Below are 63,522 nucleotides of genomic sequence, written 5' to 3' on the forward strand. Positions count from 1 at the left end.
AAAATAAAAATTTAAAAAAAAAAAGGGCTGGGGAAATATGTAGGTCAGTGGTGAGCCCTTGCCTAGCAGGTATGAGGTCAGTCAATCCCCAGCACTGTTAAAAAAGAAAAAGAAAAGGAATACGCTTCTAATTTCAGATATGCTTAGACTTGCTAAAATGTTAATGGCTCATTATATTGCCATCCACTTCATATTCTTTCTCTTTTCTCTTTGTTTACACATATTTTTACATTCCTGAGAATATTCAAACATAAAAACATACTCTTTCTCCTGAAGGCAAATTGTCAGGTCTGTCAAATAAGAGTATGTTATGCAGCCATTAATTAAAAGTAATCATTGATTTACTAAGTGGAAAGACAAGTTTAATATAATTAAGTCAAATATTTAATTTAAATAAATAGAATATTGACTTATTCACTGTAGCTGCCATTTATGGAGCATTTATCATGAGTCAAATAAACGTTTGTTATCGCTCTCAATCCTTGAACAGTTTTAATGAAGTTAGGATGATTTCTCTCTTTTTTTTAATAGATGAAGTTTAGAAAAGTTAAAACCTTCTTGAACTTTAAAACTTTCTTAAAATATGAATCACAAATAGAATTCCAACACATGCTTTTAACTATGATTATGCTTTGGTAACTCCACATGGGCCTTAGAATGTTAGTAAATATCAGTGAGAGATATATTTGGGTTTTGCCATCCCCAGTGTTTAAGAAGAGCAATGTTTTAGGAACTTCCAGCAAACTAATGGGTAAAAAGGATAGATCTTGTTCGGATTTAGTGAAAAGTGGCCACTACCCATTTTTCACCACTAGATGGTGGCAGAAAATTAAACACAAAAGTTTTAAAGGGAAAGTAAAGTATGTGTTTTGTTTTGTTTTTATATTTTTAGTTGTAGATACAATACCAAAGTATTTGGGGTTTTTTTTTTGGGGGGGGGGGCAGGGGTGGTGCTGGGGATTGAACTCAACCACTGAGCCACGTCCCCAGCCCTATTTTGTATTTTATATAGAGACAAGGTCTCAATGAGTTACTTATAGCATCTCACCCTTGCTGAAGCTGGCTTTGAACTTGCGATCCTCCTGCTGCTGGAATTATAGGCGTGCACTACTGCACCGGGCCCAAAGTATGTGTTTTTTAAGAGCAAAGTGAATGAGAGATTAGGGAAACCAGGAGTAAGGAGAGAGCGAAAATTACATATGATCTTATGACAAGCAGCTCAGAAATTAGAAGCAGAGAGAACAGATTTATACTATTCTTGTGAATATACCTTATAAAAAAGGAATATTCTTGACTTGCCTTTTATTAAAAATTGACATTGTTCTGCTTAGTTTTCAGGTTCTTCAAATGTTGTGAACAGAGAGTCGTTTGGATTATGTGTTTCTCAGACAGACTGAATAAATGCTAACAATGGATAAGTGCAAACACATTGGGCAGTTGCAGCTTGCTCCAGACCATTCCATCCTCAACCCTCAGAAATGGTATTGTGTGGACTGCAATACAACTGAATCTATTTGGGCTTGCCTCAGCTGTTCTCATGTTGCCTGTGGACGATATATTGAAGAGCATGCACTCAAGCACTTTCAAGAAAGCAGTCATCCTGTTGCACTGGAAGTGAATGAGATGTATGTTTTTTGTTATCTTTGTGATGATTATGTTCTTAATGATAATGCAACTGGAGACCTGAAGTTACTACGAAGTACTTTAAGTGCAATCAAAAGCCAAAATTATCACAGTACAACTCGTAGTGGAAGAGTTTTACGGTCTGTGGATACAAGTGACAATTCTTTCTTCTTACATGATGGCACCCAATCTCTGCTTCAAAATGAAGATCAAATGTGTACTGCCCTTTGGCACAGAAGGAGAATGCTCCTGGGTAAAATCTTTCGAACTTGGTTTGAACAATCACCCATTGGGAAAAAAAGGCAAGAACAATTTCAGGAAAAGATAGCAAAAAGAGAAGTGAAAAAAAGACACCAGGAATTAGAGTATCAAGTGAAAGCAGAATTAGATAGTATGCCTCCAAGAAAGAGTTTACGTTTGCAAGGTCTAGTTCAGTCCACCACCATTGAAATAGTTCCTGTTGAAGTACCACCACAAACTCCACTATCACCAGCAAAAGATAAAGTGATATCTACCTCAGAAGATGTGAGATTTAAAAAAGGCAGTGACTCTCCAGTCAAACGAAGACCAATAGGAACTCCTGGTGTAACAGGATTGAGAAATTTGGGAAATACTTGCTATATGAATTCTGTTCTTCAGGTATTGAGTCATTTACTTATTTTTCGACAGTGTTTTTTAAAACTTGATCTGAACCAATGGCTGACTGTGACGGCTAGTGATAAGACAAGATCTTATAAGCATCCACCCATAACAGATACAGTAGTATATCAAATGAATGAATGCCAAGAAAAAGATACAGGCTTGGTTTGCTCCAGACATCCAAGTTTATCATCAGGACTAAGTGGTGGGGCATCAAAAAGTAGAAATATGGAACTTATTCAGCCAAGGGAGCCAAGTTCACAGTACATTTCTCTTTGTCATGAATTGCATACTTTGTTTCAAGTCATGTGGTCTGGAAAGTGGGCACTGGTCTCACCATTTGCTATGCTTCACTCAGTGTGGAGGGTAATTCCTGCTTTTCGTGGTTATGCCCAACAAGATGCTCAGGAATTTCTTTGTGAACTTTTGGATAAAATACAACATGAACTAGAGACAACTGGTACTAGGTTACCAGCTCTCATTCCCACTTCCCAAAGGAAACTTATCAAACAGGTTCTAAATGTCGTAAATAATATTTTTCATGGACAACTTCTTAGTCAGGTATGGATTTTTTAAAATCTTATTTTCATCTTGAATTCGTAAAGTACCAGAAATGCACATTCTGTATGCATCAAGGTTGAGCTTGTTCCACTTCAGGTCAAAATGGATTGATTTTATAAGTGTGTATAAAGAAGTCATTTTACAGTTTTTTCCTTCATGTATCGTTGGAAAATAGTTATGTGTTCATGGAATGAGAAGCTTTTTGAGGGGAGGGGGAAATTAGGAAACAGAACTTTCTAGGTAAATAATAGTACATTCATTCCAGGGGATTAAAGATGCTAATGTTCTGTAATACGAGTGGTGTACACTTAAGCAATTTCTTTTTCTTTCTTTCTTTTTGGGGGGTGGGGGTGGGGGAGTGTATGTGGCATTGGAGACTTAACCCAGGTGTGCTCTATCACTGAGCTACGCCCCAGCCCTGTTTTATTTTTGAGACAGGGTCTCACTAAGTTACTGAGGATGGCCTCAAATTTGTGATCTTCCTGCCTCAGCCTCCCAAGTCATGAGATTACAGGTGTGTGCTACCCTGCCCAGCTAATACTTGAGCAAGTTCAGGGATCCTTGGAGTACTTTCTGTAAAGCCAGAGGGTCAGAGACTTTTACAAGTAGGTAGGAAAATTTTAAGATAGACAAATGTAATTTTATCTAGAGTAATAATCCTAAATGGTTTTCCTCTATTTTAGTTACTGCTATAACAGTTTCCTCTTTTGTAAAATGTTTCAGTTACAAACTCAGATTCTAATTGAAGGCTCTCTATAATGAATGAACTGTTACTAGAAGTGGACTCTCTTCTTCTCTATAGCACACAGCTTTGCTTTTATTTTAACTGAAATAATTAGGCCTTTAAGTCATCTTCTTCCCCCTGTACACCTAGCTGTATTTTTCAGCTCAACTTTCCATTATGATACCACCTTTTGGGGGTTTTTTGTTTGTTTTGTTTTGTTTATCTTTTATGGTGCTGGGAATTGAACCCAGGGCCTTGTGCATGTGAGGCAAGCACTCTACCAACTGAGCTATATCCCCAGCCCCCTTCCTTTTGTTTTTATAGAACACTTTTCTAGAATGTTTCTTTAAATAGTTCAGATGCAGTTCTTATAAGGAATAACTGAAGTTTCAGTTTAATGTTTCAGAAATATAAAGATTCAACATTATACCAATTAGCAAATAAGGGTTAACTTTTTTTATCAGTCTTTTTTTTTTTTTTTTTTTTTGTACCAGGGATTGAACCCAGGATTGCTTAACCACTGAGTCATGTCCCCAGCCCCTTTTTATATTTTATTTTGAGAGAGGTTCTATTAAGTCACTGAGGCTGGTTTTGAACTTGTGATCCTCTTGCCTCAGCCTCACAAGCTGCTGACGTTAAGGCATGTACCACTGCGCCTGGCTAGTCATTTTTATCTTTTCTATGCAAAAGCTTTAAAATATACTGTAAGTGCAAAATATAGTTGTAGAAAATCTGTATAATACAGGAATTATATAGCAGAAAAAACATTCCCTTCCTTGTCCTATAACGGCATAATTGGTAAAACTTAATATTTTGACATAATTCCTTCTAATCTTTTTTCCTGCACATATTTTGTACCATAATTGACTTTAATTTAGTATTAATATTAAATTAATATTGTAAGGCTTTTCCATAGTCATTAAAAATATTTGATCATTGTTTTTAGCTGCTTGGGAGGCTGCGGCTAAAGGATAGCCAAGTTTAAGGCCAGCTAAGGCAACTTAGCAAGACCCTGTCTTAAAATTTTAAAAATTTTAAAAAGGACTAGAGATGTAGTAGCTCAGTGTAAAGCAGCACCCCTGGGTTAAATTCCAAGTATTCCCTCCCTCACACACATGAATTGATCATTCTTTTCAAAACATTTTAGTGTCTATTATATGTTTGTTTGTACCCTAACTTTAATCCCTACTTGACTTTCAGATTTTGTCATTATTATAGTATCATGATAAATTAATGTAGTTTTTCTGATGATCTCTTTATGACAGAGTCCTAGAAATAGAAGTACTTTATCAAAAGTTAGGACTTTTGATACTTAATGAAAACTTTTTTTTTCAGAAAGATTTTTACCATTTTATATTTCCAGGAGTGTGAGAATGTCTGTTTTCCCCCTCTTTTTCCTTTATAAATGAACTTTGAAATTAATGAAAATTGTTACACAAACTTTGCTTCTCTTAACCCATATTGGGAGCAAGGACAATTGCTGGGGATTGAACCCAGGGCCTTACACATGCTAAGCCCATGCTATACCACTAATCTACACCTCAAGCCCCTTTTCCTTTTAAACGTGTAGTAAACTCAGAAAACTGGTTCACAGGAGATTCCAACAGTTGCTGGGATGGCTTTTATTTCTTTTCTTTTTATTCAAGAAACTTCTCAAAAGGTTAGGCCTGGTGCTAATGAGTCCCCAGACTAAACACCAAGAGTGTTCTTTGTGTCAGTTTGTTATATCTAAAACCTGTAGTAGAACTGGCTTCTTCTTTTTGTTGCCCATGCCAGGAATGTAGCTTATATGAAAGAGTTCCTTTGTGATATTTGTTAATTGTTAGCCCTTAGTCTGTCTTCAATTATGTGCAGGATTGGTGGCATTAAATCCTGTTGTATGTTTCAGTGAAGTTACTTTTTTTTTCCTTCCCTTCCATTTACTGTGTTGCTATATAAGTTGTTAGAATACTTTTTTTGTGGTTTTGTTTTTTTTGTTTTGTTTTGTTTTTGTTTTTTTCATGCTGGGGATTGAACCCAGGGCCTTCTTGGTGCATGCTAGGCAAAAGCTTTATCACTGGCCTACATCATCCCCAACCCTTTCTAGGTTTTTTATATTTGGATAGGGATTATATGTAACTTACGTGAAAATATGATATTATTATTTATATGTATTCTTTTGAAATTACTAGTTGGTAGGGCTTCAAAATCTGCATAATGAAATTTACCAATAGTGTTTTACTTGTACTGTGTTTAAGATGGTGAATTGACGTGCTAGGAGTATAACTCAGTTCTGGAGTATATGCCATGTGAGATGACCTGAGTTCGATCCCCAGCAAGCACCCTGCCCCCCATAAAAGATGGGTTGGGTTTAGAGGTTATAGGATTTGGGGTGATAAAGACAATCAGTAGAAGATGAAGGAAAAAGGGCAAAGGACCTGGTGCCTAATAACATAAAATATGTTAAATTAAGTGCATATAAATATATTTGTGATGTGTATATATATACACACGATATGTGTACACAGACACAATGTATGCCTATCAAATGAGCTTATAGTTAGAACTTTTGCGTAAGTTCTAGATTTGACTTGCATTGGGGCTTTTTGAAGGCCTCATAGTTGAAGCACACTAGTTCATAATGGGTTTAATGATAATCTTTTGGAAAGAAAAATTAGAATTTTTTCTAACAAGACTATAAAGCCAGTAATTCAGCATTTTAATGGTGCATTTTAGAAGAAATACTTATGAATTGTCAATGACCTCTAAGTGAAAGGAATTGGTGTTTCAACAGAATTGTAATCTGAATAACTAATATTTGTATTTACAGGTTACATGTCTTGCATGTGACAACAAATCAAATACTATAGAACCTTTCTGGGATTTGTCACTAGAATTTCCAGAAAGATACCAATTCAGTGGAAAAGATATTGCTTCCCAGCCATGTCTGGTTACTGAAATGTTGGCCAAATTTACAGAAACTGAAGTTTTAGAAGGAAAAATCTACGTATGTGAACAGTGTAACTGTGAGTACAGAATATTTTCTGCTTTTCTAAGATTAACACAAGTGAGAAGAAGCTAGAAGAAATTCCTTAAGTGAAAATTCATGTTTTTAGTTCATCAGAAGAAATTAGACTAGACATCTCTACAGTATAGTTGGCATTTATGAACTATTTTGCCTTATTGATGACATTAAACAATTTTTTATCCTATAGTCAGTTGAGAGAAGAAATTCATAAAATAAGAAATTTAAATTTGACATGTAGAGTAGAATAAAGTGGCAAAGGAAAGCATACCACGTGAATGAAATTTGCTTTATGACAGTTTTGCTACATATCAAAACATTGTTATGTAGATTATGTATTTACGTATTTATTAGAAAATAATATGTAGCTGAATTATTACTATGTCAGTTGGCTTCATAAAAACAGATTCAGAACCATCTACTGACTCTTTTGTATTCATTGTTGTAACTGTTGTGGATATAGAGTTAACCAGTGCTCAATATTCCTAGTGGAGGAAACGGACAATTAACATCCATTAAGAACCAGGTGCAGTGACATACCCCAGTAATCCCAGCAGCTTGGGAGTATCATGGGTTCAAAGACCAGCCTGGGCTACTTAGCAAGACCCTATATAAAAATTTTTAAACAGGGTAGACATGTAGCTTAGTGGTAGAATGGTTACCTACCATGTGTGGGTTCAATCAATAGCACTGCAAAAATAATAATAATTCCAATATGATAACTCTCAGGAGCACACAAGAACCCCACATTAGAAGATGAACTAGCTAGGGCTGGGGATGTGGTTATTGAATGCTCACTTAGCACCGGAGAGGTTGCTGGGTTCAATCCTCAGCTCCACATAAAAATAAATAAATAAAATAAAGGTATTGTGTCCAACTACAAATAAAAAAATATATATTAAAAAAAAAAAGATGATGATGATGATGAACTAGCTGTCTCAAACAGAAGCATCTATTCCAAGAAAATACTATCTAAAACCACATCAATACATACATGTCAACATATACGTGGTATTTTAGTGTTTATTATACACTTTCAGATATTATTCCTAATTTCCATGTCTCAGAAAAAGATTCTAGAATCTAATCTTTTCTTCTTTGCAGTGCTGGGGATAGAATCCAGGTCCTATGCACATGATAGACAAGCACTCTACCCATAAGTATGTCCCAAGCCCCGATGATAAACTTTTAATGGAAAAGATTTTAAGTTTCAGCGTTGATCTTATCAATTAATGTGATAAGATCACATTAATTGATAGTTTTCTAAAATGACTTTAATTCATGTTTTTCTGCGTACTGTCTAATATGAGTTCTATTCTGAAGGTAGTCTAAGATGTATAAGGTTTTAGAAAAAAAATGTATAAGGTTTTAGAAAAAATTGACTACACCTTTGTCAGTTTTGTTATGATGAAGTGTGTATTTTCTTGCACATAAGTGTTAACAGTCCCAGATGCTTTCATTACCAAATTTGGGGTAGACTGATATTTATAGTTTTATACTGAGTTCGCATATATCTACTGGGGCTACCGCATAGTGGCCTAGAAGAGCTGCTTGAATACACAAAGGCAGAGGTTGAAAGTATTGAGTCAGCTAGGTGAGATAGTGCATACCTGTAATCCCAGAGACTCAGGAGGCTGAGGCAGAAAGATAGTAAATTCAAGGCCAGTGTCAGCAACTTAATGAGGCCCTAAGTAATTTAACAAGAACCTGTCTCAATAATAATAATTTTTTAAAAGGGGGGAGGGGCCTGGGGATATGACTCAGTGGTTAAGCACCCCTGGGTTCAATCACCAGTAAAAAAAAATAGATTTCAGAAAGACACAANCATATATATATATATATATATATATATATATATATATATATATGAGTCAAGGAGTTGGCATCCTTTGTATAGCTACTTGTGGACCATAAGGTTGTAGGAGAAAATCAAGATGTAGGAATAGGATATTCATCAGTAGCCAGGTACCTGGATCTTTGGGTGCTTATCAACATGGCAGAAAGATTTCTGGTGGTCAGAAGAGACAGCTAGAACACAGCTTTATGGTGGACTTATTCTGCCTCCTACATGAGAAGCAGCTGCTGCCATGTCTGGAGTCAGAGTTAATGTTCAAGTTGGAAAAGTCCTGGACATCAAGAGCAAACTTTGCTAGGCAATGGCCCACCAGAAAGCCAGGACACAACCAATCCCTAAAAAGAACACTAGAGAAGTGGAAGGGACAACAAAAATAATCTCAAATTCTATTTGTCTAAGATCTGATGCTAAAAGAGCAAAAATAAGATACCTTGAGTGAGGGAACCCTTGAATGCTCTGCTGGAAGAGGTCCACTTTCTGAGGCCAACAGCCAGGACTGGGGTAGACCCCCAGGAAGGGTGGAGGGGTGTTCTGGACAGTAAGGACCCTGTCCCCCCGGGGTCCTGATTAGCCTCAGTAAACAAGTGACCGCACATTTTTTAACAGTTTGGGAAATGTGTATTAAAATTTTTAGAAGGAAAATTTTAGATTTTTCCTACTAATTGGCCACTTTTAAATATGTGGCAGTATACTTCATTCTTTCATTTGCATAATTTTTATGAAATCATGTGCTTATTTCTAACTTGTCTAGCTTGTTTCATTTTTTAAACTGTGGATCATAAGTTCCATGTTTTTATCACTAGCACAGTACAACAGCTGTAGCACAGTAAGTGTTCAATTAGTTCATGTCTGAGTTAAGTAAAAAGGATTTATGCAAATTTTCCTTGTATCTTTAATTTGATTTTCATTCTTTCTTTGATATAGCAAAGCGTAGAAGATTTTCCCCAAAACCAGTTGTACTCACAGAAGCCCAAAAACAGCTTATGATATGCCACCTACCTCAGGTTCTCAGACTACACCTCAAAAGATTCAGGTTAGTAGAAGTAGTACCAGTTGCCTACTAATTACACACTTCTAACTTGGTTATTGCCTCTCACAATGTTTTAAAACTCGAAAGAACACATATGATGGATTAAATTTTAATACTGTATACTTGGCTAGCAGATGACTAAGGAAAAAAACTAATACATTGTGGCTAACCTTGTTGCTAAAACTAACCTTCTATTAGCATTTCTTTGTAGAATGCATTACTGAGGAATATCCTTACATTTTTGTCAGCTATATGCTTGTAAATTTAATGATGTTTAATGTTCAGCATTTTCAAGTATAATTTTTAAAAATTTAACCTATAATTTTTTTGGAGTGTTTGACATGCTTTGTGCTTGAAAAATATGTGATCAAAAGCATAGCAATTTGGGCTAGAGATGTAGCTCAATGGTAAAGCACTTGCCTAGTAGGCATGAGGCTCCTGGTTCAGTCCCCAGCACCAACCCTGCCCCCCAAAGGATAGCAATTCAATTCAAAGTGGTTTTTAGAAAGCCAAAATCCTTGCCTTCTGAAATAATAAGGTAAATTAATTGGCAAATCTGTTGGTTAATGAGTAAATGACTTTATACTTTGTGTGAACTGCATTAACCTGAGGAGCTATTTTCTCTTAAGGAATGAGACCCTCTGAAGTTACTTAACATGCAATGGTTTGAAAGCTGTCTAGCCCATGACAAATTACTTGTTGCTATTTGCCTTTGTAATTAAAAAATACCTGTTTTTTTTTTTTTTTTTTTTGTTGTTGTTGTTGTTGTTGTTGTTTTTGGTGTGTGTGTGTGGTGCTGGGGATTGAACCCAGGGCCTTGTGCATGCAAGGAAAGCACTCTATCAACTGAACTATATCCCCAGCCCCCCAAAATACCTGCTTTTTAAAAATTCAAATACTTTAGTATAGTAAAATTACCTCTCTCTCCTCAGTACTACTTCCCAGAATTGATTACTTTAACATTAATCATTCAGTTATTTATTTTGCTGTTAAAGGTCTAATCAGCAGCATGCCTACAGGTGTTCAGGAGGAAAAGGTCAGCTTCAACAACTTTTAGTGAGTCCCTATCTCAAAATTTTTTTTAAAAGCCAGGATGTAGCTCAGTGGCATAGCATACAAGTTCAATCGCCAGTACCACACATACCACAAATATAATCAGCAAATACCATGTGAAAGTTTAGAGAATTTTTTGTGGGTTGTTGTTTTGTTTTGTTTTGTTACCAGGGATTGAACCCAGGGCCATTTAATCACTGAGCCACATCCCCAGCCTTTTTTTTTTTTTTTTTAATGTTTGGAGATAGGGTCTTGATGAGTTGCTTAGAGCCTCACTAAGTTGCTAAGACTGGCTTTGAACACTCAATCCCATCTCAGCCTCCAGAGCTGCTCGGATTAGAGGCATGTACCATCATGCCCAGCTTGTGAGTGCTTTCTGATTCAAGATATTCCATATATTCAGGCATGCACAGAAATAATGATGCAGTAGAAATATATACACTGCATATAAATATACTATCAGAGATTTGGAGGGAGGGATTTAGCAGATGTCTAAAACTTTCCCAAAGCCTTTCTGAGGGTTCCTCTGGGGCTTTATATCATTCAAGTCCCAGTTCATCTGTGGCATCTTTAGGGAAGTCCTCTCTAAAGTAGCACCCAACCAGCCATCTGTCACAGTATCCTATTTTTGTTTAACAACAAAACCTATTCTCTGCAATTAAGTTGCTTGTTATTTCTCTCCTCCTACCAGGAGGACAAACTCAGTAGACTTAGTGTTTTCATCCCTATATCTCAAGGCCCAGAACCATGGTCCACACATAGTGAGCCCAAAAATATTTATTAAGCAAATGAATGGGGTATATACAGAAGGAGGAGCACTTTAGTCAAAGGGAGCCACATGAACAAAGATATGAATGAAGGAATAGGGTAGAATTTACAACAAAAGGTTTAGTGAAAAATGAGATGAGCCCTATTATTGTGTATAAAATAATGTGGACTGAAAATAAGTTTACCTAGGGCAGTGGAGATTGGAGGGACAATGTATGTACATAATATAACATTCTGCAAAGATAGACTTGAAAAGATTTAAATTTTTGTGATTTAAATTGGTACTTAGTTGGTAACTATAAACTGTTGAAGGATTTCCTGTTCTAATTACTGCTTTAATTCCATCATGGGTACTTCTTTAATCTGACACTTGAAGATCTTAATTCAGATTTGTTTGACATTCCATGTCCCTTCATCTTCTATCCAAAACATTTTTAACTCTTAATACCATTTTTGATTCTAGAAACTTTATCTTGTCTCTACTGCATTTATCTTTCTCTATTCTCTTCATCTATTCAAAGTACTATTGTATTTTCCAGAAGATAAAACATAAAACATGTATAAAAGATAAATCCCAGTTTTTTTTATTTTGGAGGGACACACAGTCTTTTTCTCCAAGAATTAGATATAATTTTAAAGTAGCTTTGTAGAGAGAAACATTTTACTCATATTGTAAATAAGCAAAAATATATAGATAAAAACTGTCACAATTAGTTTTAGTAATTGTACTCGGATGATATGTATAGAAAGTGACAGGACTCCACAAATGTATTAGAAACTGAGGGCCCCACACTTTATAGATTACACTGTAAAACACAAACACCAGTACCATACTTCCATATTAAGGACAATGGGAAAAAGTAAGCCAAGATATAAATTTGAGTAATTGTCTATACAGGCAGTACAAATAGACACCTAATTATAGTATGTTGGAATAAATTACCAAGTTGCCACATGCATAAAGAAAAAGATTTCACTAACAATAGAGAAAAAATATCCAAAAAAATAATAACTTTAAAAGTGGCATCCTGATATACATCACTATAGAGCCAGTCACAGGGGAAAAATTAATAAATTCTAATAGAAGTTCAAACCAATATAATATATACTTAGCTACATAAGCAGAAAAAAAAGTTTATCATAAGAAGTTCATCCTCAGCTGGGCACAGTGGCACATGCCTGTAATCCCAGTGACTCTGGAGGATTGCAAGTTCAAAGCCAGCCTCAGCAACTTAGCAAGGCCCTAAGCAACTCAGCAAGACCCTGTCTCTAATAAAATATAAAAAAGGGGGCTGGGGATGTAGCTCAGTTGCCTCACATGCATAAGGCCATGAAGATGAACACAAAAAAAGTTCATCTTCATTCTGTGAATGATCTTTGCAGCCAAGTAAAATCTTCATCCAAAGCATTTAATAAGTGTTAATTTCTGAATTTTCCAGATAATTTCCTCTATAGCAGTTTAAATGGTACAATGGTTCACACCTGTAATCCCAGCCACTGGGGAAGGCTGAGGCAGAAGGATCACAAGTTTGAGGCCAGCCTGGGCAACTTAGCAACACTGAACAACTTAGCAAGACCTTGCCTCAAAACAAAAAGTAAAAAAGAACTGGGAATGTAGCTCAGTGGTAAAGCATCCCGAGTTAAATCCCTAATGCAAAATATAAAAATGGGCCCACCGGTCTTTAAAATATTGAGCTCTGTAGAGTGCTTGACAAGCATGTGGGAGGCTCTGGATTCACTACTAGTACCCACCACCTCCCCCCACCCAAAAAAAAAAAAAAAATCTATTCTGCAAACTTGAACCTACTATTACATTCATACACCTTTTACTTTTGAGTTATGAGTTACAATAGGAATAAATACAATTCTAAAATATTTGAAAAGCAACCCAAGTTTTACTAATGATTGTCAAAAAACCTGGTAAGATGTAAACTTTTTACATTTTCAGTAGGTTCATGTTGTTTAGTCCCCTACCAAAGGAGCTGGGATGGGAGGTTGCTGTGGGCTTGGCTTCTTTGGTTTCATCATCTTGTGGTTGACAACTCTAAATGCAAATGGAAAACTTCTCTCTCAACATGTCCTGATCTTTCTCATGTATGTGTGTTTATGTATGTAGGTATGTAGCCACACTTAAATATATACAGTTACAAAATTTTGTTTAATGATGAATGTATCTTTAAAATACAAAAAGAAGTAATGTTCAAAATAGTGATTGCCTCTGGGGAAAAGGGAAGAGTGGGATTGGGAAAAGCAGCAGAAGTCTATGAAGAAGCATAAGAAGTGAAATATTTCTCATATATCTTAGAAATACTTTGTGTCTACCTCCCAGTCCTATTTCCTTCACCTCTTAGAAGAAAGCTATTACGAATTCTGGGTAGTGTTATCTTGTTCTTTATCATTTTATTTTACCAGCATAAAAATTTGGGTAGCCAATCTGTTATCAATAGGAGAGTAAATATTTTCTATTCAGATGTCTTACTAGTGTTTTAAATTAACACAGAAAAGTAACAAGGTTTGAATATTATGGTAAAGCTAAAGATATACATAAAGTGAGGATAAATGATAGAAGCTTCTCATATTAACCAAGTCCCATTATTTTATGTGTTGATCTTCCCTTTTATTAAAGTTCTAGGTGCCTTGGATGCAGGATATTTATACATTTCATAGGCAGGATGTACTGTCAGTTTCTGTACTCTCACACACACAGTATTTCTGTGACTTCTGGTTACCAAAATCCATGGGGATTTCTCCCCATCAAGAAAGAAGTTCTACAACAGACCCCAGCTGGGTGTCCTCTAGTTCAGTTAATTTTGACACTACAACTGGAGATAGAATCAGATCCCACAGGTTGAGAGTTTAGCCCCACAGATGGGCCCCTACTTCTTTTAGTCGGAAATCCAGACTTACAGAAGTCTAGACTTGTTCAGGGTCCATTAATTTGCTAATTTAAAAAAGTCCTTGTTCAGGGTCCATTAATTTGCTAGAGGGGCTCACAGAACTCAGGGAAATATTTAAGTTTACCCATTTACCACAAAGGTTGTGTTAAAGGATCCAGATGGATGAGATGTGCAGAGCAAGGAGCTTCCGTACCTTCCCTGGCACATCACCCTCTGGGAACATCCACATCTAGCTATTTGGAAGCTGCTGTAGTCCCTTTTGAGTTTTTTGTTTTGGGTACTAGGGATTGACTTGGGGAGCTTTATCACTGAGCGATATCCACAGTCCTCTTTTTATTCATTTTTATTATTTTTGTTTTTGCAGTGCTGGGAATCAAACCCAGAGCTTTGCACATGACAGACAAGCACTCTGCCACTGAACTATATCCCCAGCTCTATTTTTTTTGACATAGGGTCTTGCTAAGTTGTGGGGGCTGGCCTTGAACTTATGATCCTCCTGCCTCAGCCCTCCCCAGTCACTGGAATTACAAGTGTGCACCACCATACCCACTCCTTTTGCGCTTTTATGGAGGCTTGGTTGATTAAATTACCAGCTAACAGTGTTCAGTTTCCTGGAGACAGGAGATAGTCTGAAAGACACAACTAGTACCCGTCTCTGAAGCTACTTAGGAGCTTCTAGCCACTAGTCATCTTGTTGGCATTCAAGATACTCACTGGAAGGATTCCAAAGTCTTAGGAAGCTGTATGTCAGTAAGTGAAAGGAAGAATATTTCACAATATCACAGAAATACACCATTTTACATAGTACTAAGCATTTCAACATTTACTTTTCTTTCTAAACCCTGTCTATATTCCTCTGCCTTTTTTCTATTGTTTGTCTGAACTTCAAGTTTTAATACTTTCCATGTATTTATCGTTTGTCAATGTCATCCTTTCCCAAACCGGATTACGTTCTTTTTAAAGAACATAATCCCCCCACCCCGTAGCTCCAATTTATAGTATGCCTATAAGAAAAACATTGCTTGCCATGTTTAGATCCAATAATGGGAGGCATGACCAGAAGATTGAGAAAATCACAATTTAGGGACATTATTAGAATCCTATCAGTAATGGATATTATCCTGACTTACATACAGGCAAGGTCAGTTTCAAAATGTTTCTTTCTTTGTTTTTAGTTTAAAGAGCTCTGAAATGTTCCAAGAAAATGAGTTTTTCCCTGTTTGGTTTTCTTTCCTTCTCATCTGGCCAAGAAAAATGTGTATTATCTCTCTCATCTGGGGTACCCTTTCCATACTGTAGTAAGACAATAAGAGATAATAAGGAATTTTGAAAAACTCTTTGGAGCCTTGACTTTATCTATTAGAAGAGAAAAATGCCCTTAGGGCTATATAATTTTCTAAGAGCTAATTTTCCTATATGTCGTCTAACTCACAAGGCAAATATGTTTTTTGAAACCTGATTGGACCTCTTTAGATTTATTTAACACCTAAATATCTCCATTTATACCCGACTCATCATTAAAAGGAAAATTATATACATGTTTTGTTGTTCTTTTTTAAATTCATGTGCTAATTTTCCTTCCTTTTGCTGATTATTTTACTTTGTTCTCAGGTGGTCAGGATGTAATAATCGAGAGAAGATTGGTGTTCATGTTGGCTTTGAGGAAACTTTAAACATGGAGCCATATTGCTGCAGGGAGACCCTGAAATCCCTCAGACCAGAATGCTTTATCTATGACTTATCTGCTGTAGTAATGCACCATGGGAAAGGATTCGGCTCAGGACACTACACTGCCTACTGCTATAACTCTGAAGGAGGTATAGATAGGAAAAGTTATTTTATCTTGGGTTAGACTTGGATGCTGGATTTCAGGCTTTAGCAATTTGTAAGTTGGCCACTAGATAATCTTAAACAAAGCCACCTGACCACTTTTCTCCTTAGAATGTTTCTGAAATGCTGGGAGTAGTTCCCAGCGGCTTAGAAGGCTGAGGCAGGAGGATTGCTAGTTCAAAGTGAGCCTCAGCAATTTAGCAAGGCCCTAAGCAACTCAGTGAGACCCTGTCTCTAAATAAAATGCAAAAAAGGGCTGGGGATGTGGCTAAATGGTTAAGTACCCCTGAGTTCAATTCCAAGAAAAAGAGAGAAAAGAAAGAAAAAGAATGTTTCTTAAGTATGCTAGTTTAAAGGGGGTGGGGGGCAGGGGCTCTGGCAAACACCTGAAATTCCAGGACTAGGGAGGCTGAGGCAGCAAGATTACAAGTTCAAGGCCAGCCTCAGAAAGCACTAGGGACATAGCTCAGTGGTACAGCACCCTTAGGTTCAATCCCCAGTACCAAAAAGACCTTGGGTTTAATTCCCAGTACTGGGGGGAAAAAAGGGGGATGGGGTGGGGTGAGGAGAGGTTGTGTAGAAAATAATTGTATTTTCGTAAGGTTTGCAGTAATAGTATATTTTCTGAAAGTCTGAAATACTTTTGAGGATTTAAGGGTTTGGGGGACACAATACTGAAGGTGGTCTTGCTAATTAAAAGTCAGAATGTATACTTTTCTTAAAGACATGCTTCCAATAGCAGGGTCCTATGTTTATTCCTTTTACTTCAGTTCATTTTGTTAACATCTAACACACAGATCACAGATATACAGAACAAACTTAAAGAGTACAAGTTTAATATACATAATGTAGTTTTATTTGTTGTCTCCATGACCCTTCTAGGGACAGTATAATCCTATCAGAAGTGATTGGATTAGACATTTCACTATTCCCATTTTGGTACCTGAATAAAGAATGAACCACCACCACCAGTACCCACACAATAAATAATGTGACCAACACACATACACACCCCTCTACAAAAAGCCCAGATAATCCACAAAGGAATTAATTCAACACTGAATTACCAGGAGTTAGTTACATACTGTAACATACTACATGAGCTGTATTTCTCATTGGAGAAATTAATTGCTGAGAAAATTATTTTTCTTTCAGAAAAAGCTTAACTTTCAGTAAAATTTAGCTTTTTATACTAGAAACTTCTGAGGTTCCTTTATAAACATCCTATTTCTATGCTTCACTCTAGGGTTCTGGGTACACTGCAATGATTCCAAGCTAAGCATGTGCACTATGGATGAAGTATGCAAGGCCCAAGCTTATATCTTGTTTTATACCCAGCGAGTTACTGAGAATGGACATTCTAAACTCTTGTCTCCAGAGCTCCTGTCTAGTAGCCAACATACCAATGAAGAAGCTGATACCTCTTCTAATGAAATCCTTAACTGATCCAAAGATAGTAGGGCTTTCTTCTTGCAATTTGTATATATACTTTTTAAAAGGGCTGACTTAAAATTTTGAGCTTCATTGTATTTTTTTTTTACTTTGAAATCAGTGCACACTACATTTACATTTTGTATTTATGACAACTTTTTATTTTTTTTACAGAGACAGTGTATCAACTGCAGGGAACTAAACTTTTTTCAAGTACTCAGAGTTTTAAACTTTTAGTGTTTACCTCAGACTAGTGTTACCTCTTATTTTGATGTCTTAATTGGCTCATATCATGAATTTGTGCAATCTACTAAAAAAATTTGGGAGGCATTTTATATACATTTGTTACTTACCTTTTGTAACTATTTTCTATACAAATTCAAAATAGATGGAAAATTAGACACTTTCTTCACAATGTCTTAACCAAACGAAGTTATTTCTTTCAGGCTATTTGTGTATTGAATATCTGCCCCTTGAAGAGAATTAAACTATATAATGAAAGTGAAATATCCAGATATCACCTTAATACTCAGCAGTCATACTCACTGATGTTCCTGAGGCTTCATGCATTACAGGGCTCAAAAGATATCTTGTAAATTTTGTTTCAGTAATTGTTCTTTATTTGGCAGAGTCAATCTGCATTTAAATGAAAATGGCAGATTTACAAATGGTGTATTAAGTGAACTTTGCAACTAAGGACATGAAAAAATGATGGCTGGGACTTATGATTTGTCGGCAGCAAACAGGTTCTAATAAGGCAGATTCTAATAAAGCAGTCATTAAAAAAATTGAATTTAGCAAAACAATATGATGTAATACAAATGTAGTTTATCCTGGGTATGTGTTTATTTTATATTTGATAACATTAGATTTCTTAAAGCTTTGTATCCTTGAGATGTTTAGTTCAAAGGAATAAGAAGTCTCAAAAAACTGCATAGGTAGAGAAGGAAAATTCAAAATTGGCAACTGGTTTATATACCTAGTGTCTCATTTTTCTAAAAAACTGAAGCCTGGATTTTTTACTCTTGCTAGGATTATGTGACTACTGGAAACCACTTAAACAGGGGGCCCCAATCTTTAAAAAAAAAAAAAAAAATTACCTGAACTTGAATTTTACTAAAAACTGTGAGACACTCACTTTACTCTTCTCTAATAATCTCACTAGATGTCTTTTTAAGTCCTACTGCTGCTCCCTTACTCAGAAGGGAACTTCACTAAACTCTGCACATCAGTTCTGTAAGATCTTAAGCACAGTGTTAATTGCTAGAAGATGATTTGTCCCTTTAAGTGGGTTTATTTGCAGCTTGAAATCTAATGAAAAATATCATCCTGTAGAATGCTCTTGGCCACTAGTGCTTGTATGTAAGTATAAACTTGAAAGAGACCTCCATTAGCACATTTAAGTTTCACATGTCATCTGGGGAAGTTGATAACAAAGTGCTATGAGAATTTATCACTGAACAAATTATTTGTGCCAAAAATACAGCTGGAACATAAATGACTAGGTTTAAAACTGTTCATTTTCTGAACACCTATGCAAGTTGTTACCTCTATTGTTATATATTCTTATACCTCATTAAAGATTTATGTGGTCAAGATATCTGAGTTTATCCATTAATTTCAAGTACTGTTTTAAATTTGCACCTAATTTTAATCCCAGCCTGTAATCCCAGCATCTCAGGAGGCTGAGACAGGAGGATCCTGGGCTCAAAGCCAACCTCAGCAAAGGGGAGGCAATAAACAACTCAGTGAGACCCTGTCTCTAAATAAAATACAAAACAGGGCTGGGGATGTGGCTCAATGGTTGAATGCCCCTGAATTCAATCCCTAATTACCCACCTGCCAAAAAAAAGTATAGTTGCTTTTATTTCAGTGTAAAAATACATGGGAGAGAGTTGGTTGTGGTGGTACATGCCTGGAAATCCCTAGTCAGGATGACGATGCAGGAGGATCACAAATTCCAGGCCAGCCTGAGCAATCCGAGATCTCTCAAAAAAGGGCTGTAGTTCAGCACTAGAACACTTGCCTAGCATTGAGAGGCCCAGGATTCAATGCCCAGTACTCCACACACACACACACACACACACACACACACACACACACACACAAAGCAGTCTTAAAATTTAACACCTGTGTGACCACAGAGGGTATATGGGAAATCTGCAGTATTTTCCATTAGATTTTGCTGTGAATCTAAAACTGCTCTAAAAATTATAATATTAGCAAACAAGAAACTAAAATCTATTTTTAAATGAACAAATTTTAGATTTCTCACTAAATATCTCAAATATCAACATGGGTTTCTACATTCTCCTAAATTGGTCTAACAAAAAACAACATATTTGGTTGTAAAATAATTTACTAAAGGCACTATTGTTAAACATCAAACTAATTTTACCAATAAGGTACATCATTGTACACATAACAAAATGATTTCAAGAGATACATGGCTAGTAGGCAAACATATACAATTTTTTTTAAGTGACAGCTTTCCTATTTACAAGATCGCATCCATTCCAGGGGCAGCTCCCACTAGTTAGCTGGGAAAGGAGCATGGAGCATATATACTTATAGATCACTACTGCTAAAAAGGTCTTTCAGCTCCGAAATTCTTCCTTGGATCAGTTTTTAAAATCCTGGGTTTAGAAATCAAAATACTTGTTTTGTATTTCCCACCAAAGCATATAAACATATGGATTCAAAACCCCAAAGGAGCTAGCTGGAGGGCCCAAGCCCTACAATGTGTCCACACAAAACTGGTGAGCTCTGCTGCTTGAACAGCATCACAGAAAATGAAGAAATTATTCAAAGGTAGCTATTACATTAGCACCATAATAAACATAGCTTTTACAGCTAAAAACTAGATTGTTTTTCTCAAAAGATAACATTCATTTATAGCTCTAATGCTGAAAGCAGCTTTTCAATGTAACAATCTTAAGTACATAAGTCATAGCTTTCTCCTTAAGAGAAAAAGGTAAACAAAATACAAACTAAACAAGCATCCCAGAGGCAATAAAATCTCATTGTGCTAAAAAGCATATACAAATTAAGGCTTTACCTTGGCACATAACAATATTGAAATTATGCTGGAACAAATCACATATAAGAATTCAAGCAATTAAGGAATCAGTAGTGGGGTCCAGTTCAAACAAGTAAATGTTATGCATCCTTACATTCAACTTAACGCATTTAGCTGATGTAAGAAGGGTACTGGTAACCTCATTTCCTGAAATGGCCAATCTCGATACTAAGAATCCAAATCAGCTAAGGAACAGAGTGTTAACAGCATTTGACTCACTAATGAAAAACCCTAATTTCAGTTTCACCTTTCTAACTAGAACAAGATCTGAACATGGGAGTTCTTCCTTTGCTTTTGTAGCTTTAATACCCTTATCATATAAGCTGAAAACACCTCCTGATAACTACCACTAAACAAAGGAATGAAATGTTTGTAGGTTTTTTCACTAAATCAATGATTCTCAAGTTGGCGAAATGTTCCTACTTAGTTATGTTTCAATTAGTACATTTTTCCAACATCAGAAAAAAATGAGAGGTACTAATCTGGTTCAATAAGAGGTAAAATCTTATAAAACTGTATACCGGTGAATGAAAAGATTATTGTTCCATTTAATGTACATGAAGATCTTATTTTAGCCATTATGTCAGAACCTCTCGGTGTAGTATCTACAGTCCAGATAAAATGCCTTGAAAGTTTTAGCTACTTCCTGTTCAAATTATAACCACAGACATTGAAATGTAGCTCTCAGATCTGAAAATGTCTTTATTTTTTAGAAAATGGATTCCAGGAAGGTTAAAAAGCAATACCAGAGGGCAAAGGTGCAGAATTGGATGTAGTCATTCAAAGCATTCAAGTAAGAATATGGCAATATAAATATCCAAAAAGCATCTCTTAGGTGTTCAAAACAAAATGTATAAGTCAGTCCTAACTAATTTGAGCTTTATAGCATTTCCTAGACGGGGGGTGGGGGAAACAGTTAACATTGTAAAGTCCTGAAAGCTTTTTCCTTTGTTAATTACATTAGACAGTTTGCCTTTGATCAAATTCCTTTAAACATGGATAAAAGTATTACACAGGTCCACTGTTAAAACAGACAACATGTTGCAAATTAATTCTGGTATAATGTATTCCAACAAAGCTTAGAAAATAAAAGATGTTGAGGTGGCTTTGGACTAAGTTTAATAGTCATCTCCTCTGCTGACAACTTCTTTACAAGTCGGACGCAACAGTATGGTATGTTCAAACTGTGCTGTGTATGATCCTTTAATGTCACATAATGGTGGATATGGATCTACAATGCCCAAGTCACACAAATTCTTCAGAGCCATCAAATATTTGCTTTCTCCCAAACGATCCAGCCATCTCCGGCAGAAGGCAAGGGTGCCGAAGTTTTCATTGATGACATTCAGTAAGTGTTTTGTTCTTGGAAGCCTAAGAACAGAAAGTCCAATGTTAATGGTTGGCAAGAATTACCAACTCATTTTCCCCATTAGGAAAAACCCAAACCTTAGCTGAGTCTTCAGAAACTTTCGTTGTTACTCTTTCAACAATCAAAAGCTGGAATGTGTAATAGCCCATCCCTAATTATATATAGCAGCTGATTATGAAACCAGCTACATGGTGTGTATGGACATGTGTGTGAAACTCCTAGTGTACTAGTCTACAGAGTCATGGAAGTTCCCTTTTGTGCACCAAGCTCAAAAACCACACATAAAAGGAGGTAGAAATCCAACCTTTAATCATCTTATATAAAAAGGTTAAAAAAAAGGCAATGTAAATTGAAATAACTTTAACAATGGGAAAATACTAAGACCAAAAACCTAGGAAATACTAACTAGCTAGCAAAATAATTGGACATTATTATAATTATCAGACACTTGCCCATATAACTTTCATCTCAGGTAAAAATTTTTAACAGGCTAATCTTTCTAATACTATATTGTAGAAACTCAACTTACATAAGTGTACATTTACAAATGTATACCCTTATGTTTGTCATTATTTTTAGAAATACTGTTAATTGAGAAGAGATATATTAATTATAAATCAATGTCTCTCACCTTATTGGCACATGTCCAACATCAAAATTTTTCATGTAATGTGAACACTCCATATCGTCATGCACAACACCTTTTCCCGTACTACCAAAGGTCTCAATGGCATATACTTCTCCTTCCTTCAAAAATACATACGGGTCAAGGAAAAAAGAGAAATTCAGAACTAGTTGCAATTACCATCTCTTGACTTCCCACCTAATGCAACATGAAACATCCTGCAGCAGCAGTCTTCATTCAACCTTTCCCTGCCTTATCTCCTAAGCAAATTTTGATCTTTCTGCATTCCTTATTAAAATGCAGGGAATTTTGTTTACTGCTATACCACCAGTGTCTACTAAAAAGATTGGACCCAGGCATGGTAGCATCTGCTTGTAATCCCAGGTACTTGAGAGACTGAAGCAGGAGGACTGCAAGTTCAAGGCCTAGGCAACTAAGACATTATCTGAAAAAGAGCAGAGGATAGAGCTCAGTGATAATAGTGGGTGGCTAGGATGTGTGAGGCCCTGGGTTCAATCCATAGCACCGTGAAATAAATTTGAGACTGGTACCTAGGAGATGCTCAGTAAACATTCATTAAATGTTGAAAAACACTTTGGAAGGCCCAGCTTCCACAGCAGACTGGGCTCTGATCTGATCAGATGTGTGTTTGTACAAACATCCCAATTTCTGTCCAGGCAAGTATGAACAGTAAACTCATTTTGTTCAACAAAATGAGTTCAAATTTTGTTTAACTACCATGAGTTTTGGAAGAAAAAAATCCTACTGGCTTGTAACCCAAGAGGCTGAGGCAGTAGGATCTTGAGTTCAAAGCCAGCCTCAGCAAAAGCGAGGCACTAAACAATTCAGTGAGACCCTGTCTCTAAATGAAATACAAACTAGGGCTGGGAATGTGGCTCAGTGGTTTGAGTGCCCCTGAGTTCAATCCCCAGTACACACTCCCCCCAAAGAAGAAAAAATCCAAATACTTTTCATGGAAGTGTGTTAATGATTTACATACCTCCATTCTTGTTGCCTCCCCTCCTTTCACAATGGGCACCGTCTTCCCAGCATGTATTCTATATGGCCCAATTGAATGTCCATTCAGATTACGGATTGGCTTCACTGTCATAATAAATAGGGAAGTAAGTGTTATTCAGGGTATCTAGTAGGACAAGCAGATCCTTGGCCTTTTGGGTACAGAGTTAAGGCATTGCTTAAAAAATAAGGAATGGCTCTACTAAATAACCTCACACCTAAAGTAGTTAGATATAAACTGGACTCTAGTGGAACATATAGTTTATTTTATTTTTTTTAATTTTTATTGTTGGTTGTTCAAAACATTACATAGTTCTTGATATATCATATTTCACACTTTGATTCAAGTGGGTTATGAACTCCCATTTTTACCCCATATACAGATTGCAGAATCACATCAGTTACACATCCATTGATTTACATATTGCCATACTAGTGTCTGTTGTATTCTGCTGCCTGAACATATAGTTTATTGAAGTTATTAATTTAAAAGAATTTAAGAGGGAATGGAAAAAAATCACAGGATGACACATTAGGAGTCATCTAAGAAGTTATAAATCAGTATAAAAGTGTCACGTATGTGGGCTAGAGTTGTAGCTCAGTGGTAAAGTGCTTGCTTAGCAAGCGCAAGGCCCTGGGTTTGATCCCCAGCACTGCATAAAAATAAATAAATAAAATGCATTGGGTCCAACAACTAAAAAATACTTTTTAAAAAAGTACCATGTATGCAAATGATTAAAAGCCAAAAATATTTATCTACATGATTATGGCAAAAGCAAGAATACTGTGCCAATTTTAATAAATGTTAAATTTTATTGTTACATCAACATTTCAAATATATATATATGTATATATTAAAATCTAAATCTCAATGTCCTGAAAACAGTGACAGAATAGACAAATCATGGCATAGTTACACAAAGGAATATTATACAACAATAAAAGCAACAAGCTAGGGATACATTTAATAAGTAGAAGAAATGCAAAGATAAAATGAGCAAAAAGGACAACTATATATACGCTCTACAACTCCATATTTTTATGAGTTCAAAATTAAGCATACTTCATCTGTTTACTGATGAATAATTAGTAAAGCAAATAAAATACTCCAGTTCCCAAGACTAGAGGAAGTTTACTAGAGGAAGACTGCTGCAACTGGAAAGGCACGTGAGTGCTATGGTGTGAATATGTCCTCTAAAGTTCATGTATTTGGAAATGATCACCAATGCAGTGGTATTGGAAAGTGACGCCTAATCGAAGATATTTGGTCACGGTGACACCACCTTAATGAATGTACAGGTCAATACCACTATCAGGGGAGTGGATCCCTTATAAAAAGGCTCTTCTGTGTGCACACTGGCTCACTCCTCTGTTCCCACCTTCCCTTTGCCCTTCAAGCCATGGGCTGACACGAGAAGAAGTCCTTCACTAGATGATGGCCCCTTAATCCTGGACTTCCTAGCTTCCAAAACGACGAGAAATGAATAAATTTCTTTATAAAAATTACCTAGTCTGAGGTATTCTGTTATACTAGCACAAAATAGACTAAGCAACGGGATTGAGAGGCTTCTAGAATGCTGGTAACAGTCTTTTCTTTCAAAGGATAAGATCATAGTTTTTGGCATTTGAGATGTTGAATTTGTGTTTTGTGCATTTACAGAACTACACTTCACAATTAAAAAAAAAGAAAAAGTTTAGAAAAATCTATTTCTATAGTTTTAGAATCTCCAGTATAAAGCTACCTTTATTCTGTAGTAGAATTGGAAAGTAAGATTTAAAAAAAAATTTTTTTAAATTGTAGATGAACACAATACTTTCATTTTATTTATTTTTATGTGGTGCCAGGGATCAAACCCAGTGCCTCATGCATTGCTAGGCAAGCACTTTACCAGTGAGCCATATCCCTGGCCCAGGAAGTAAAACTTTTTAAAAACTGTTAACAGTTAAATGACGTGTTAAATACAAAGTTAGGGCGGGTTATGTAAAAAAAAAAAACAATTAGCTTTTTTAATTCCTCTTATACAAAATAATCTGTTTTTATTTTAAAATTTAAACCTCATTACTCTAAAGACCTGCCTGGCAAACTGACCACACAAGCCTATCAAAAACATTTTTATCTTAAGAAGTTTCTTGGCTACACCTTCCTAGAATATACCAGTTTCAGAGACAGAAATGGTACAGGGATACTCATTTTTATTTATACATGCTGTGACAGAAGTAGACTAATTCTGATGCCAATAGCTTTAAAAGTAAACTTTCCAATCCTTTGGTTTCTTGATCAAAGGCACTTCCCTGATGACCCAGTTCTGCTGTGGTTTTTGGAATGAGTACTCCTAAAAGTTTAGAACAAAGTCTATTTCTTTATCTTTCTATTATCATTATTTTTCTAATATGCTTTCTGCTTAAATTAGTAAAAATAAATTGTTGCCTTCTAACTAAGAACCTTTATTAATACTCTAAGAAGTATCCAAATAGGTGCTGAAATAATACAACCTAAACTGTTGCATTAGCTTAGTGAAAGAGACAAGAAAACAGGTATTAAGGATCCTAATAATAATGAAGGTTAGAACTACACAGTAAATCAAATTGTCATCTATTACAACTTGAAAGGCAGATCACATGCCAACAAACTGCAGAATTGTGAGAGAACAAACTGTAAAAATGGAGGACATTGGTGTAATGCTGGCTAATATTGGAATTTCCAAGAATTTTCACAAATTCTCAATTCAGTCTAGAAGTACTTTTCACGCATACTGCTATTCAGTACAGGTTGCCACAAATTCGGAAAGAAAAGAGTCACAAATTCGGAAAGAAAAAAACACTCTTCATTAGATGATGGCAACGAACCTAGAAACCAGAAGGCCAAACTTATAGACCCCACAAATACCTCAAAATAATTTGGCATTTATTCTCTTAATTTCCGTTTTATCCATGGACAGAAAATAATTCTGGGAAGCTCGTGTCTGAGGCATAACATAAATAGCCAATCCTAAAACAGTTTCTAACTTCTTAAAAAGAACCGGGAAAACAATATTTCACAAAGAAAAGCAACCTGGAAAAGAACCCTTAACTAAGGGACGAGCTAATTTAAATCCACTGCTTTTCATATGAATTAAGTTTTTAAAAATTTCACATAATAAAAGCCAGAAACAAAATATATAAATTATGGGAGGTAATCTAATCCTATGACTTTCAGCTCTTCCAAATATTTTTTTTCAGTTGAGCTTCTGGGGAAAGACAGAGACCGTAGGAGAGGGCTATTAAGGTGTCAGGATTAATGCTGAGTAAAAGATCCTTTTTCTTCAAATAAGAGTGATAAAATTATAAGAACAGAGAAGAAGTATGATTTTCTTTTTGCATCAGGGCAAAAATTAAGGGATATTTGGTTTCTTTAGTTATTTTTCTCTTCAAGAAAGTAATTTCCTGAGAGAAGGAAAAAAAAGACTTGAGAGGATCTTGACCAAGGACTATATTCATGAGACATCCAGAACTGGGGGAAAGAATAGGGAGAAATGACAAGTATTTGCTGAGTGCCTAAGTTCCAGGAACTGTTATATTTCTCAAAAACAAATCCCATGATTAATCCTATAGTCAAAGAAACTTGGGTACTTACAGGTTATAGGATTTATCTAAGATCAAAGTTAGACATGTCTAACCTCAAAGTTCGTTTCTTCATTATCTCACAATATTTCCTCTCCAACGGTTAACAGCCTTAGAGTATTCTGGCTTCAACTGATGTTCTGAGGGCTAGTGACTAAATGTGCATGAAAGTCACAGAAATAATGAAGTTGAAGGTACAGATGAAAGAGAAGAATTAACACTGACATGAGGGCTAGGCAGGAGAAAGGACATTCAACCATGATGCAACCGAGAGAGTGTCCCACCAGAGGGAATGAATATATGTGTGTGTGTACATTTTTTTGGGGGGGGGGGGGAAGGGGGTGTTGGGATCGAACCCAGGGCCTAATGCATGCTAAGCATACATATTCTACCACTTGAAGTACACCCCTAGCCCCCAAAGGTTATAAAAAAGGAAATGGAAGACATTTACAGTAAGGGAAATTAAATAGCTAGAGAAAAAAAAAAAAAAGACTAATAGTTGTCTAAGAGAACAAGACTGCTGGTAAGTTTCAGTATTCACACATGGGAAAGGACTGTTATGGAGACGAGAGCCACTGAGTTATCAGGTAACTGGTAATACCTAGAGGGATGACATGACTGAATGACATGAATTTACTGAGAGACAAGGAAGCAGGACGAGCCTCCACTCAAAAGTCCACAAATGACAAACAGACGTGGTTAAGAAATAGTCTGCAAGAAAATTATTAGAACAGAGTTATAGAGAGTCATAAGCACAGATCAGGAAGAACTATGGCTGGGGATGGTCAGATAGAATCTGGGAGCTGGAAGAAGGCTGAACTGATGGAAATGGATGCAGCACACCAGAAATATTGGGAGAATCATCAGTAGAAAGGGACTCTGGCTTTTCCCTAATCCTTGATTTTACTAGTTATAGAAATTAGTTCAAATTTTGGCTACCTTAGAATAATTTCCCAGATGACTTGTCAGTGACCATAGTACTTCTAGCATGCACCTAAGAGTTGATCCAAAGAAAGCAATCAACAGTAGTTTGAAAAAATTAATTTCAAAATAAGATACATTTTTAAAGACCATACCTTGATATGTCTTCCCATCTATTTCAACTTCATAGGATTCCATAACTTCTTGGATGGCCTCACCAACATCACATAGACGAACATCAATTCCAGCACACTAAAAAAAGAATAAAGTAAACTTTGTTTTTCACAGAGTAAAGTTATGCAGTGACTTAATTTCTTAGTATTTAAAAATAAAGGACAATCAGAAAAACTGCTTTGTACATCATAAATACCTGTATAAAAGACTTTGGGGAATATTCTGGAAAGATGGTGAAATAAGAAACACCAGGAGTAAACCCAAGTTTCTTTGACTATAATAAAATTAATGATGTGGTTTGTTTCTGAGCAATGTAAGGAACATATAATCAGGAATTTGTACCAGAAATATGTGTCCCTACCCAGACAACAAAAGCATTGGCAAAATCTATCTGATGGACCTATGGAAATGCTGGAAATCTACTGAAGTTAAAACCTGCATGGGAAGCATCAGGTGGTTCCTATAATAACCTCCACACAGCTGGGCTAAGCCAGAAGTAGCAGAAAAGAAACTGTCTCAAATATCTTGGAGGGGGCTGAGGGCGCAGCTCAGTGGTAGAGTTGCTTGCCTAACATGCTCCAGGCTGTGGGTTCAATCCCCAGCACCACCACCAAACACACACACACACACACACACACACACACACACACACACACACATCTTGGACTTCCTAACTTCCTCACTTTTGTCTTTTTCCTCTTTTAGGAGCTAAACATTAAAGATCAGTACATTCAAAACAATATATGAGATCATTAAAAAGGGAGCACACATACCCAGGGGAAAATGCCCAGAAAAAATTTGAGAAGACCTTAAGTTTACATAGCAGGAGGACTCTTGACAGGGAACACTTGCAATAAAGAAAGAGAAGAGGGCTTGGGGCTGTAGCTCAGTGGCAGAGCGCTTGCCTAGCATGTGTGAAGCACTGGGTTCAATCCTTAGCACCAAATAAAAATAAACATATAAAATAAAGGCATTCTGTCCATCTATAACTACAAAAAGGGGGGTGGGGATCAGTTTGCATACAAATTGGGAAAAAGTAGCCCATTCAAAGGAAACAAATCAATCAGCAGAAACTATTCTGAAAGATATGTGAGGGAGATCTACTGGACAAAGACTTTAAAACCACTACCTTAAAGTTGTCCCAAGAATTAAAGGAAGATATGAAGTCCAACAAAAAAATGTATGAACAAAATGGAGATATCAAGAGATTTAAAAAACCTTAAGGAAACCAAAAAAAGTGCAGTAACCAAAATGAAAATCTTTCTAGTGAGAAGGATTCCTTTTTAACTTGTACACAAATGTTTATTAACCAACAGCATCATATTAACAAAGAGTGTCCATCATTGGCAGAAATACAAAGAAAGGATCACCAAAACTGAAGATAAGAGGACCCATAGGTTACTATCAACTAGACCAATATATGCACTGTAGGAGTCTCAGAAGGAGAAGAGAAACAGGGGCAGAGAGAGAATGTAAAGAAAAAATGTCTGTTCCCTACCATATTTGATGAAAGACACAAATATTCAAGAAGTTTAATAAATGCCAAGAGATAAACTCAGAGACCTATATACCAAGACACACTGTAATAAAAACTTTCTAGAGACAGTGTGAATCTTGAAAGCAACAAGAAAGAAATGACTCAGTACATATAAGGAATCCTCAATTAGATTATAAGCAGAGTTCTCATCAGAAATTCCAAAGGCAAGAAGGTAGTAAGATTATATATTCAAAATGCTAAAATATAAAACTGTCAACTAAGAATTCTATATCCAGCAAACTTGTCTTTCAAAAGTAAGGTAGAAAAATAAAGGCATTCCCAGATAAACAAGGCTGAGAGAGTTTAGTACTACTAGGTTTACCATGTAGGAAATGCTCAAGGAAGTCCCACAAAGTATACAATGAAAGGGCACTAGACAGTAACTCAATCATATGAAGAACTAATTGCTACCATTAGTCTAATGATGATTTCTAACTCCACTTTTTCTTTTTTACATGACATAACTAAGATATTTTTTAAAACTTAGTTTTAATCTAAATGTTATTATGGTATGTATCGTGGTAAAAATTTAAGTTGGAAAATGTGTACATGGTTCAAAAAAATTCACACTGAGGATTTAACTTTAAAATATTAAGTGTAATCCTCATGGTAACCATAGAGAAAATATCTATAGAATAGGCACAAAAAAGAAATGAGAAGTAAACATTTCATTACAAAAACATCAATTAAACAAAGAGAGCAATGTAGGAAATGAGAGACAAAAGAGTTACAAGTTATACAGAAAAATAGCAAAATGAAACCATACCTTCCTTTATCAGTAATATGGATTAAACTCTCAATGAAAAGTCACAGATTAGCAGAATGCATAAAAACGCATGATCTAACTACATGCTATATATCTAAGAAATCTGCTTAGCTCCAAAGGCATAAATAAACTGAATATGAAAACATAGAAAAAGACATTTTATGCACACAGTAACCAAAACAGCTACTCCAATATCCAACAAAATAAAACTTAAAAAACAATAACAGCAAACAAAGGCAAGGAGAGATAAGGAAGACATCAAATTTCAATAAAAGGTTCAATGGAACAAGATATAGCAATTATAAACACCAATAACAGACCATTAAAATATACAAAGCAAACACTAACAGAACTGAAAGGATTAACAGACAAATCTCCAATAACAGCTGGAAATGTCAATACTATACTCTCACTAACAAATAAAACAAACCCAACAGAAGATAAACAAGAGGACTTAATAAATAAACTAGATCTAACAGACATACACACACAGTTGGAATTTCTACAACAGAGAACATGTATACTTCTCAGGTACATAAAGGACATTTTCCAAGATAGAATATATGGTTAGGCCATATATTAAGTCTCACCAGAATTTAGATTAGATAGATACTATCCAAGTTATCCTCTCCAATAACAATGAGGTGAAGAAAAATTAATAATGAAATTAAATCTTGAAAATTCACAAAATTGTGGAAATTAAACAATACATTCTTAAAAAAACTAATAGATTAAAGAAGACATCAGGAGGGTAATTAGAAAATAAAAATACAAGCCCGGTGCAGGTACACGCCTGTAGTCCCAACTACTGAGGAGAATGAAGCAGGAGGATCACTTGAGCCCAGAAGTTCATGGCCAGACTGGGCAACATACAGAGATTCAAAAAAAACAGGGGAAAGCAAAGTGAAAACACAACATACCAAAACTTATGGGATACAATAAAAGCAGTACTAATGGATAAATTTATAGCTATAAGTGCTTACATTACAAAACAAAAAAGATCTCAAATCAATAACATAATATTACAATTTAACCCATTAAGTGTCAAGTTTTCAATTCTGTGACTATTTCAACAAAATAGACACAGGTGCACTAAAATATGTTAGAAATCATAATCTAGAGCTTATGTATTATTATAATTACATTCATTATTATTATGTAGTATATACTGTATTTAAGTTTCTATAGGTTGTCCACAATTGGACAATGGGACAAAACAGTTAAGGAACTTTCTAGAAAAAGAAAAACAAACTAAACCCAAAACTAGCAGAAGGAAGGAAATAATTAGAGCAAAGATACATGAATTAGAGAAAATAGAAAAAAAAAAAAGATTAACAAAACTGATAATTCTCTAGATAGACTAAGGAAAAAAAAACTTAAATTACTAAAATGAGAAAGTGGAATATTACTATTGATTCTACAGAAATAAAACAATGATTCTGAGAGAACCACAAACAACCACACATTTACAAGTAGATAACCTGGATGAAATGGACAAAATCCTAAACACAAAACCTATTGAGACTAAATCATAAAGAAATACAAAATCTGAATCGACTTGTAACTACTAAGGAAACTGAATCAGTAATCAAAATTCTTCTGACAAAGAAAATTCCTGGATCTGATGGCATCACTATGAATTCTATCACTTAAACAACTAATACTGGGGGTGCAGCAGAATGATAGAGAGCTTGGCTAGCATACTCAAGGTCATGGTTTTAATCCACAGAACCTCAAAACAAAAACTAATACCAACCCTTCTCAAATTTCTTCAAAAAATTGAAAAGGACAGAATGAACTATCTTATGAGATCAGCATTAATTTGATATAAAAGCAAAACAACGACACTATAAGAAAACTACAGATCAGTATCTCTTAATAAACACTTTATACAAAATCCTCAACAAATATTACCAAACTTAATCCTACAGCATATTAAAAGGATTACACACCATGACTAAGTGAGATTTACTCCTGGAATGCAAAGGTAGTTCCACATATAAAAATCAATGCAAACATACAAATTTGAAGGGGAGAAAAGTACATGATTATCTTCGTGCATAAAAAGCATCTGACAGCTAGGCATGGTGGTTGTAACACATCCTATGAACCTAGCTATTTGGAAGGCTAGGGAAGGAGGATGGCGAGTTTAAGGCCAGCCTGGGCAACTTAGCAAAAGCCTGTTTCCAAATAAAATCAAAATAGACTAGGGATGTAGCTCAGTAGCATAGTACCTGCCCAGTATGTATAAGACTCTAGGTTTAATCTCCAACCCAATACTGAAAAGGGGGGAAGGGGGGAGCATTTGTCAAAATTCAATGTAATTCTATGATTAAAAATACTCAACAAATTAAGAACAGAAGGAGGGTTGGGTATGTAGCTCAGTGATAAGAGTGCTTGGCTAACACATGCATGACCCTAGGTTTGATACTCAGCACTGAAGGAAAGAATATGTATATATTTAAGAGTAGAAGGAAACCACCTTCAACATATGAAAAGTCAGGTGCCTATAAGAAATCTACAGTAAACACAATACTCAACAGCAAAAATGTTTTCTCTAAGACCAAAAGTAAGGCAAGACAGAATGACTACACTGATATTTTTATTCAACCCTGGAAGTTCAAATCAGATTAAGCAAGAAAAGGAAACAAAAGGTATCTAAATTGGAAAGAAAGAAGTAAAACTATCTCTGTTTACAGATGATATGATGTTACAGGTAGAAAACCCTAAGATTCCACAACAATAAATAAAAACACTATAAAAACTAACAAATTCAGCAAAGTAGAGGATATAAAGTTGAACACAAAGTCTGTTGCATTTCTATACATTTAACAATCTGAAAGAAATTAACTTAAGCAAGGAAATAATCCTATATAATGAAAACTACAAAACATTGTTGAAAGATATTTTAAGAGACATAAACGAAGTCATATTCCATGTCCACAAACTGTATTACTTAAGATTACGACATTTATACTACCTGAAGCCATCTACAGATTAAATGCAATCCTCATCAAAATCTCAATGGTGGGACTAAAATGTAGCTCAGTTTTAGAGGGCTTGCCTAGCATGCCAAAGCCGCAGCAACAACAACAACAAAAAAAATCCCAATGGTGTTTCTCATAGAAATAAAAAACTCCACTCTAAAATTCAAATGGCACCCCAAGGGATGCTGCATAGCCAAAACAATCTTGAAAAATAAGCACAAAAATGGAGGATTCATACCTTCTATTTCAAAACTTACTACAAAGCTACAGTAATTAATAGTGTGGGACTTGCATAAAACAGACATAGATGGATGGAATAAAGCCTAGAAATAACACTCATACAGATTGTCAAATATTTTGGACAAGTGTGCCAAGACTGCCCAATGGGGAAAAGACAGTCTTTACAACAAATGCTGCTGGGAAAACTGGATAACCATATACAAATGAATAAAGATGGACCCTTCCTCACCTAATGCTATATCCAAAAGTTAAAATGGATAACAGACCTAAATTTAAGACCTAAAACTTACTCTTAAAAGCAAACACTGGGCACAAACTTCAAAATGCTGGATTTGGGCAATAATTTCTTCGATGTAATACCAAAAATCCACAACAAAAGGAAAAAAAAAACACTGGACTTCATGAAAACATTTTATGCATCAATATGAAAACAATAAAAAGGAACTCACAAAGTAGAAGAAAATATTTGCAAATCACCTGATAAGAGATTGATATTCAGAATATATAGAGGACTCCTGAAACTCAACAACAAAACAACCTAATTTAAAAAATGGGCAACGGACTTGAATAGATCTCTTCCCCAAGATGATATACAAATGACTTGGAAGCAATGAAAAGATGCTCCCCTCACTAATAATTAGGGAACTGAAAATCAAAACTACAATGAGACACTACATCACATTCATTAGGATGACTACTATTAAAGAAAAGAACCAGGCATGGTGGTAGATGCCTGTAATCCCAGAGGCTCTGGAGGCTAATCCCAGAGGCAGGAGAATTTCCAAATTCAAAGCCAGCCTCAGCAACTTAGTGAAAACATGCCTCAGAAAATAAAAAGAGCTGGGGATATGACTCAGTGGTTAAGCACCCTTGGGTTCAATCCATGGTACAAAAAATAATCCCCCCCCCAAAAAAATGGAAAAAAAAAAAAAAACTACTCAGATAAATAGGTGAAGTTAAAGATGCAGAGAAACTGGAACCTTTTTTGTTTGCAGATGGACATAATACCTTTATTTATTTATTTTTATGTGGTGCCAAGGATTGAGCCCAATTCCTCACACATACTAGGCAAACACTCTACCACTGAGCTACAGACCTTTCTTTATGCACTGTTAGGTTAGAGGAAATGTAAAATGTAGAGCCATATGGCAAAAAGTTTAAAACAATTACCATATGATTCAGTAATTCATTTCTGGGTACATAACCCAAAGAACTGACAAACAAGGTGTTTTAAAGATATCTGTACTTGTGGGGAAGGGGGGTCTGGGGGCAGGAAAGATGGTGAAATGAGACAGACATCACTGCCCTAGGTACACGCATGACACACACATATGGTGCAATGCTCCATGGTGTACAACCAGTGAAATGAAAAATTGTGCTGCAGTTGTGTACAATGAATCAAAATGTATTCTGCTGTCATATACCTAATTAAAATAAATAATAAAAATAAAAAGATATCTGTACTCTCATATTATAGCAGCATTATTCATTCACAAGAGCTAAAACAAGGAAATAACCCAAATGTCCATCAATACATGAATGGATGAGCAAATGTGGTACACACATAAAATTTTCTTTCTTTCTATATTTTCAATTGTTGCATTATAATTATATATAAATGAGATTCAATGTTACATATTCATACACTCAAAAATATAACAATATAATGTGGTCAATACTGTTCCCGATATACAATAAATTATTCGGTCTTATAAATTCCAACACAAGTCACAACATGAGTAAAGCTTGAGGATATTATGCTAAGTGAATAAACTAATCACAAAATGAATACTATGATTCCACTTACACAGCAAAGCACTTATATTAGTCAAAATCAAAGACAGTATAGTGGTTTTTGCCAGGGGTTAGTGAAGAAGGAAAAATCAGGAGCTACTATTTAATAAGTATGAAGTTTCAGTTTTACCAGATGAAAAGAGTTATGAAAATGAATGCTGGTAACAGCTGCAAAATATTATGAATGTACTTAAAGCCAATGAATTGTATACTTAGAAACGGTTAAGATGGCAAATGTTATGTAGTATGTATTATAACACACACACACACATTCACACACTACATGGTGGTGATTGGGGGAAGCTAGGCTGCACCAGGGATTTGTAAGAAGGAAAGATGAACTGGCAGATCAGAGGATTTGAAGGGAAGTGAAAATATTCTGTATGATACTATAATGGTGAATATGGCATTACATATTTGTAAAAACCCACAAAATGGGGGCTGGGGATATGGCTTAGTGACAGAGTACCTAGCATCTACAAGGACCTCAGTTCAATATCCAATACAATCCCAAAAAACTCGGAAAAACAAAACAACAAAAACTCACCACAGAATGTACAAAACTAAGGGGGATGGGGTTGTGGCTCAGAGGTAGAGCGCTCACTTGCCTAGCACAGGTGAGGCCCTGGGTTTGATACTCAGCACCACATAAAAAAATAAATAAAATCTAAACGTATTGTGTCCACCTACAACTAAAAAATATTAAAAAAAAAAAAAATAATGTACAAAACTAAGAATGAAGCCTAATGTAAACTAAGGAATCTGAATGTTTATGATGTCAATGTTAGTTCACTGGTTTTAACAAATGTACCTCTTGTTGGGGGATGTTGACAGTAGAGGAAGTAATACATAGGTGGTGACATGAAAAAATCTCTATACTATCTGCTTAATTTTGTTGTGACTCTAAAACCGCTCAAAAAATAAAGCCTATTTACAAAAAAAAAAAAAAAAAAAAAACCACAACAAAAAACAGCCAACTTGGCAGGCAAAAATAGATTCAAACTCTTAAGTTTTAATAAATACTAGAAAAGATGAATTTTAAAAAAGCCTTTGGTATACTTATTACACACTTAAGACTCTAGAGGCACTGAAATAAGTAATTCACCTTAACTACCCACAGACTATAAAACAGAGTATAAAATGCTTAAAACATGTTCTATGAAATGGTGCTTACAGTTCACATACCTTTATTCCAGTATTAGTGGCATCTTTTACAGCTTTTAATAATGCATCATACTTGGGATTAAAAGTGACAGTAAAAGCACAGTCAATAATCCTACCTGAAAGAACAACAATTCATCTGTAAGTTTATTTTCAGTTACTCAATTTATTTAATTTATAGCATTTAATCTACCAACCTCGATAGTTAAAAGGAAAACATAATGATGGGCTCAAGAAAGGCAGCATTCTAAGTTTCCAGAGATCATTCATAACCAAAGGGGGTGGGGGAGGAAGTACACAAAGATTTCAGACTGAAATGTGTAATTCCCGAGTTCATCTGTTAGACTGTAATATTAATTCACTACTCTCTCAGACAGCTATGTGAACAAACAGAAATAAAAATGAAGCAAGAAAAAAGAAAAGACAATGAAATACAGAACAATGTAGGGCAAAAGAAAATGAATAAACCAAACCAATAGAATCACTGGATCCTACCTATCCAATTCAGTAAACCTTAGGTAAGTAGTTCATCTAAGTTTGCTTTCTTGCCTGTTAAGTAAGAAATAAGATACTTGGGGTTTTGGGGAGAGTTTACAAAAGTAAACAAATACCCCAAAGCTGAAAAAATTAAAGGCTCTACTATTTGAATAGATAATGTATATAACAATGACCTGACTAAAGAAACACAGGATACTTTCTATGCTTCAATACAAAGAAAATAAACCTTGATTACCCAATAGACTTCATTTTCAGTAGGATGCTTTAAAGGAAAAGAAAAAATCTCCCTCAACACATCTCTACTGAAAAGGAGACAAGAACAGAATTTGGAAGTTCAGTATTTATAGTTCCATCTAACACTATAATTCTGGAGTGGCTGGTTTTTTTCCCGAGGGGGTGGAGTAAAAGATAGGAATTATATCCATGAACTCACCACTTATATGTGTTCCAAAGTCTATCTTACAGATGTCATCATACTGCAATACTGTTGTGTCACCAGCATTGGGAGTATAATGGGCAGCACAATTATTGAGAGAACACCCAGTAGGAAAGGCCAGGCCAGCGTTTAGTCCATTCTCTTTTATTAGCTTGCGTGAACAGTCTTCCAACTTTTCACTAAACAAAAAGAAAATGAAATTTGTTTACTTTTAGATTCTTACCTTTATATACCTTATAGATTAGTAAGGCCAGAATGTTTACTAAAACTCTTACATTACGTTTTGGGAACAATCTCAGTATTTTCTGGATATAAATAAGTAACAATTTCTACTACGATATGAAAATAGCTCATCTATAAAAGACAAAGAAATTTCATATCTGGAGAAAACAATCCAATTTTATTTACTAGGAGATAAGTTTCTGATAAGTTTAAATGTTGATTTTATTTTTTCATGATGTATATTTTTTAAATTATCTAAATCAAAGAACTGTCTTTTATACTAATAATTTCTCAAGGTGAAAAATTAGGGAAATAATTTTATTGGTTTCTTCACTGCACTATAATTATGCTTTGTGTCTAAGAATTTTTATTTTATTATGAATTATTAAATCACAAGAGATTACTACACAGAATATAAAAATTAGTAATGAATACATGTGCACCTGAATATACACGTGCAAAAAGAGAGAGACCACGGTACAAAACAAGTGTGCTCCTCTTTTGGTTTCCTCATTATAGTGATACAAGAACTTAGTAGATATTTATAGAATCTTTATTTAAAAATAGTTTTATGAGCAAACAGTTAAGGAAAGCCAAACATTATAACTGCAGAGTTAGTATTTAAATAAAATTTTTTTTATCATGTTCTTACAAAAATGTATTCCTTTTACCAGATTTCTATCATTGTCATCCCAGGCTTGATCCAGCTCATAACATATTTTCTAACTTGTCGATGTGCTTCTGCAGCTTCTCGAAAATCATTCCAAATCTCTTCACTAGCTTGATCTAATGCTTTCTTTTCTTCACTTGTAGTTCTCCAAGCAGCTGTTCGCCTTTAGAATAGGCATAGCATACTATGAGTCATTTAAAAAAACAGCAGAACAAGCATAAAAGCTGAGGGAGATAATAATACAAGATACTTTAGATAAAGGATATTATGCACAATTTCTGTATGTCAACAAACTTTCTGAAATACCAAAATCACATACCTGTAATCAAACCAAATCAAGTTAAACATTTTTTTAAGATTCTTAAGGGGAAAAAACACCTCAAGTGATTTCATTCATAGTCAGACTAATATACTGGCAATATAAAATAAAAAAAGGAGAAAACCAGAAAAGACATAAGAGTCCTAGAAACCAAGCAGGTAGGAGAGAAAAGGTCATACTTCCACTTGAGGCGATATATACTTACAGATTTCAAAAGAGTACAACAAAAATTAGCCAAGAGAGAAGTAAAATTGTCCTGCATATCTGGGGAACTGGTTCCAGAACAAATCCAATGCCCTGGGGATACCAAGATCCATGAATGCTCAAACTCCTTATATAAAATGATGTAGTGTAGTATATACATACAACCAATGGGCATTCTCCTGTATACTTTAAGTGATCTTTAGATTATTTAAAATTCCTAATAAAATGTAAATGCTATGTAAGTGTTATACTATGTCATTTAGGGAACAATAATAAAAGTCTGTACATTGTACGTGTTCACCATATTTTTTTTTCCTTTCTTTTTGCAGTGCTAGGGATCAAACCCAGGGCCTCTTACATGGTAAGCAAGTGCTCTACTACTAGGTTGCATCTCTAACCCCAGATATATATTTTTTTTTAATATTTTTGATTGGTAGTTGGATGAATCCACAGGCACAGAAAGAACCCAATGATAGCAAGAGCTAACTATTAATCCAAAGACCTGAACTGGAAATGTGTTTATACTATCCTCAAAACACATTATACTATGTGCTTGTATAGGATTTTTCTGATTGTATAAGATACCGGAGGTAATGTTTCTCTTTAAGAAATGACTCACACATTTTTAAACTGCCAGGGTTAACAAATTTTTATATTTAATATCTAGGAATGAAAGCCATTGACTCCCTCTAAGCAGAACATTTTTAAAAAATAGTTACTGTTTTAGAATGAAAAATCTTTTAGAACATCCTCATAATTTGGGAGTGGGTGGGTAGGGTCTGTGCTGGGATCAAATCTTGGGGCACTCTACCACTGAGCCACATTCCCAGCCCTTTTTAATTTTTTTTTTTTTTTTTAAATTTTGAGACAGGGTCTTGCTAAATTGCCCAGGCTGGCCTTGAACTTGCAAACCTCCCATCCTAGCCTCCTGAGTTGCTGGGATTACAGGCATTCACCACTGCACCTGTCTAAGCTCCACACATTCTTCAGTAATATTGTGTATATAGCTCACAACTCATTGATTACTAGAGTACAAAGGAGGCTACTTCAAGGAATTACCCTTATTTGCCTCTTAAGCCAGTGGCTCAGCCAACTTCGGCTCTCAGTTAAATCCAACCTGGTATCTGTTTTGTACATAAAATTTCATTCCTGTACCTATTCATTTATGTACTGTGGACAGGTTCTTCCATGCTACAACAGAGATGAGTAACACTCAAGACCTAATATTTAGTACACGTTCCTTTATAGAAAAAAATATACCCAAGTCTAAGTTAACAGGCCTCTAAGTTAATGCTCTAAAATACTTCCTGACCTCTTCTGTGTGTTACTATCAAGTTTACCACGTTCATTTCCTACTGTTTTTGCTACTTGTGTGCCAATATCTAGCACCTCTAATTTGCAAAGGCCCAAAGGAGATGTCCTATTTGGCAGAGCACCACACAGACTTCTTTGGTTTGTTTTCAGTTTGGAAATGTATTTGAGATCTGTTTACTGATGTTATCAGATAATCAAAATAGTATGGTACCATCAATATAAAGTCAGTTTTAACCCCATAAGTATTTAAATGTATATAAATTACTTTTACAGAAACAGTGAAAATTTAAGCAATTTTTATTCAAAATATACAATGGACCATCCTATCTATATATGGTAAAAGCATCAGACTAGAAAGTAATAGGATAAGATCCTTCCTTTAAAAAGAATACTCTCAAGAAGTGGCTCAATATGCTACAATACAGTAGTTGCTTACTCCAAGCTGGAACAGAACTAAGAACCTGGATATTCTAAGAACAAATCATTTTCAGGCAGGCATGAAGGTCATAGTTAATCAATTTTTAAAAAAGACACAGCATAATTCTTCATCTCTTACATCGCCATAATTCTAGCACATATACCACAGCAGTAGCTGGTAGTCAAGTTTAAGCACCACTTGCCTCAAAAAGTAAAAAACATCAATGAAAAGCACGTCCATAGGAAGCTAATGGAAATCATGAATCTAGGTTGTGAAAATGAATTAGTTATTATTAATTCAAACTCTTGCCCCCCCATCCAACACTTAGTTCTTAAAGGCTAAAGCGTGAGTATAATTAAATTTCAAATGCACTATTCTAAATTTTAGAATCAGAATATGCTGTAATAAAGACCCCCAATACTAAACTCAGGAAATCTCATGAGTATCCTACACTCTTAGAAGGAGTGGATTCTTCAAGATTATGGAATGTCTTGGAGATGAAGCTTTTGATTTGATCCCTAGCACTAAAACAAACACCACAAAGGTTATAGAATGATCTCCATCAGTGGCAAAGAACTACCAATCAGAAACTGGATTAAAGAAACTCTTGTTTGAAGTCTTTAGTTTAAATTAAAAATCAGCAATCATAGAGAAATCAACTATAAGGGCCTCTTGTTATAATTTAAGGCCCAAATGAAGGACAAAAATATTATGGAGTCACTCTTTCCTACATTGAATCTACAAAGAACCTAATTTATTTGCAAACGGTTAAAAACTACTTCTATGATAAAAGAAAAGAGCAAACAGCCATACAAATAACCATTTGTATTTCTACAGGACAATACACAACATTGCAATATTTAGGAAAACTGTTACCTTGAAAAGTATTTCAATATATAATTAACAGCTTCCTCCATTAAACCAGAATTCTTTCTACCTATATTTAATTTGCAATAGAAGCTAACAGCAAGGAAAGGTAGTTTTATTTAAAAAGGTAGTTTTTTAAAAAATCTCAAACCAGGTACCACAGTGCGTGCCTGTAATCCCAGAGGTTTGGGAGGCTGAGGCACGAGGATTGCGAGTTCAAAGCCAGCCTCAGCAAAAGGGAAGTGCTAAGCAACTCAGTGAGACCGTGTCTCTAAATAAAATACAAAACAGGGCTGGGGATGTGGCTCAGTGGTTGAATGCCCCTGAGTTCAATTCCCACTACAAAAAAAAAAAAAAAAAAAGACTCAGTATTTTTCTCAAGTTACTTCAAGTATTCCACAAGACTCACATTAAATTATTAACACTATGTTAACAAACATAGGAAACCAATGACTTTCCTCTCCTAACAATAAGCAGATAGAAATGGAATAAAAACATTTCATTGGGGGCTGTGGTTCAGTGGTAGAACACTTTAATCCCTAGGACTACATAAAAATAAACAAATAAAATGAAGCTAGTGTGTCCATCTACAAATAAAAAAAATACTTTAAAAAAACACATAAAAAATTCATTCATATCAGCAAAAACATAAAACATTTAAGAACAAATTTAACAAGAAACAGATAAAACCAATCTGAAAAAAAAAAAACTGAATAAATGAAAAACAGCATACCAGGACAATGGATAAAACAGCAATAAAACTGCCAAATTTCAGAAACTACTAACAATGTGATTCTAATCAGAATTCTCACAATGACATTTCAGTATGTATGTGTGTGACTGGGGAGAATAATTTGTCTTATCAACTTATTATATTACAAAGTTTATGATCTATTTTAAAGTTTCAATATCATAAGAATAGACAAATAGATCAGTGAAGCAGAACAAACAATTCAGAAATTGATTCCATTATATATAAGAATATATAATATGACAAAGATGGTCATTTAATTCGGTAGCATGAATTATTTACCAATAAACCAGCTATCCATTTGAAAGAAAATGAGTACACAAAAAATGTAATAAAACAACAAATAATCCGACTCTGAAAATTATTTTTACTTAATACACATATACCTACCTAGACAGAATTAACTGCTGAATGATTTATAGTGGCAAAATATATTAGAGACAAAGAGAATGCCCATCAATTACAGATTGGTGGAATAAAATAATAATAGAGGGGCTGGGGATGTGGCTCAAGCGGTAGCGCGCTCGCCTGTGAACCCGGCCGGGGTTCGATCCTCAGCACCACATACAAACAAAGATGTTATGTCCGCCAAAAACTAAAAAATAAATATCAAAAAAATTCTCTCATTCTCTCTTAAAAAAAAAAAATAATAATAATAATAGAGGTATTCTAATTACTTGGAGAGACTTTCAAGAGGTAGCACTGAATAAGAAAAGCAAAGGAAGTGTGCCTATGATTCCATTTTTATAAAACAGTGACAAAATTTTCTCCCTTATATAAAAAAGACACAGATGTACACATATGTGAGCAAAGAAAAATATGAAAAGCTACCTGCTAGGTGGTTAACATGAGTCTAGAAGGAAGGGAAAGAAGAGGGAATAAGCAAAATAAATAAATAATAAATAAATTTAAAGATGTATGTGACCACATATGTACTATGAGAATTTATGTGATTCACATATAATTGCATGTATCTATGACATTTAAAAAGTATTTTTGAGCTGGGGTTGTGGCTCAGTAGTACGGCACTTGCCTGACATGTGTGAGGCACTGGGTTCAATTCTTAGCACCACATATAAATAAATGAATAAAATAAAGGTCTATCAACAACTAAAACAATATTTTTTTTAAAGTACATCTTTTAAGACAGGGATAGCAAATGGTGAATTCACATTCAAAGAAAAGATGCCTGTGCTATAAAATCCTCAATTTTACAGATTTAATGCCTAATAATATTCACATTTGGGAATAAAGGAAGTGAAATTAACATCATATTTTATGTTTAAAGGAAAATAGGATGTCTTTATATACAAAAAAGAAAAAAGAAAAAGAAAACTACAGTAGAAGCTTTCTTAACCAACTATTGCAACCACTGAATCACTCAATGCTTTTTTTTAATACCAGGGACTGAATCCAGGGGCACTTAACTACTGAGCCACATCCCCAGCCCATTCTAAATATATTTATAGATACACACACACATATACTGTTTAAAGACATATATATTGTTTAGAAACAGGGTTTCACTAAATTACTTAGGGCCTGGCTAAGTTGCTGAGACTGGCTTTGAACTCACGATCTCCTGCCTCAGCCTCCCGATCCACTGGGATTATAGGCATAAGCCACCATGCCCGGCTTACACAATGCTCTTGATTCCCTCTGTAAAACAGATTGAAATGACCATGGTATTCTGAATATTTGTGGCTGACAGGTTACTATGCTGGAAGTAATAATAGCAGCTAATTTACTTAATGCTCACAATGCATCTGTTACTTGTTTAAGTGCATTACATATGTTATCGTTCCTCACAGCAATCTTCAAAGTGTGCATTATATAGAAGAGGAAATGAAAGCAGACACAATAAATTACTTGCCCCAGTCACAAATCTGGATGTTAGGACTAGGATTTAAATACAGGTAGTTTGGTTCCAATTTCCATGCTGTCTACATAATACCACTATGAGCATCTGCTGACCAGATGAAACTATCCCCACAAAACAATTTTCTAAGAATTGGGAGAGTTTGTTCCCAAACCTGTGTAAGTCATCTGTACTTGATACTGTAATTATATAATTCAATAACACACTACATAAAAATAACTGTTTCTATGAAAACTAAAATGACTACTCTGAAAGTCTCTTATAAAGATAAACCATCAAAAAATACTTCTGTCAAACGGGGCACAGTGGCTCAGACTTATAATCTCAGTGAATTGTGAAGCTGAGATAGGAGGATCACAAGTTTGAGGCCAGCCTCAGCAATAAAACAAGGCCCTAAGCAATTTAGCAAGACCTTATCTCAAAATGAAAACTAAAAAGGACTAGAGACATAGCTTAGTGGTAATGTGCTCCTGGGTTCAATTTCAGGAAGGGGAAAAAAAAAATCTAAATAAAATATATATGGTTTGGGGTGTGGCTCAATGGTAGAGGCCCCCAGGTTCAATCCCCAGCACCAAAACCAAACAAAATAAAAACACTTTTGTCAAATTAACTCTAGATAAGATTAAATTTAAATGTTTTTGGGGAAAAATGTAAAGATACGACACCCATCCTCAGCTCACTTGGTTCTTTCTTACTCCTCTCCAGAGAAATCCAACATAGACATCATAGGTAATGCATTATGAATAGTTTATGAAGGGAAAAAAATGAAATCCAAAGGAAGTCCATGCCAAAATACTGAAAAGTGAAAAACAAATTTAAATTATCCTTTATCTAAAAAGATTTATTTGGGGGGAGAGTCCCACTTTTTTTTGATTAATCAACCTGCAAGAGGTCCCAATCATTTTGGATAAGAGGGCTTCTAATGTATACAAATTCATAAGCTTTTAATAATAAAGTAGTAGTTCAAAGTTTAGATAAAAATCAAACCTGCTTGATTGCTAAACTAAAATTGCCAAAAGTCAAACTAGAAGTTGTTTTATGATCCTTACCCATCTTGAGTGGGTGGGTATTCACACTCTTGTCCTTTGGGAAATACACCATTAGGATACAGGTCACATATCGGTACTGAGGGAGGGTCTGTCTGAACTCTTGCTGTGAAACACAAATAAAGTGTTAACTTCTATAATTAAATACAAAAGTAAGCAGTTATTATAGCTTTCTCTGTCCTAATGATTGTTATATGTCCTCATTTTAATTTCCCCGATGTCATATTACAGTTAAAAACAGAAGACACTTCAACGTGCAGGCCATTTCCTGACTTATTGCTACATGGTAGAATGATCTTAATACCATAGGAACATGTGTGACTCTACATCTACATAGTGTACAACTAAAAGAAAAGTTGTGCTGCAATTGTATACATTGAATCAATGCACTCTGTTGTCATATTTACCTAATTAGAATCAATGAAAAAATTAAATTAAAAAGACATCTTTAACTCCTCAAGATTCCATTATGTATTTAAAACATAAAAACATCATATGCTTTGGTAGAAAAAGCACACTTCCAATGTTTTCATCCCCACTTACTGTACCAGAGATGTTAAGAGCACAGAAGTTGGCTTTCACAGATAAAAAACAAAAAAGTGCCAGGCATGGTGGCACATGCCCGTAATCCCAACGGCTCAGGAGGCTGAGACAGGAGGATAATGAGTTCAAAGCCAGCCATAGCAAAAATGAGGCACTAAGTAACTGAGTGAGACCCTGTCTCTAAATAAAATACAAAATAGGGCTGGGGATGTAGCTCAGGGGCTGAGTACTTCTTAGTTCAATCCCCAGTAAACCCCCCCCACACACACACAAAGAAAAGTAACAAGAAAATAAGAAGTCCTATTACATATTAATAAGTGAAAAACTATTATTCCCAGGGAATAATTAGTAAAAGTTAAGAGCATAAACTATCAATGCTGAAAATCTTGAGTTAGCCATATGCAAAATTTCCAGGTACATGAAAAAAGTTATAGCACTTGGCAAACATCTTAGACATTATTTCCCAAATTCTAGAAAGTTTAAGTATCCCTAATCCAAAAATCCAAAACACCCCAAATCTGAAACTTTCTAAGCACTGACATACTGCCATAAGTGGAAAATTCCACACCTTATTTCATGTGGCAGGGTTCAGTCAAAACACAAGCACGCTAAAATTACCTTTAGGAAATGTGTATATGAAACATAAAAAATTCAAAAATTCCAAAACACTGCTGATCCCAAGCATTTTGGATAAGGGATACTCAACCTGTAAAGTTGCCAAAATGCTTTAAGAAAATATAAATTTTTCTCTTGAAACTTTTAAAAATACATAAGAACTAACCATGTAGTTCTTACTATATGAAGACCTGCCTTTTAGTAATGAATGCTATATCCAAGGGAATACCAAGAAGTTGCATGAGAGCTAATTTATGCAGCAATATATGACTTTCAGCAACTGAAGCATTTACCAACTACTGAGTAAGTGGTTCATGTTATGAAATTTTTCTTAAATTTTACACATATTTTCCTTTTTTTGTTCTGTAAAGGGGAAAAAAAGGCACATAAACATGACCATTTAATGAGGCAAATTATTATCTAAGGAACCATTTTTTGGCTCACTCCTTCAATCCAAAAGTAGTATCTCATGAGTGCCAGCTGGTTCTTTCTCTTTACATGATTACATTTAAAACTGTTATATGGGCAAGGAAAACTGGGAAACACTTTCTCCTCATGTTCCTAAGAGGAAACAGAATTATAAAATGAAAAAAAAATTAGAGATTACCTAATTGAGCTTCACATTCAATCTAGGAATCCTCTAACACTCCTTACAGATGAAGCTGAAATCCTGACGGTGGAGATAGTCACTATCTCTCAAGCTAATATCTATTCATTTTGGGAACACTGTAACTGTCTGAAAACTCGTCCCATATTCATCTCTCTCTCTCTCTCTGTGTGTCATGTTCTTCTATTAGTCCAGCTTTATTCTTTGAAGTTTAAAAAAAAAAAATTGACTATCCACTGCTACTCATTCCTCCCTACAACGAGGAACCACTTTAAGGGATATAACCATCTCATCACTTTTATCCAAATTTGCCAGCCTTGAAATTGTTAATGTTTATTTTAAATGGAGCCAAAACTGACTTATATTAATGTGTCAAGTTAGGTACAATTAGTGTAAGACTATACCTTGGATTTTATACACTCAAACTCCTAAGGATCCCAATCACCCTATATTAATTTTATATCTGTATCTGTAAAATTTCCGCTTATTAACAGGTTATATAACCTTATTAACAGGTTATTATCACAGTTATCCTAGGTTCAAAAAAATCTTGATTTTTGTTTAAATATTATCACCAATTAAAGACTAGTTATTCTGGTCTTATTATTTTTTTTGTTGGTCAAAGTTTTATTACAAATAAATATACCTTCTATATTGCCTACGAATTAAAAAATGTTAAAGATCTCAAAAAGAGCCAGAAAAAATAAAATATAGCTAGGTGAGGAGGTGCACATCTGTAACCCCAGCTACTCAGGAGGCTTAGGCAATATGATTGCAAATTCTAGGTCCGCCTTAGCAACTTCGTGAGACTTCCCTGTTTCCATATAAAAAAATAAACTGGGGAAGTGCCTAAGTGGTAATGCACCCCTGGTTTCAATCCCCAGTACGAAGAAAGAAAGGAAGAAGGAAGGAAGGAAAGAAGGGAGGGAGAGAATTTGTAATCAGAATATCAGAGCAGAGTTAAAGTCTATCATTTACCAATTACTAGCTATGACTAGGACAACACAACTAAAAGCCTCAGTTACTCATTTACAAAAAGAAGTCACATGAAATCCTGATAAACATTTGGTATCATAATGTACTGTATTTGAGGATGTGTGCGTGTGCACGAGCGTGCGCGAGCGAGGGGAGGGGGGGTTCAAATCCAGGGCCTCATACATGCCAGATAAGCACTCTATCACTGAGCTATGACCCCCAAATTATATAAAACTATAAATAAGCTATAATAATATGTATTGCAGTTACATGCTATTACTTATAATTCTCCCACTTTATAGATGTGGAAAATGAGGGAAGTAAACTAATCCTGGTAGCATTATTTTTATTATAACATTATGTCTTATTTCAGAAATGTTTGGGGCTGGGGATGTGGCTCAAGCGGTAGCGCGCTCGCCTGGCATGCGTGCGGCCCGGGTTCGATCCTCAGCACCACATACAAACAAAGATGTTGTGTCCGCAGAGAACTAAAGAATAAATATTAAAAATAAAAAATTTAAAAAAAAAGAAATGTTTTATCAAAAATACACAAATAAGAGACATTCAAAGTAAATAAGAAAGCAAAAATCAAAACAAGGAAAAGAATATGAAATAGAACCTGAAATAAGGCCAATAAAAAAAAAAAAAAATCACAAATTTGGCTCTAGGCCCACAAGTAGCCAACCTTAAATAAATAAAAAGCCAGACTATTTTCATAGTTCATGGTATTTTTGAGATAAAACCAAACAACTACACAGGAAAAACACAAATATTCTTGATACCAAGACCAGAAAAAAGAGAGTCTCTTAAAAGAGTGCTAATAAAGTCAGGTGAAGTGGGACATGCCTTAATCCCAGCAACTCAGGAAGCTAAAGCAGGACGATCCAAGTTTAAGTCCGGCCTCAGCAACTTAGTGAGACCCTGTCTCAAAAAAGAAAAAGAAGTGGGGATGTAGTTCAACGGCAAAATAAAATGCCCCTGGATTCAACTCCATCTCTCCCCTTACACAAAAAGAGTGCTAATACAGAAATGCAATGAAAGGGCTGGGGACATAGTTCTGAGAATATTTGCCTAGCATATATAAGACCCTGGGTTCGAGCCCCAGTACTGCAAGAAAAAAAGAAATGCACCAAAATCTGGTACAATGGCACACATTTATAATCCCAGCATCTTGGGAAGCTGAGGCAGGAGGATCACGAGTCAAGTGAACCTGGGTTCAATCTCCAGTACAAGAGATAAATTCAATAAATTCAATCAACAATATTCTAACAGGAGGCACAACTGCATCATACCAAAACATTTGTCAGTAGAATTTTAAAAGGGACAAGTGTAAAATAGCTCCATAATCATCCTCCTTACCTATCTACTTTCATTAGGGAGCAATTTTAGAGTATTTGGAGAAATAGGTATCTGCAATTCATTCTCAGAGAATACCATTTTACACAGTCACTTTTTATTTAAGTGGTACCAGGGATAGAACCCAAGGCTGTGCAAGTGCTCTACCAGAGAGCACTAACCCTTCACAGGCACACTATTAATGATTTTGAATGGAAAGAATAGGGAATAGGACATTAGAATATGTAGAAGATTCCTGGAATGTAAAATTAACTTGTGCTCACTAAATACAGACTTATATGTCCTCACAAGTTAGAGGCAGAAATGACATCCTTATACACGAGTTAGAAAAGAAAGGTTATCCCACCTCAACCTGGTTACACACACTAGGGGAATGGCTGACAGAGGCAAGAGCTTCTCTAAACAACAGATAAAAATGGAAGTCAAGTCCCCTAAATTCTAATTCTTAAAATTTTAACCTGAAATATCTTAAAGGACGGTATAACCAGACATTTAATGATCCCCAATAGCCCAAAGAGCATCCAAGATTATTAGAACTTACATGTTCTAATTCTCAAACCAATCTTTATTCCTCAATACTATACAGTCTTTCCCATAGTCTCCCTAATATGTTTTTAGGCTTTGGAAGATATATGGTTGTCATTTTTAGAAATACAATCTAAGTAGGGTCATATTTTATACATATTTAAAATAGTATTATAACAAATTTATTTATAAAATCTCACCATATGCACGTAGTTTAAAATAATGGAATTCCTCATTAAATGTTCATTAAGAATCTCATAACTTCAAAGCTGGCAGATAAACCACAAACCATGTTCACCTATTACAACATAGGGCCACAACTTACCTATCCCTGACAAAATTATTCTTTGTATTATGCAAGTTTTAATTTATAAAATTTTTAGGAACTCACCCCTACCTTGTGATTAAATGCAACCAATTTACATAAACACTATAGAAAACATCAAAAAGTTTGTTAAACTAAAACATTTGCTATATAATAATTAGTTTCACTAAATTTTACCTCTATTAACCTAAATTTATTTCTCTGACGTGTATTAGGACCTTAAACTTCTAACCTACTCTTCAAACCTGTTGGTTAAAAATTACTATTACCAAGTAAGATTAACTTAAGATACTAACGTCCTCTCTTCTTCTTCTTCTTTTTCTTCTTCTTTCCAGTTGCTCCATCACCATCTCCATCTCCATCTAAGAAAAAACAATTCCAAATACACATTCATTTAAACCTCATAAGGACAGGGGTAAAGAAAACAGAAGGAGACAGGTGTGTATGAATGTGTACATACACACAATGCGTTTTAAATAGCATTTGATAAGGTATACTGCTAGCTTTTAGTACATTCATTTATGTAATCAAAAAACACTAGCAGATTTTACTTTGAATTACTTGAACACACATTGTTGAATAAAGTATCTTTAAGAATAAAAACTGCATTGACTTTCTTTTTTAAAAGCTAGGAAAAATAACTGTAAAAAAAATTACATCAATAATAATGACCCTGTGACTTCATCTAAAATAACACTAATAACAATTCACATGTGCTCTGCAGTTAAACACAGTTAAACACATCATTATTACCTCATACAATGCTCAAAGCAACCCTGTGAGGTAACAAGGAATGTCTAAGGTACTTGCACATAATAACCCTACTGGTAAATTGCATAACTAGACCAATAATTATGTCAATTGATTCCTAATCTAGTAGGGTTATGTGGGGTATCATTATTTTTAACGCCTTTTCCAATACAGTTAGCAGAAAAAGAATTCTGCAGTTAGGCCAAACTTTATGCAAAACTCAGTGGGCATGGGCGGGGTTGTAACTCAGTGGTAGAGAACTTGCCTCACACATGTGAGGCCCTGGGTTCGATCCACAGCACCACATAAAAATAAAGATATTGTATCCATCAACAACAACAACAACAAAAACATTTTTAAAAAAATCAGCGGGCATATATATACTCTTCCTGAATTCTGGGTCTCTACAGCGCCTGATGCCCAAAAATTGGTGGAAAATAGTTGTCAAAGAAACACCCAAAACAGCCATGAATCTGTTTGAGTCTTTATAATAACCATCTATGATGGAAACTTTGAGAAAAGTTAAGGATACAATTAAAGACAAGATGAAATAGTGACTCCGAACATTTTAAATAAATGTATAGACCTAAGAGTCTGAACTTCTAAAAATGCTGTTCAATAAATTCCAGCAATTACATTTGAAGTTTCCAAATCTACCCAGAAAAATCACACTGCTCTGAAACTGCAATGAACATGACGCTGTCTCAGATAAGTATTAGTTGACAGTCTAATAGTATGCTCATCATCATTTAAGTGTTCTTTTGAAAGTTCCACCTAGTGGCTATAGTAACATCAATAATTTTGGATAGTAAAACCCACACCTATAAAACAACATCAAATGTCTCTTAAATTTTTCTTCTTGAAGTGCACCCTTTTACTCCCAGATTAAAGAAGAGCCATGAAAGCAATTCTCTCACTATTTGATATACAATATTATTTTAATTATCATATAAAATTGCAATCATTGGCTTAAACAGATCTCTATTCATCTGTGGGCTCCTTAAGGATTACACATCTTAAAACTAAGGACAGTGACAAGAACATGGTGAATGAATGGCCCTTTAATTTATCCTGTTAATATTTATGAAAAATCAATGAAAATGCCAGTATTTGACAATTTTTTACTTACAAAATTGAAATTTCTTATATCCAATCTTTTATTGGGGGTACTGGGGGTTGAAGCCAGGGGTGTTTTACACTGAGCTACACCTCCATCCCCCCCCCCTTTTTTTTTGAGAAAGAGTCTTACCAAGTTGCAAAGGCTAACCTTGAACTTATGATCCTCTTGCCTCAGCCTTCCAAACACAAGGCATGTGCCACCACACCTGGCTGTTACATACAATCTTATAAAATTAACAAGAACCCACTAGGTAGAAGAGTACAATGGAAACACAAATACTGCATATTTACTCATTATTTATTGCTTTTTATGTTCAGAAGCCTAAGAGGAAAAACTTTTGGAAAATACAACTCAATGTCCTTGATGTATCAGATAATCTATTTCATATATTCTGCACGACAACTTCTTTATTCCATTAAATGCTGAGTTTCTAAGTGCCAGGCAACAGGGACAGACAGTAATAAGCAAAATAGTTTTTGTTATGAAAAAATATTCAAGTGTCTAGCATACTGCTACACACACTAGACTCAACCTAAAACAAACATTTTGAGATATGAAGCCACTTTTAAACATGCTAAAAATTTTTCCAGCTGTGTGCCTTTGGTGAATTATTTAGCCTCCCTCTACAATGGTTTCTTCATCTTAAAAATGGGATAAATAAAATATCCTTATTTGATACTTTATCGTCCTTCTGAAACTAACTGCCTTATTCAATGTCCAATGTCTGATTCAATACAGAGTAACAGCCACCACTTATGGAACTCTTTGTGCCAGGATGGCAGCAGAGTCAAGATCTGAATAGTAAGCTATATGTAGTTTTAGTTCCAACCATTATACCATATTGAAATTTATGTTTTTATATGTCTGTCTTTCATAGCATCCCAAAATATTTCTATTAGGTAAAGACAGTTCATATTTATTTCTTTATTAAAACCATGCCCAAATCAACTGATACCCGGTGAACTGACAATTAGACATTCACATAGGAAAGGAAAAAACCCTTCTATTTTTACCTTGCTCAATAGAAAAATTCTGAAAGGCCAGATGTGGTGGCACATACCTATAATTCCAGTGATTCAGGAGGCTGAGGCAGGAGAATTGCCATTTCAAAGCCAGCCTCAGAAACTTAGAAAGGTCCTAAGCACTTAGTGAGATCCTGTCTTAAAAATAAAAAATTTAAAGGGATGGGGATGTGACTCAGTGGTAGAACACTTGTGGGGGTTCAATCCCCAGCACACATGCACGTGCACACACATGCATACACATGCATACATACACACACACACACAATCAAAAAGGATAACAGACCTAAATGTAGCAGGTAAAAATATATAACATTCTTGTAAAGAAAATCTTCATGACCATGCATAAATTAAAACAGGATAAACTGGACTTCATCAAAATTAAAATTGTGTTACGAACAATACCATCAATAAAATGAAAAGACATTCCACAGCATGGGAAAAAATATTTGTAAAACATGAATCCGTAACATGCCTCTAGAATACACAAAGAACTATTATTACAACTCAATAAGATGACAAATAACCCAATAAAACATACACAAAAGATCTGAACACTTATAAAAAAGATATATGAAGCCCGGTATAGTGGCACACACCTGTAATCCCAGTGGCACAGGAGGCTGAGAAAGGAGGATCACAAATTCAAAGCCAGCCTCAGCCTCGGTAAGGCACTAAGGAACTCAGTAAGACCCTGTCTCTAAATAAAATACAAAACAGGGCTGGGGATGTGGATCAGTGGTTGAGAGCCCCTAAGTTCAATCCCCAGTAGCCCTCCACACCAAAAAAAAGAAAAAGATATATGAAGCCTGGATTACAGACTAGTTGACACCTGTACTCCAGTGACTAGGGAGTCTGATTGAGACAGGAGGATCACCAAGTTCAAGGCCAGACTCAGCAATTTAGTGTGGCCTTAAGCAACTTAGACCCCATCTCAAAACAAACAATTAAAAGGGCTGAGGATGTAGCTTTGTGGTAAAGTGTCCCTGGGTTCAACTCCCAGTATCACAAAATAAAATAAATAAATAAATAAAAAGATATTAATATGAAAAACAAATAAAAACATGAAACCATAATGATGTACCACCAATCACACCTATCAGAAAGGCTGTAATTTAAAAACTGACAATAGTTAAATGCTTATGAGAATACGAACCTGGAACTCTCAATCATTGCTGAGAGGAATGCAAAATGGTACAGCCACTTTGGTAAAGTTTGACAGTTTCAGAAACCTCATTTGTAGGTATTTACCCAGGAGAAATGAAAACATATGTTTACACAAGGGCCTTTTTGCAACTGTTCATAACCTTATTCATAACAGATAAAAGCTGGAAACCCAAATATCCTATAAATGGTAAATGGATAAATGAATATGGAATATTATTCAGCAATAAAAAACAATGTACTAATTCCTAAAAATGAATGCAACATCTAAATAACTGTCAAAACTATTATTAAGTGAAATAATCCAACAAACAAGCTGCATACTGAATAATTATATTTATATGATAATTTAGGAAAGGCAAAAACTACAAGGACAGAAAAACATTAGAGGTGGCCAAGGATAAGAGCATGGAGCAACAGAACTTGATACAAAGGGACAAAGGAAATTTTTTGGTGGAGATATTTTTGTGGAAATGGTCTATACCTTTGTTTTTGGCAATGGTACACAATTCAATATCAAAACTCCCCAAAGTGTACACTTACAAGGGGAAAATACTATTTTAGGCAAATTAATAAGCCTGACTTAAATTTACTGAATGATTTACCTCTGGCATGTTGCCAGATGCCTATAGGATCAACTATAACATTGATACCAACAATCTCATGTTCAACATACCTAAAATTAAATTCAATATCTTCTTCTTTGCCTACAAAGTCCCTCCCCTAACTCTAACCAGCTCTCTGCTAACTTCATATTACAGGCAAGAGCATTAATGCTCTGTCACATCAACAGTCTCCATTACTGTTGAGAGCCACAGCCGAAGGGGCCCCAGCAAACTTCCAGCTGCCGGCTGATGATTGGCTCACAGCGGCCCCAGCAACATCTAGCTGATTGGCTCCTCTGCGGTGATGCTCATTGGGCTGTTTCCCTGCCCTTTCAGACCACGGAGCTGCTCATTGGGGGACTTTTTTGGCTCCGCCCACGTGACCCAGCCAATCGGCCTCAGGAGCAGGAGGATTGTGGGAGGTGGAGAGAAGCTTGTGTGGGAGAGAGAGGCTTGTGGAAAGCCGGTGGTGGCAGTTGGGCTCTGAGGGTTTTTCCTGAGAGGCTGTTTTGTTTGGCGTGTGTGGTTCTAAATATAAAGTTAGTTTCTTTTGACAAGTGGCTCCTGATTGTGCCCAGCCAGACTGCGGCACATTACTATTATTGGATACTTCCTCTTCATTTCTATTTGACTATTTGTTTAAATCTTCCCTCACCACATGCCTGGCCTTCTGCTAAGTGGCCTTAAAAATGATCTCCTTGCTTTTAACATATATGTACTCTCCTGTAAATAATCATGCACAAATATAAAGTCTAATTATTTTGTCATAACATGCTTAAAAATGCTCAAAGGCTCCCTCATTGAATCCTCTTTTATAGCCAGTTTGCTCTGTTTATTATACTCTGAAAACTTTCTCAGCATTATCCCTTCTCAAATGGTCTCTTCTACTTGGTTTTAATCAAGTCTTACTCCCTCCAATGAGTATTCTTTTAGCATTCAGCTTACAATTCCATCTCCAAATTTCATTGAATTGTAGTGTATATACCAGAATATCTTTTCACTTTGTATATCTTTTCACTTGATATTTCCAATACACCAACAGTTTTCTTCTAGGAGAAAAATTCTAAAATATAGCTTTCCATCCCTCAAAGAGCACTCGTAACAGATAAGTAGTACTTAATTTATCCTTATTATGAAAACAAATTAGGAAAATAATCAGCTCAAATTGGTGAAAACTGTCAATATTCCTAAAATTGTCTTTAACACACTGAAGGTTTCTAATTTATCACATAAAACATTTACCATGTCAAGAAATTCAGTGAACTTTGTAAAGGTAAAAACGGAACAAAGCAAACATCAAAATTAGCACTATGATATTCTATACATAGTGGATCTATAACAACCTATTATATTACCTTTAATTTACAAACTCCTTTCTTGTTCAAAGTTCAAAATATGTTCATAATCTGAAGCATAAGCCAAAGTAGAATGGAGAAGATGTTTGCTTAAGGAAAAGGAAAAGCTAATGATTTCTTTCAATCTAGGCACCTCTTTTCCACTTATGTTTACTATAGCTTTTTTAAAAAAAATGGCTGCTGTGACTTGAACCCAAGCCCTGGGGCACACTAAACAAGCATTGTACCACAAAGCTACACCCACAGACCTTTCTTAATTTTTCTCTTTTTTTCTTTTAATTTTGAGACAGCATTGCTAAATTGCCTAGGCTGGCCTCAAACTTGCAATTCTCTTGCCTGAGGTTCCTGAGTAACTGGCATTACAGGTGTGCACCACCACACTACACCTGGTGTGACTTAAGCTTCCTGAAGGCAAAGAACACATCTTTCTAAAAAAAAAACTACTCTAGATTACCCAAACAAAATAATTTGGTACAGCCTCCACTGGCTAAAAGGTATTAGCCCCAGGCTGACAGTGCTTGAGGTAGAGCAACTGGTCCTGGTAGTAAATAAATAAAAATTCAAAAAATAGGAAATCCCTATTTTCTCCTGTACCAAAACAGGCTATAGAATTATAATAGACTTCTGACTTAATCTTCTCTCCCTCCTGTCTTACAGTTACATCAAATACTAGAATTCTAGTAGCTGTCTTAAAAGAAATTTTATTTTTTTTAAATATTTATTTTTTAGTTTTAGATGTACACAAAATCTTTATTTTACATTTATGTGGTGCTGAGGATTGAACCCAGCGCCTCATGCATGCTAGGCAAGCGCTCTACCACTGAGCCACAACCCCAGCCCCAAAAGAAATTTTATAACATCCAAATACCCATAAAGAACTAGGATCTGGGAATTCAAAAGAGTTTAGAAGCACTCCAATATACTCCTTTAAGAATGAAGAGAGGCAGCACTGGTATAGAGAATAAAAGGCATGAAAATAAGGTGCTAAGTTTCAAATTCTGGCTCTGTTATATATACTAGCTGTGTCATGAGGCAAATCATATAACTACCACTTCTCTGTAAAATGGTAGCACCTACTTTGCTGGATTTGTGAGGTTAAAGTAAGTGAAAGTATTCCAGCATAATGTCTAGAATACAGTAGTTGTTAAATAAATATCAAATAAACAGCCTCTCAATTTTATTGTATTAATACCCTCTACCTGGCCTTCTGCCAAGTACATTTTTTTAAAAAAGCTTTTTTTATTGTAAATGGACACAATGCCTTTATTTTTTTTTTATTTTTATGTGATGTTGAGAATCGAAACCAGTGACTCACATGTGCAAGGCTAGTGATCCACCACTGAGCTAAAACCCAGCCCCCCAAGTATATTTTTGAAAACTAAGATCTGTGCTACCTGAGCAGCTAGTCAACATACACAACTTTTTAAGGAGTTGCTAATAAATGCCTCTTCCTTTATCTGCAACATTAACTGAAGCTTTGGCAAGTGAAATGTCAGATAACCTCACATTTTCTATCTTATAATCACAAAGATCAAATTAACCATTTACCTTCATCATCATCATCTCTTTCTTTCTCTTCCAATGCTTGTTTTTCCAACTGTCTTGCTACCTCATCCACTGAGGTTCCTGATTCTTTATCAGGTTCCTGTTGCCCTGCTGATCAAATAAAATAGCATGAACCAAATGTAATAAGGATACTTTCCCACTAGAATATGTTCTAGTGATCCTGGACAGCTTGCAAGTGCTTCTTGATAAGTGCTCAGGAAACAAAAAACAGAAACATTATTTTGAATATAATTTGTTAAATGGCAGAAAAAAAAAATCTTCCATACCTAAGTAGTACCATCCATTCATTAATTCATTCAACAAAATATCCACTACACATACTAGCAGTAAAGATAAATAAGAGCTTCAAGGTCCCTATCCTTATTGTACTTTAACTTTTAAAAGTATTCAACACACTCATCAAATTCTTTAATTACTAGCAAGTACCTATCTAGTAATTAAGTATCTAATACAGGCAACAGTGCTGAAGGCCTTAAGAAGGATTCAGACAGAACACCCCTAACTCTGTGAAGAAAGCAGCTGTCATAATGAACTAGGTTTGAAAATCAAACAAAATAAACAAAAAAGGATAGTCCATTGCGAAAATACAAATTTTTGAACATCTAAGCACAAGATGAAGCCCATGCTCTGCAAGTAATTACAATCTAGCTGTATAAGTAATACACTGAGAAAGAGTAAAACCAGGTAGCACTTAATAAAGTGACATTCTGATTACTGAAAAGAATTTATATTAAGAGATACAACTATTAAAAATATATTAGGATTATTCTGCTGAATACCTTCAAGGACAAACTGAGGAGTTTGGATTTCATCTAAAAGCCAAAACAGCCACCAGAGTATGTCCTAGGATTAAATTTTGCTCTGGAAGAGACCCAGCAAATCTACAACTCTCCCTCTTCCCATCTAATCAAAATTTCAGAAAGACATCGATTCATCCTGTGCACCCTTGTTTTCACTATGACCTCTCCGTTTCTGTCTCGTTGTATCTCTGATTTTCATTAAAAACAGCTAAAAACAGTTTTTTTGCTAAAATGAAGTTGGTAAACAAAAACGGTGACTTCTCAAAACACTTGAGTTCTTAGCTAATAAAACGATCCAACTGTGTACTTTCAGTTGTTTTCCTTGCTTCACCAATAGATTTGGAGGTTACTGCTTGAGACGTTCCATTCAGAGCCAAAGAAGATCCCTTCTGCATTTGCCTGAAAGTGGCATCATAATTCGGGCCTAAAGGCCCTAATGCTGGACGATGCTGTGGAATAAGGCAGATGAAAATTCGCACCACCACAACCAGAAATTCTCGCTGACATGAGTGTGTGGGCATACAGACATATATACACACCCCAAACGTGCAACCTGCAACAACAACCCCGATGTAAACCCGGATGGTGGGGGGCCATCGGGTCGGGCTATACTCTTGCCCACCGCCATCCATACGTCTCCGGTAGCTCCAGCAAAGAGGCAGCATGGAGACTTTTGAGGAGGGCCCCAAACCACGCGGAATTTGGTAGAGCCGTGTTGTGTGGCTGGTTTCATGTCCGCGCCATGGTCTGCCTGGGAGCTGAGCCCCGGCAAAAAAAAAAAAAAAAAAAATGGGGGTGGGGGGCCGGCCCCGCGATCCCAGGGCTACCGCATGCGAAGCTGAGGCATTCTTCTACCTCATCTCTGCCCCAAAAAGCGGGAGAAGCCGCTCTCCCCAGCCTAGGAATCTGGAGCCCGGCCTTGCCCCTCTCTCAGGCCTGGGAATCAATCCAGTCTAGGGCTCCGGGTCCCCGGTCCCTGCCACCCCCGCCGAGCCTAAGCCAAGTCGTTCGGCCATTCCTGGCAGAGACTGGGAAAACAAGACTCCCCTTACCTGCGGTAGCCCCTTTACTCTTCTTCTTCTTTCGTCTTTTTTTCTTGGCTGCTTCTTCCGCCGTAGAGGCAGCTCCCTCCTCCCTGTCGTCTGGATCCAAGTCGCCATTCAAGTGGCTCCCGGAGGCCGCTGCCTCCTCCACGCCCGCCATGTTGCTCGAGAGAGCGCTAGGGAGCGAGACAGAGCGGCGAGGGCCCGCTCCTTCTTCACCCACCTACACCAGCGACGCCGGAAGCTGCTCTCGATGGTAGGGCCGCGGGGAATGCTGGGACGGCGGAGGACTGGACTGCGGCGTCGGGCTCCCTGCGGCCCGCGTGCGGGCCTCTGTGCCTATCTGGTGTGGGCTAGGGCTGACTGATACCTGACTCGTCCCAGACCTCGGGCATTCCCGGTACAAATCTGCCCGCGTACCGTCAGCTTGAAGGGGGACCAGAGTGAGCTGGAGAAGCCCGTGCCTGCTGTGTAGAGAGGGCGACCTGCAGGAGGAGGGGCGTGTTGGCTGGAACCGAAAATTTTAATAGTCTTGATTTATAAATCATAAGGGAAGCAGCGAGCATTCCTTAAAAAAAAAAAATGCGTTTGATTGAACACATCCCTTTTTGTGTGTGTGTGACTCAAGGACTGCGTCGTTAGTCACAGCTCTCTAGGCACGTCATGTTGGAATCTGGAATTCCGTGTTTCGTGTACTGTAAACCTTGGATGATTCAAGATGGGAGCCCCTCACGCTTTTCTTATTTTCCAGTCCATGACAAGAATTGCAGGTTCTGACAGACGAGGATACACAGCCCTTCCCGTTGATGCATACACCACTGTCTTTATTTCTAGTCCCCCTTCTTTTTGGTCTTAAGACTATTCGCCAGAATGCAATTGAATTTTGCCTATTCTTTCTCTAATCTTATTATGAGAGCCTTGCAGTTTGAGATTTAGTATGTGGCCTTAGTAGATTGTGATTGGCTGCCTGAGCCAATTCCTCAATTTCTACCAAATATGGGTCTTTGTTCACCAACAGAATTTAGGGGTTTTAATCAGTTTTAACCGATTATGTTTCCATGTTCCATATATAGGACACACATAGAAGTTTACAAAAACTTAAATTGAGCAACAAAGTTAAAGGTATGGGGGATGTGTGTGGATGTGTGTGTATACATATGTGTGCATATGTATACTTATCATATATGGGTGTGTCATGGAAAATGATATATAGGTATATATGTCACATGTGTTTGAGTGTCTCCATATATATAGGACCCAAGAACATATAGGGACCAAGCTTCGTTGGCATCAAAATGTCTGTAAGGGCCTTCTTGCTAGTAGTTTTATATTAAACCTTACACAGGCTCTGATCATAGCCCCTGAAATGCAATATCAGATGGGTGGGGTGTAGCTCAGTGGTAGAGTGCATGCTTAGAATGCTGTAGGCTCTGGGTTCAATCCCCAGCACCAAAAATAAAAAATAAAAATAAAGCATTATCATGTCTTAAAAGTTCAACACCTAGCCAATTCTACTAAAAACTATTATACCTTTACAAATATTTAATTTTTCAACTGAAATATATCCCTACTTACATTTTAAATTCCTTCCTATGGTTGATATATATATATATATGAGACAATAGAAAACTATGAACCAAACACAGTATCAAAAAAGTTGACTTATCAGCCAATTAAGAGGAAACTGGTTTGTAATAATATTGCAAGTAAAACTTCAAGTCCCACAGAACATCTTAGTATTAAAAAAAAAAAATCAACAAAACCTGTAATCCTGGTGTTGGTGTGGAGGATTATCCTGCAGAATGAATCTAATGTGTCAGTATATGATTTCATAGCTTAAATATTTATTTATGCTTTTGAATAGATGAAAATTAGTTTGTAGTGTAACCATAAGAAAATAGACACACAGCATATTGTTCATTGGTACTTTAAGTTACTTGTTTTTCTAATATCACCAATAAAAGGTTTTGGCAATGTCGTTTTTTTTTTTAAAAAAAAAGTAGATGTAACCTCCATTTACCCACAATCCTTTAAAATGCCTAGTATGATCTGGCCCTTACCTATATCTCTAGACTCTCCATTCCCTTTCTTAGCTACAGTTCACAAAGTTCTGTCTGACCTTGGAGCATTTCACACACGCTGTTTCTTCCAGCTGGGCTGTTCTTTGCCTGGCTGATACCTTCACTCTTTCAATCTGGGCATGGTGACACAGGCCCATAATCCCACCAGCTCGAGAGGCTGAGGCAGAAGGATCGCTATTCAAACCAAGCCTCAACAATTTAGCGAGGCCCTAAGCAATTCAGTGAGACCCTGTCTCTAAATAAAATATTTAAAAGGACTGGGAATGTGGCTCAGTGTTAAAGCACCCCTGGGTTCAATCTCTGATACCAATAACAGCAAACTCGTACATGTATGAAAATCAATTTCAGTTCATGATTATCCCGTTTTCCCCTTCCCTTCTCCTTCTGTACTCTACTAGAATTCCTTTCTCTCGTCTATTAATTTGTATTTAATTGATTCTTTATGTAATCTTATCCTTCCCTCCACCTTTTCTCATTGTACTCTAGCTTCTGCATATTGGAAAAAATCTCAAATTCCTAATAAAAGATCACAAAAAGACATCTATAGCATTTCAATATGATGAATACTATATAGCCATTAAAAACCAGTAAAATGAGATGCCTGTAGACTATGTGGGTAAATTAACATATTTACATAATACAATTGTCAAGATGGACAGCAATATAGTCACTTTGCTCTATAAATGATTGCTCTGCTAGCAATCTAGATTCTAGACCTATGGTTCCCATCCTATTGGATCCTGTATTCTATTCTGAGAGTATGGTACTTTCTACCTTTTAAGTAAACAGTCTTTTTACATTATCATTATGAAATGACAATGAGAGTAGATAGCGTCAATTTTTGTGCCCTGGCAAAAAAAAAATTATGTCAATTCTGAAACCATTTTCAAACTTTTCTCAACAGTGACATCCCAAAGACTAATAATGTTCTCTATTCTGAAGAAAGAATTGAAAATGGGAGAGCTTGGTGTGTGGGAAAACTGCCAAGTTATGCTGATAACAATATTGATGAGACTTTCCCAAAAACTGTGATTGGGAGCTTAGAGAGAAGAGTTTGCACGGCAGAAATATTTCTTAAGTAGAATTAAGAGAACTTAATGGTCCACTGAACTTGGAGGGGGAGAGGTTGAAGATGACACCCAGGTTTTTGGCTCTGGTTCCTGGGTGGAGAGTGGTACCACTCCCTGAGATAGAGAATGAAGGAGGAGAAGGACTTTTGGAGGAGGTGGAATGAAAGATAAGTTTTGATCATTCTAGGTTTGAGATGCCTGCAGGGCATCCAGGCAAAGATAGGAGTCGTCAGTTAGAAATATGGATCTAGAGATACAGATGTTGAGGTCACTGGGGCCTAGATGTGGCAGAAGACCATGAAGGAGGTAATTCAGGGAGAAGAGAAAAGGACCAAAAAACAAAACACAACTCAGAAGAGGGTTTGTTTGTGGGGAGGGTGGGAACTTCTGTTAAGAAGACTGCGGAGGAATGAAAAGACAAGAAGAAGAAATGTTTTCATAGTCAGGTGCAGTAGCACATGCTTATAATCCCGGTGACTCAGGAGGCTGAGAGGAGGATCACAAGTTCAAGGCTGGTCTCAGCAACTTAGCAAAGTCCTAAACAACTGGTGTAGACCCTGTCTCAAAACGAAAAAATAAAAAGAGCTGAGAATTTAACTCAGTGGTAGAGTGCCCCTATATCCTGTCCCTAGAACCAAGAGAAAAGGAAGGAAGGGAGGGAGGGAGGGAGGAAGGGAGGGAGGGAGAAAGA

General features: G+C 35.8%; 2 protein-coding genes across 3 annotated transcripts; one reads left to right on the forward strand and one right to left on the reverse strand.

Moving 5' to 3' along the window:
- The first annotated feature begins 1,336 nt into the window (after window positions 1-1,336).
- Window positions 1,337-17,806, forward strand: Usp44 (ubiquitin specific peptidase 44). Its single transcript, XM_015482646.2, has 5 exons — window positions 1,337-2,823; window positions 6,357-6,552; window positions 9,331-9,439; window positions 15,766-15,971; window positions 17,231-17,806. Exons 1-5 carry the CDS (start codon window positions 1,402-1,404, stop codon window positions 17,428-17,430), a joined length of 2,133 nt encoding a protein of 710 aa, XP_015338132.1. The 5' UTR covers window positions 1,337-1,401; the 3' UTR covers window positions 17,431-17,806.
- A 3,372-nt stretch (window positions 17,807-21,178) lies between these two features.
- Window positions 21,179-59,941, reverse strand: Metap2 (methionyl aminopeptidase 2). Of its 2 annotated transcripts, none has more exons than XM_048803709.1 (11): window positions 59,690-59,941; window positions 57,820-57,924; window positions 50,552-50,617; window positions 45,313-45,415; window positions 38,513-38,674; window positions 37,617-37,798; window positions 36,710-36,804; window positions 28,182-28,278; window positions 23,489-23,592; window positions 22,495-22,610; window positions 21,179-21,865 (listed from the first exon to the last, which is right to left on the reverse strand). In XM_048803709.1, exons 1-11 carry the CDS (start codon window positions 59,838-59,840, stop codon window positions 21,613-21,615), a joined length of 1,434 nt encoding a protein of 477 aa, XP_048659666.1. In that variant the 5' UTR covers window positions 59,841-59,941; the 3' UTR covers window positions 21,179-21,612. The 2 variants fall into 2 exon arrangements, with proteins under 2 accessions (XP_048659666.1, XP_015338407.1); XM_015482921.2 differs by having other exon boundaries at window positions 57,820-57,927; window positions 59,690-59,940.
- Between the last annotated feature and the right edge of the window lie 3,581 nt (window positions 59,942-63,522).

The sequence above is a fragment of the Marmota marmota genome, unplaced genomic scaffold (assembly GCF_001458135.2).
Source record: "Marmota marmota marmota unplaced genomic scaffold, marMar, whole genome shotgun sequence".
Taxonomy (NCBI): Eukaryota; Metazoa; Chordata; class Mammalia; order Rodentia; family Sciuridae; genus Marmota; species Marmota marmota.

Bases quoted from the DNA above. Each gene is read 5' to 3' on its own strand.
- Usp44 (XM_015482646.2), top strand. From the start codon at position 1,402: ATGCTAACAATGGATAAGTGCAAACACATTGGGCAGTTGCAGCTTGCT. The intron at 2,824-6,356 runs GTATGGATTTTT...TTGTATTTACAG, and splicing joins ATGGACAACTTCTTAGTCAG to GTTACATGTCTTGCATGTGA. The intron at 15,972-17,230 runs GTATAGATAGGA...GCTTCACTCTAG, and splicing joins CTGCTATAACTCTGAAGGAG to GGTTCTGGGTACACTGCAAT.
- Metap2 (XM_015482921.2), bottom strand. From the start codon at position 59,840: ATGGCGGGCGTGGAGGAGGCAGCGGCCTCCGGGAGCCACTTGAATGGC. The intron at 45,416-50,551 runs GTTAGTATCTTA...TGTGTTTCACAG, and splicing joins GAAGAAGAAGAAGAGAGGAC to CAAGAGTTCAGACAGACCCT. The intron at 37,799-38,512 runs GTAAAAGGAATA...CTTTTTGTTTAG, and splicing joins ATGACAATGATAGAAATCTG to TGAAAAGTTGGAAGACTGTT.